The following is a 72,089-nucleotide window of genomic DNA, read 5'->3' as shown; positions in this document are numbered from 1 at the left end:
CAGCCCTATACCCTCATAGCATTTATCCCAATCCGCCTCAGAAAGAGAACCCAAATTTTCCTGCCACCTTCTTTTTGAGGGGTGAGTGATTCCTTTTGAGAGTCCTTGAATCAAATATCTATAAATATGTGCGACCACCTTATTCTGAATGGAGGAGCACAATAAAAATTCTACCCCTGCATCCGTGCATAATTTAAGCCTATTTTTATCTTCAATCGAATTGTGTGCGTGCTGCAATTGAAAAACTCTTAAGAAGCATATCTCCATGCCGCTATCTGATGCTAAAACATCTACAAAATTCCGTGGATGATCTAAGTTAGTGAGTTGTGTAAGAGTTTTTACTCCCCTTTTCTCCCAATATCTAACATCCGGAATGGAGCTAAACTCTTTAAAGTAATAATTCCCCCATATTGGAGTAAAACAAAAAATACCTTGAATACCTCTATTTTTCTTATACGCGGCCCAAGTGCTATCCAACAATTTCCCTATATAAGTGCCTCTATATCTATCGTGACCTAATTCCCCACTATCCAAAAGACTAAATATTGAATCCCTTGTGAATTGACTTATACGTAATAACTTCCTGAAGGCACTACACTCCCTCCTTGTAATCAAGAACACTAGCTGGGCTGCTAAAAAATACCCAAAGAGATATGGAACCCCCAACCCCCCTTTATCTAACGGACAACACAGGGAAGACAGCCGGATCCTGGGGCATTTTTTTCCCCAAATTAAATCTCTAATTAACCCGTCCAATAATTTAAACAATCTATTAGATAACCAAACAGGTGAGACCGAAAGGGGATATAGGAACTGCGGGAGCAAGACCATTTTTACTATCCCCACTCTATCCGCTCTAGAAAGGGGCATTTTAAGCCAGCCGTTAATGCTATATCTGATTTTAGTAATAAGCGGGTTGATATTTAACTCCGCAAAGCGACCCAGATCCGCTGAGACATAAATCCCCAAATATTTAAATGATTCGTCTCTCTTAAGAACCCTGACCGTGTCAATGCCCTCATGCCCTGCACTATCCAAGGGGAGAAGGATAGATTTTTCCCAATTAATACTGAGACCCGAAAAGGAACCAAATTCATTCACCAGATGAATCACATCAAGTATGGAGCTTCCTGTGTTCTGGATAGTCAGCAGGATATCATCCGCATACAGTGAAATTTTTTCTGCTTCCCCCCCAGACCCCCATCCCTTAATCCATTGGGATTCCCGAATTTTAATAGCTAACGGCTCTATAAAGAGCGCGAATAAGAGGGGGGAGAGGGGGCAACCCTGTCTGGTTCCCCTATACAGACAAAATGGCTCAGAATACAATCCATTAATACATATTCGTGCTCTAGGGGAGTGGTACATTATTTTTATCCAATCAATAAACTCCCTACCTATCCCGAATTTCTCCAATACCTTCCATAGGAAGGGCCACTCCACCCTGTCGAACGCTTTAGTCGCGTCCAAAGACAGGATGGAGCGGTCCACTCCCGTCCCTAACTGCATATCTGAAAACAATCTATGAAGATTATGGGCAGTGCCCCTAGCCGGGATAAAACCATTTTGATCCGGATGAATAATATGAGAGATTACCTTCTTAAGCCGCATCGCGAGGATCTTGGCCAGGATCTTAACATCCGAGTTCAACAGTGAGATGGGTCTATAAGAACCCATCTCTGTCTCTTTTTTTGTCCTTTTTAAGGAACAAAACTATAGAGGCTTCCGTCATAGAACCATAGACTGTCCCCGCAGTCAATGCTGCTGAGTAAACCTTTTCCAGAATTGGAGCAAGAGTCTTACTATATTGTTTATAAAAGGCCAGTGGCAAGCCGTCTAGCCCTGGAGCAGAGTCTGCCGAGGAATTATTTATCGCAGCGATTATCTCCTTAGCCCTTATGGGGCTATTCAGAGGGGAGCTCTGCTCCTCTGTCAAAAAAGGAAAAGACACGGATACCAAATACTTCTCCACTTGACTATCTGTGGACTGTAACTCTGAGCCATATAGTGACTGATAGAAAAGCCGAAAGTTCTCTAGAATTGCCCCGTCTCCTTGTACCATCTCTCCTGCAGAGTTTATAATCGTATGAATCCCGTTAATGCTATTTTTTTTTTTAATGAGATTAGCAAGTATTTTACCCGGTCTCCCTCTCTCCACATAATGTTTTTGCCCGGCAAAAAAGATTTTATGTTGCGCCCTTTCGGACGCAAAAGAATTAAATGCGGCCTGTGCTTCAATATATCTGTCCCTATCTTCCGTTGAGGCTGAGGCCACCCAGATTTCTTGTGCAGTAGCTACATTTTGTTTTAAAATACTTTCTCTCTGTCTATTCCTCTTCTTAGCCCACTCAATTTCGGAGAAATACAGGCCACGGAGGAAGGCCTTAAGCGCATCCCATACCAAGCCCGGGTCCCTCTCACGAACGTTATTCCCCCAAAATTCCTCAATCAACTTTGTGACCTTTACATCATTGTCCAGGACCGAGAGCCAATGAGGATTGAGCCTAAAAAAGCTTTTCTTATCCAGGAATGGGCCCCGTTCTGTCCTAATCTGGAGAGAGATGGGTCCATGATCAGAAACTACTATAGTTTCATATTTAATCTTAGCTATAAAGCACAGAAAAGCATCATTGGCCAGACACATATCGATCCTGGACAATGTGGAGTGGGTGCGGCTAAAGCATGAAAAAGCGGGTTTGTCCAGGTATTTTATCCTCCAGGCATCCCTTAACCCCAGGTTCTCACAGAAAGTTCTCAGGCCGGAGGATCCCCGTTGACTCTGGGGACCGACCCCGCGTAAATTACGTCTATCCTGCGAGGGCTCCAGAACTGTATTGAAGTCTCCTATAATCATCAATGGGCTATCCTCCCGATCGATCAAAAACTTAACCAGAGCATTCAAAACCTGAAATGAAAATGGAGGGGGAATATATACAAATGCCAAAATACATCGCACCTGCTTCAGAACACAGTGTAAGAAAATGTACCTACCCTGCTGGTCTATCTTATATGTTAGAACCCTGATGTCCACCTTCTGGTGAATAATAACAGACACTCCCCTGGAAAATGCAGATCCATATGAATAAAATGCCCTGGAGGCCCAGCGTCTTTCTAGCCAACTAATAGTATCCTGGGTTAAGTGAATCTCTGTAAGACATATAATCCCTGGAAGGTGACGGGTCACCACATCATTTACCATGCACCGCTTTCGGCGGTCATTCAGACCCCTAACATTCCAACAAAAAATTTGCGTGGCCATTCCTCAATAAAAGGGCAACAGTGAGCAGAAAATATTACGAACAAAGCGATGAAGCGTTCCCTACAGCAGAGTCCCACCCCACCAATCCCCCCCCCCACCTCCCCACCCCCTTCTTGACCCATCACTATTGACAGGTCTCTCTTCTCCCACATCCCCGTCCCCCCTACCCCTCCAACATCCGCGCGCTGTCCCTTATAAACTTCTTACAAATCTGTGGTGTCCTAGCCACCCACCACTACACCCTAGAGCCCCTTCGACTCCAACCACTCCGAGGCCTCCTTGGAATTATCAAAGAAGAGGGCATGTTCATTATAAATTACTCTCAATTTTGCAGGGTATAATAGAGAAAATTTCAATCCTGCCTCCTTTAGGCGTGACTTAACGTCTTTAAATTTAATTCGCTTTTGCTGCGTGGCCTGTGAGTAATCCGGGAAGATAAAAATTTTTACCCCATTATACTTAATATCCTGACTAGAGCGGGACCATCTGATAATTACATCTCGGTCTTGGGAGCATAAGACTTTGGCCAAAATTACCCTAGGTGGGGCCCCTGGGATGGGAGGTTTATTAGGAACTCGATGGGCTCTTTCGATCATAAACACTGACGATAAAGTCTCGGTGCCCACATGCTCCATTAACCACTCCTGGATCCATTTTGAGAGGGAATTCTCCCCTACTTCTTCTGGGAGGCCTATAATACGGAGGTTAGATCGTCTGGATCGATCCTCCAAGTCGATTAGCTTATCCCTTAGGGAGGTTTGGGCCTTGGACAGAGTACTCACTTCTTTTCTTAAGCTCTTAGTCTCTCCCTCCAGATTTTTTACCTGAGTGACGACCCTGGAGACCGTTTCCCTGGTTTTGGAGATGTCCTCCTTAACCAGAGCTATATCGGAGGCCAGGGCCGCCACCTGTTTATCTAACCCCTCCACAGTTGCCCCGGTCTTTTGGACGGTTGCCAGGATCTCTATCCAGATTGGATTATTGGTATCCTCTGACTGTGCCGACTCATCCCCCTGCAAGGGACCTTCGTGTATATCCGGGGGGGCCGTAGGGGGGGATTACCTCCTTTGCCAGTTTGGCGAGTTTTGACTATAGGGGAGCTCCATAGTTTTTCCAACTTTCCAGCTGCATCATTTTTGCTAGCGCCACGATCTTTCGACTCCTTCGGAGACCCTTCACCCCCCCCGGATTTCCGACCTGAGTTTTTTGGTGGCATCTCAAAGGGAACTTGCAGGGGAACTCACAGCAAATCGAGAGCGACTGTAACCACACTACCCCCAGAGAAAAGCTCGTTCTGTTCAATATGAGGGGAAAAAAAAAATACAAAAAAAAGGCCGGATTGGCCTAAAATCCGAGCAGAATCTAGTCCAATCCTATGAAATCCGCCAAAGTCCAAGAATTAGGCCTGTTAGCAGAAGGGGGTTTCAGCGCTTGCCGTACAGTAAGGAATTTTAGTATTGTTAGCGCTAGCAAGCGGAGAAAGCTGCAAAAAGTTCCGAAGATTAGTCCAGGAAATCCAGCACATTAACCTACATGGATCAAAGGTTTCAGCAGTTAACATGCAGTTAATTATTTTAGTATTATTACCGCTAGCGAGCGGAAAAAGCGGCAAGAGGTTAGAGTAGTCCAGGAAGTCCAGCGCAATAACCTACAGAAAATCAGGAGTTTCGACAATGCGCATGCAATTAATTATTTTAATCTTATTACCGCTGGCAGACAGAGGAGGCTGCAAAAAATTCAGAAAATTAGTCTCAGAAGAATCCAGCGCATCAGCCTTCGCAGTTCAGAAATTTCAACAGTTAACATGCAGTTAGTTATTTTAACCCCTTCCCGACGCATGGAGAGGGCTCGCAGGCCGAGCCCTCTCCATAGCCGGTAAGTCTTTGCTGCATATTGCAGCAAAGGCTTACCGGTAACACCCGCGATCGGTGCTAGCACCGATCGCGGGTGTTTTCTCTGCGATCGCCGCCGGCAATGCTGCCTGCGGCTTCAAAGAGATGGCGCCGCATGGGCGACGCCATCTTGTCGTGGATCGCTGCTCCCCGATGACGTCACGGGGAGCGGCGATCCGTCGCCATGGTAACCTCGGGTGTTCCGAACACCCGAGGCTACTTCGTTTTAACCCATGCATTACAATGTGCTAATTGCACATTGTAATGCATGGGGAGTAAAATCCCCATATACTGCCATACTGTAGTATGGCAGTATATGATAGGATCGATCAGACTACCTAGGGTTAGAGTACCCTAGGGAGTCTGAAAAATAGTAAAAGTAAAAATAAAAAAAAGTTTAAAAAAAAAAAATTATAATAAAAAAACCTAAAAATTCAAATCACCCCCCTTTCCCTAGAACTGATATAAAAATAAATAAACAGTAAAAATCATAAACACATTAGGTATCGCCGCGTCCGAAAATGCCCGATCTATCAAAATATGATAATGTTTTTTCACTATGTTTAAGCCCGTAACGGAAAATAGCGTCCAAAGTCGAAAATGGCATTTTTTTGCCATTTTGAAAAATATAAAAAAATTAATAAAAAGTGATCAAAAGGTCGCACAGTCCCAAAAATTATAGTAATGAAAACGTCATCAAAATTCGCAAAAAATGACACTATCCACAGCTCAGTACACCAAAGTATGAAAAAGTTATTACCCCCAGAAGATGGCAAAATAAAAAAAAATATTTTGTACAGGAGGTTTTAATTTTTTTTAAATGTATGAAAACCTTATAAAACCTATACAAATTTGGTATCCACGTGATCGTACCGACCCAAAGAATAAAGTAGACCTGTCATTTGGGACGCAGAGTGAAAGCTGTAAAATCCAAGCCCACAAGAAAACGTCACAAATGTGGTTTTTCACCATTTTCACTGCATTTGGAATTTTTTTCCCGCTTCCCAGTACACGCCATAGAATATTAAATACCGTCACTATGAAGTACAATTTGTTACGCAGAAAATAAGCCATAACACAGCTCTTTATGTGGAAAAATAAAAAAGTTATAGATTTTTGAAGGTGGTGAGTGAAAAATGGAAGTGAAAAAACTAAAAAAGGCCAAGTCGTTAAGGGGTTAATATTATTGCTGCGAGGAAGAAAAAAAAAAAAAAAAAAACTACAAGAGGTTCAAGAGATTAGTCTAGAAAGTCCAGCGCCTTCGCCTGCGAAGTTCAGGGGTTTCAACAATTGACAGGCAGTTAGTTGTTTAAATATTATTATCATTAACAGGCCTTGTTAGTTGGATTAGTACCCAGGTAGGCAAATTGCATTAAAGTTCTTGACCAAGGACATAACGCATTTGGGTTAGTACCCGAATAGTCAAATTAAGTTTCTTGAACAAGGACATAACAGATAGAAAAAGGATAATAGTTAGCCGTAATCAGACTGCTTAATATAACTGACCGTCTGCCGAACACCAACTTCAGGGACCGCCGTTCATATGATGCAAGACTACCTTTAACACTCCCGGCCAGGAGATGCTGACGGCACGGCAAGCCCGCCAGGTAGCCCGCGTCCAGTAACGTGGTGCGTGCGGATCAATGAAGCAATCGATGGCAGGGTCCGTGCTTGTCCGCTCCGGCTCTGTTTCAGCGTGCCTCCGCGCTCGACCGTCGGGATCCAACCTCCGGCAAGAGGGTCCCGATACTCGGGAGCGCTTCGCGCCTGCTACACGAACGGCGCCCCGCCAGCACCCGATACAGGATACATCCGAGGAGCCCAGGGTCCAATTTTAATGGGTCGGATCTTCTATGGCATCAAGGGCCATACTCGTGGTGGTGTAGGGGGGGATCTAGGCAGCGGCATCAGCTGCCACTGACGGCTGCAGCAAGCACGCGGACGCGGAAGGGGAGGAGATCGGGTCCGGACACTACATGGCTCCTCCTGCTCCTCGCGTCATGCCGGTCGGATGTCCGATCCCACCGACACAGTTATTATTATAGAGCACAGTTATTATTATGGAGCACAGTTATTATTATAGAGCACAGTTATTATTATAGAGCACAGTTATTATTATAGAGCACAGTTAATATTTTGGAGCACAGTTATTATTATGGAGCACAGTTATTATTATGGAGCACAGTTATTATTATAGAGCACAGTTATTATTATAGAGCACAGTTATTATTATTATGGTGCACAGTTATTATTATGGAGCACAGTTATTATTATGGTGCACTGTTATTATTATGGAGCACAGTTATTATTATGGAGCACAGTTATTATTATGGTGCACAGTTATTATTATTATGGTGCACAGTTATTATTATGGAGCACAGTTATTATTATAGAGCACAGTTATTATTATGGGGCACAGTTATTATTATAGTGTACTGTTATTATTATGGAGCACAGTTATTATTATAGAGCACAGTTATTATTATAGAGCACAGTTATTATTATGGAGCACAGTTATTATTATGGTGCACAGTTATTATTATTATGGTGCACAGTTATTATTATGGAGCACAGTTATTATTATGGTGCACTGTTATTATTATAGAGCACAGTTATTATTATGGAGCACAGTTATTATTATGGTGCACAGTTATTATTATAGAGCACAGTTATTATTATGGAGCACAGTTATTATTATAGAGCACAGTTATTATTATGGTGCACAGTTATTATTATGGGGCACAGTTATTATTATAGAGCACAGTTATTATTATGGGGCACAGTTATTATTATAGAGCACAGTTATTATTATAGAGCACAGTTATTATTATGGAGAACAATTATTATTAAATTGCACAGTTATTATTATGGGGCACAGTTATTATTATGGAGCACAGTTATTATTATAGAGCACAGTTATTATTATGGAGCACAGTTATTATTATGGAGCACAGTTATTATTATAGTGCACAGTTATTATTATGGAGCACAGTTATTATTATGGAGCACAGTTATTATTATAGAGCACAGTTATTATTATGGAGCACAGTTATTATTATAGAGCACAGTTATTATTATAGAGCACAGTTATTATTATGGTGCACAGTTATTATTATGGAGCACAGTTATTATTATAGAGCACAGTTATTATTATGGAGCACAATTATTATTAAATTGCACAGTTATTATTATGGGGCACAGTTATTATTATAGAGCACAGTTATTATTATAGAGCACAGTTATTATTATGGAGAACAATTATTATTAAATTGCACAGTTATTATTATGGGGCACAGTTATTATTATGGAGCACAGTTATTATTATAGAGCACAGTTATTATTATGGAGCACAGTTATTATTATGGAGCACAGTTATTATTATAGTGCACAGTTATTATTATGGAGCACAGTTATTATTATAGAGCACAGTTATTATTATAGAGCACAGTTATTATTATGGAGCACAGTTATTATTATAGTGCACAGTTATTATTATGGAGCACAGTTATTATTATGGAGCACAGTTATTATTATGGTGCACAGTTATAATTATGGGGCACAGTTATTATTATGGAGCACAGTTATTATTATAGAGCACAGTTATTATTATGGTGCACAGTTATTATTATGGTGCACAGTTATTATTATAGTGCACAGTTATTATTATGGAGCACAGTTATTATTATAGAGCACAGTTATTATTATGGTGCACAGTTATAATTATGGGGCACAGTTATTATTATGGAGCACAGTTATTATTATGGGGCACAGTTATTATTATGGTGCACAGTTATTATTATGGTGCACAGTTATTATTATAGTGCACAGTTATTATTATGGAGCACAGTTATTATTATAGAGCACAGTTATTATTATAGTGCACAGTTATTATTATGGAGCACAGTTATTATTATAGAGCACAGTTATTATTATAGAGCACAGTTATTATTATGGGGCACAGTTATTATTATGGAGCAATGTTATTATTATGGAGCACAGTTATTATTATAGAGCACAGTTATTATTATGGGGCACAGTTATTATTATAGAGCACAGTTATTATTATGGAGCACAGTTATAATTATGGAGCACAGTTATTATTATAGAGCACAGTTATTATTATAGAGCACTGTTATTATTATGGAGCACAGTTATAATTATGGAGCACAGTTATTATTATAGAGCACAGTTATTATTATAGAGCACTGTTATTATTATAGAGCACAGTTATTATTATGGAGCACAGTTATTATTATAGAGCACAGTTATTATTATGGAGCACAGTTATAATTATGGAGCACAGTTATTATTATAGAGCACAGTTATTATTATAGAGCACTGTTATTATTATAGAGCACAGTTATTATTATGGAGCACAGTTATTATTATAGAGCACAGTTATTATTATAGAGCACAGTTATTATTATGGAGCACAGTTATTATTATGGAGCACAGTTATTATTATAGAGCACAGTTATTATTATAGAGCACTGTTATTATTATGGAGCACAGTTATTATTATAGAGCACAGTTATTATTATAGAGCACTGTTATTATTATGGAGCACAGTTATTATTATGGAGCACAGTTATTATTATGGAGCACAGTTATTATTATAGAGCACAGTTATTATTATGGAGCACAGTTATTATTATGGAGCACAGTTATTATTATAGAGCACAGTTATTATTATGGAGCACAGTTATTATTATGGAGCACAGTTATTATTATGGAGCACAGTTATTATTATAGAGCACAGTTATTATTATGGAGCACAGTTATTATTATGGAGCACAGTTATTATTATAGAGCACAGTTATTATTATAGAGCACAGTTATTATTATGGAGCACAGTTATTATTATGGAGCACAGTTATTATTATAGAGCACAGTTATTATTATGGAGCACAGTTATTATTATGGAGCACAGTTATTATTATGGAGCACAGTTATAATTATGGAGCACAGTTATTATTATAGAGCACAGTTATTATTATAGAGCACTGTTATTATTATAGAGCACAGTTATTATTATGGAGCACAGTTATTATTATAGAGCACAGTTATTATTATAGAGCACAGTTATTATTATGGAGCACAGTTATTATTATAGAGCACAGTTATTATTATAGAGCACTGTTATTATTATGGAGCACAGTTATTATTATAGAGCACAGTTATTATTATAGAGCACTGTTATTATTATGGAGCACAGTTATTATTATGGAGCACAGTTATTATTATGGGGCACAGTTATTATTATAGAGCACAGTTATTATTATGGAGCACAGTTATTATTATGGAGCACAGTTATTATTATAGAGCACAGTTATTATTATGGAGCACAGTTATTATTATGGAGCACAGTTATTATTATAGAGCACAGTTATTATTATGGTGCACAGTTATTATTATAGTGCACAGTTATTATGGAGCACAGTTATTATTATGGAGCACAGTTATTATTATAGTGCACAGTTATTATTATGGAGCACAGTTTTTTTTTTTTTTTTTAACATATTTTTTTTGAGTCATCATATACATCATATACATACAGTATTATATACCTGTTTCCAAATTTTGTACAGCTACATTGTATATTATGTAAACGACTCATTTTTACAATTTTAAACAATAATAATAACCCATTCTCGGTAGTGCACTATATTCCATCTCTGCGCCGCTTTTTTCTTACCGAGTTTTCAACAACATTAACCTTGTAACTTAAACAAACATAAATAAACTAAGGGCAATTTTATATATTTTGTAATGTTTTCCCACTTCTCTCTCTCTATCTTTTACCTTTCTCGTATCCGTACCATCAATTTGTTTTTGTATGTAAGTTTGCATACTGCGAAGCTTTAAAATAAGTGGTTTCCAGCCATTTTTCCCATCTTTCTTGAATTTTTGGGGCAGATGTGTTACTTCCTTCTAAATGTGCCATTGTTCTTTCTAATATATAATTATTGCTTATCCTATTTGTTAATTCTGCAAAGGATGGAATTTTTGTTGATTTCCATAAACTAGCAATCAAAGAGACTGCTGTAGTTGTCACATGAAACATTATTGTTCTATCCTCTGGGACTAATTCATGTAATCCTAGGCCTAACAGCGCTAATGCCGGGGTTATGCTATGGTTTGTACCCAATGTGTCTGCCAAAAGGGTTCGCACTTGGTCCCAAAACCCTTTAATATTTTCACACATCCAAAAAATGTGTATTATAGTTCCTTTAACTTTCCCACATCTCCAGCATATATTGGAGGTGGATGGGTACATTTTTGATAGTTTATCTGGTGTATAGTACCACCTATATAGTATCTTTCTTCTTGTTTCTAGGTGTGAAGCACATCTAGATAGATTCGATGTGTATAAAAAGCTATTTTCCCATGTCTCTTTATTTACTACTATATTCAAATCTGTCTCCCATCTTTGTAAGCTCGGTATCTCATGTTGCACCATCTCCGAAATTATTTGTCTATATACTAAGGCTATGCCTTTTGTTAACCTTTGGGGGTTAAAAAATGAGGCTTCAAATGCTGTTTTTATTTTTGTTGCTCCATCTGGGATTTTGGTAATAAGATGCCGTATTTGTAAATATTTGTAAAAGTCCTGTTTAGGTATATTGAATTTAGAACATATATCAGCAAATGCCATCAAATGTCCTTTACTTGATATGTCTCCAATTTGACATATTCCAAGTTTTATCCAATTGGACATGTCAATGTCTGGTATTATTTTTGCAAGAACTTGTAAAGGCACATCCCAAATTTTCAATGAGAATAATGTCTTGTTGCCTGTGAATTTTTGCCATGATTTTATCCCTGCGGCAACTGTTTCTACGGAGGGGACCTTTATCGTGCGGCCAAGTGCCATTTCCCATAAAAATTGGGAAGGCGACACATCTGGGAGCATTTCCTTTTCTATCTTTATCCACTGTTTTTCTGATTTTTGTATTAACCACTGTCTAGTTTGATCTAGTATTGCGGCATGGTAGTAATGCTCTAAACATGGTAATCCTAATCCACCCTTATGTGCTGGAAGATATAAAATATTGGCTGCAACTCTATGTATTTTGTATGCCCAAACATAATGGTTAATTACCTTTTGCAATTTGCGAAGGTATTTGTTTGATAGTATGATCGGGACATTTCTAAAGAGATATGTTATCTTGGGCAAAACCATCATCATTACCGCCGCTACTCTGCCTACCCAAGATATATGCTGTTTGGAATATGTTTTCATTTCACTCTCTATTTGCGCTAATAAGGGAGTATAATTAAGCTGAAACAACTTAGAGGATGGAAACGCTAATTGTACCCCTAAATATGGAAGCGATGAATTAGCCCACACAAATGGGTATGCTTGCTGTAAGTATTTTTTGATATCATCCCGGATATACATCTCTAATATCAGAGATTTTGTAGCATTTAGCTTATAGTATGATATTTTACTAAATTGTTTGAGAAGTATAGATACTGCTGCTATTGATTTGACTGGTTTTGTTATGGAAATAATCACATCATCAGCAAAAAGTCCTATCTTGTTCTCCAATTTCCCTGCTTTTATTCCAGATATAGCTTTTGAGTCCCTTATTGCTTCGGCTAAGGGCTCCATTATTAGCGTAAATATCAAGGGTGAAAGTGGGCACCCCTGCCTAGTACCATTGGAAATATCAAAGGGTTTAGATATATATCCTGACGTTAGTACCTGGGCTGATGGAAGTGTATAAAGTGCCATTATTCCTCTTGCTTCCTCTGGTGATAATCCATATTTTGCTAGGACCCTTTCTAAGTATTTCCAATGGACTCTGTCGAACGCCTTCTCCGCATCTAAAGATAATAGCAAAGAAGGCGTCCGACATCTCTCCACCAGTTGGATAAGATTTATAAACCTTCTCGTCCCATCTGAAGATACTCTTCCTTTCACAAAACCTATTTGGTCCGGGTGAATTAACACTGGGATTATTTGCGCTAACCTGTTAGCTAGTATTTTGGAGTACAATTTGAGGTCTGAATTTAATAGCGAAATAGGGCGAAAATTCCCTGGTCTATCTGCTGGTTTACCTGGTTTAGGGAGGGTTACTATTGTAGCCCTCAACATATCCTTTGGTATGCTCCCTGTTTTTTGAAAGTTATTAAATATGTCTGTCAAATATGGGGCTAAGATGTCCTGAAATTTTTTATAATAATCGTTGCTCAAACCGTCTGGACCTGGAGCTTTATTGAGTTTGAGACTTTTTATAGCTTGTCTAACCTCATTTAATGTTATTGGTTCTACCAAGCTTTGGATCTGGCTTGGTGTCATAGTTGGTAACTTTACCGACTTCAGAAAGTTGTCTATTTCTTCCATTGATGGTTGATGTGTGTGTTTATCTTCTTTGAGGTTATACAATTTATAATAATATTCTGCCATGGCATCGGCAATGCCCTGAGGGTCGAATACTCTATCTAAGTTCTCTTTTATAAGGTATGGTACCCTAGATTGTGCAGCCCTTTGTTTTAACTGCCTTGCTAGTATTTTGCTAGCCTTATTTCCTAATCTGTACTGTATTGCTTTCATTTTTCGTAAAGCTTGTTCATACTTATATGAATCTAATTGGTTTAGTTGCTGCTGTAGAATAGTTATCATACTATGTCTGTGTGGACAGAATGTTATTTTATTCATTGCATCCAAATGCGTTAAGCATTCTACCACATGCAACCTTTGCTCTTCTCTTTGTTTCTTTTCTCTACTTGCCATACCTATGTAGTGATCTCTTATATGCATTTTGTGTGTGCACCAAACACTAGTTAGAGATGCTTCTGACCCCTTATTATGTTCCATATATTCTATTAACACCTTTTTTGTTTTGTCTTGATATTGGGGAACCTGGAGAAAAAAATTATTAAGTCTCCACATATGTGGACGTGGTTTTTCATATTGTTCCGCCAGCACCATATGGACAGGGGCATGATCAGACCAACTGATAATGTCTATCCTTGTGGACTTTACTTTTCTATATAATTCGTGATCTACTAGGAACATATCTATTCTAGAATATGTCCTGTGTGGGTGTGAGTAAAATGAATAGTCCCTTTCCATAGGGTGCTGCAGACGCCACGCGTCTAATAACGCCTCTTTCTGAGATAAAGTAAATAATATTGAGGGGGTTTGAGTATTAGTTATAGCTGTGGTGTCTATTGAGGGCCACATAGACATATTCAAATCCCCTGCTATTAGAACCATTCCCTGCTTACAAGATGCCACAATAGCAAATAAAGATTTAAAGAACCTATTTTGGTGTGTATTTGGTGCATATGTGTTAACTAGTGTATAAACTTCATTATTTATTTTACATATTAGTATTACATATCGACCTTGGGGGTCCCTTTTTTCCTCAATAAGATCGAATGCTACTGCGTTTCCTATTGCTATAAACACCCCTCTTTTCTTCTTAACTGCTGGTGCAGCAAAAATATAGGGAAACCTTTTATCATGTATGCGGAAAAGGTCTTCTTTGTTCAGATGGGATTCTTGTACAAAGTAAATGTCAGCTTTGGCATTTTTTGCTTCCTTCCACATCCTAGCTCTTTTGTATGGACTATTTAATCCTTTAGCATTTACAGATGTAACATTCAAAACCATTTTAGTATTACATTATAAAGCTTATAAAGCAACATATTATTGGTACATCCTAACAGGATTAGTGGTATACATTGACTTATTACTTTCTGTGGCCCTTTCAACAGTTGTAACTTAAACTTAACCTGAAAAAACATAATACTTTTAACAATGCTTCGAGAGCATATTTTTATCCCACAAGGGGATGTTTGGGGGTATATATATATGTTCATACCATACATAACGTCCTCCAGTTACAGCCAGACTGATGCCATCATTGGATAAATACAACAGAACGACCCTCCAGGGCCCACCAACACCTTCGCTCCCTCTGGTAGATGGTCTTCATTTTCTTGAGACAGTCTCCCATTCTTCTTCCAGCTTTGCATTTCCTCTTATTTTCTGATTTCTTAAGGGGTCTTCTTCTTCTATTAGGTTCCACTCCATCAGCAATTGCTGCAACTTTTGTGCGCCACCGTTATCTCGGCCATTTTGTTTTCCACATGCGCTGTTCTCTCACCCAGCGCTACGACATCCCCCTTAAAGGCCCTTATAGCCGTGTGTATATCATGCTGTAAGGATGTGCGCAGTTCTTGTAATAAAGAGATAATTCTGCCCTCTGACACAGGTTTGGGGCTTACTGAGTTAGTGGTATGAGCTGGTGATTGTAGGTGACGCTGTTCCTCCTGCACATGTGTCGGTGTATAGCCTCCATGTTCCCCAGAATCGCTACCCTCCATGAGGGAGTCCACATTTAGCAGCGAGTGTCTCCTACCTTGTAGGCCAGCAAGCGGGGAAAATCTTCCCGAAGATCTCGAGGATTGCGCTGGAGACGCTGCATGTTCCTGCTCAGAGGCTGTATCTCGGTTCCTGTCGGCGCCATTTTGGGAGCGCGTGGACGGAAAGAAAGCAGTTAATTTCGTTGGCGCTGCTTTTTTCTTCAGCCTTCCCATCTTCCCAAACGATTTGGGTAAGTTTTCGGGTGGTGTCCGGTTTACTCTCCCGGCGATGAACTCTGCTGTTTGCCGCTATTTCGCTGCTTTCGGCTATCAGAGGCACGGAGCTCTCAGAGACACGTCTCACTCCATGCGCTGCTGGCCACGCCCCCCCCCCGACTTAAAACATGTTATGCACTCTAAAATAAGACCACTAAAAAGAACAATCCTTCTCGCAAAAAATAAGCCCTTAAACAGATTTGTGAGGCGTAAAATAAAAAAGTTATGCATATTAAAGTCGGTGATGCTAAAAATTAACAACATTTTTGCCAAATTACTTTTTATTCAGTAAAAATGGGAAAAAATAAAAAATCTATATAAATGAGGTCTTTTTGTAATCGTGGCGACCCATAGAATAAAAATAATATACTATTCTTATGGTATGGTTAATGACCAAAAAAAAAAAAAAAAAAAACATAAAAATTTACCTAAAAATTGATGCTTTTCATTTCCTCCACCAACAAAGAGTTAATAAAATCTCACCAATTAGCTATAGATTCCCCAAAATTACCTACCAGAAAAGTGCATTTCATGTGGCAAAAGAAATAAGCCCTTATAGGTCCACATAAAAAAAAAAAAAAATTATAGTCTGACGTAGCAAATCTGATCTGCATGGCTCCTCCTTCCTTCTATGCCCGGCCGTGCGCCTATACAGCAGGTTACCACCACATATGGGGTATCCGTGTACTCGGGAGAAATTGGGTATCAAACTTTGTGGAGCTTTTTTTATTTAACCCATTGTAAATGTTTAATTTTCCACCCAAAATAAGTGTATTGTGAAAAAATATTACAATTTGTAGACTGCACCTCCATTTTGTTTTAACCCACATAAAACACCTAAAGGGTTAACAAACTTCTTAAAAGTGGTTTTTCATACGTTGAGGGGTGCAGTTTTCCATAATTTACGAGTCCCACTATTATTTAGGCCTCTCAGTGTCAGTTAGAAGTTGAGCAGGTTCATCTAATACGGGTGATTTTCCAAAAAATGTGAAAAATTATACCTAAAATCTGAGCCTCATAACATTCTAGTAAAATATGAGGAATCTTTAAAAACCATGCCATCATAAAGCAGACATTTGGGAAATGTAAGTTATGAATTTATTTGGGTGCTATGACTTTCTGAATCAAAAGTAGAGAATTTAGAACGTTGAAAATAAAGAATTTTGCCAAATTTTTGCCAAATTTTGTTTTTTTTCATAACTGAACACAAAAGATTTCATCCAAATTTTTAAACTAATATGAAGTACAATGTGTCACGAGAAAATAATCTCAAAATCCCCTGGATATCTCATAGCGTCCCCACGCTATAACCACTTATAGTGACACAGGCCAGATTTGAAAAATGGGGCCGCGTCCTTAAGGCCAAAAGAGTCCCCTAGGGGTTAAGGAAACTTGTAACCTAAGTGCTTGGGATACAAAGGCTCAAAGACAGAAGTTACAAATAAAGTGCAACATTGTATTTGTATCCACTGATTCTGCTCTTAGCGACACATAGAAGCAATCTGCACAAACAATCCGAGGCAGATGCAGAGATCGCAGTTTTCTAACACTTCACCTTCCTGTCCCTTTCTTTCAAATTAAAAGCACAAAAATAGAAGAAAGTAATAAAATAATATTAAACAAGTTAATAATAACAGGGGTCAGTATATGCATGCAGTAAGATGCGCTTCCTAATCTTGCCCGAGGTGTTATATATATGTTTGCAAATATTATATTTCTTGTGTAAAGACATTTTAATAATAACAAACATTATATTTTATCTGCCACAGTTTTTCCCAATTTTCCCTTCCCTTTCTGTAATTACTAAACTACTATTGCTGGTGCACACTGAGCAAAAAAGGAACACCTGTATTAATCTATCTGCACATAGTACACAGGACCCTGCATATAGTATAAACTGCACATAGTACACACTGCTCATAGTACACACACTGCTCATAGTACACACCCTGCACATAGTACACACCCTGCACATAGTGCACACCCCCTGCACATAGTACACACCCCCTGCACATAGAACACACCCTGCATATAGTACACCCCCTGCACATAGTACACCCCCTGCACATAGTACACCCTGCACATAGAACACACCCTGCACATAGTACACACCCTGCACATAGTACACCCCCTGCACATAGTACACCCCCTGCACATAGTACACACCCCCTGCACATAGTACACCCTGCATATAGTACACCCCCCTGCACATAGTACACCCCCCTGCACATAGTACACCCTGCACATAGTACACACCCCCTGCACATAGTACACCCCCCTGCACATAGTACACCCTGCATATAGTACACCCCCCTGCACATAGTACACCCTGCACATAGTACACACCCTGCACATAGTACACACCCCCTGCACATAGTACACACTGCACATAGTACACACCCCCTGCACATAGTACACCCCCTGCACATAGTACACACCCCCTGCACATAGTACACACTGCACATAGTACACACCCTGCACATAGTACACACCCCCTGCACATAGTACACACCCCCTGCACATAGTACACACTGCACATAGTACACACCCTGCACATAGTACACACCCCCTGCACATAGTACACACCCCCTGCACATAGTATTTCTTAGATTTATTAATCGATTCATGTCCAGAATCATCAGAAGAAACCAATTAAACATTGCTGTATTATAGAATGATTGGAGGGTAACAGAGTTATATATTTCACTGAGCGCAGGCCTGTCAATCACTGAGCGCAAACCTGTCAATCACTGCGCGCAGACCTGTCAATCACTGAGCGCGGTCCTGTCAATCACTGAGCGCGGTCCTGTCAATCACTGAGCGCGGTCCTGTCAATCACTGAGCGCGGTCCTGTCAATCACTGAGCGCGGTCCTGTCAATCACTGGGCGCAGACCTGTCAATCACTGGGCGCAGACCTGTCAATCACTGAGCGCAGACCTGTTAATCACTGAGCGCAGACCTGACAATCACTGAGCGCGGTCCTGTCAATCACTGAGCGCGGTCCTGTTAATCACTGGGTGCAGACCTGTCAATCACTGAGCGCAGACCTGTCAATCACTGAGCGCGGTCTTGTCAATCACTGAGCGCGGTCCTGTCAATCACTGGGCTCAGACCTGTCAATCACTGAGCGCAGACCTGTCAATCACTGAGCGCAGACCTGTCAATCACTGAGCGCGGTCCTGTCAATCACTGAGCGCGGTCCTGTCAATCACTGAGCGCGGTCTTGTCAATCACTAAGCGCGGTCTTGTCAATCACTGGGCGCAGACCTGTCAATCACTGAGCGCAGACCTGTCAATCACTGAGCGCAGACCTGTCAATCACTGAGCGCGGTCCTGTCAATCACTGGGCGCAGACCTGTCAATCACTGAGCGCAGACCTGTCAATCACTGAGCGTGGTCCTGTCAATCACTGGGCGCAGACCTGTCAATCCATACTACAGCCGATGGAGACAGCAGAAAGGGTTAACACTCACAGTGTAGCAAACAGGAGAAGATGTGGATATAGGGGCAGAAGTGGCACCACAGAAAGTTTTAGGACCTTGTACAATACCCTGAACCCCTGAGGTGCTGGGAAATCATAATACCCCCCTCTGATGCCCCCCCCCCCCCCATACTGATGCCCCCCATACTGTCTTATGTTCCCTTATGAGCCTTCAATATAAATCCACCCCACACAGTGCAGTGCCCCACACTTCTTAACTCATTAGAGTCCACTGCACCCAGTGGTCTATGCCATATTCTTTTGAATTATTGAAAAAAAATTTTAGTTTTCCAATAAAAATTATGTTTTATTTTATTTTGTCACCTGTCCGGATATGGGCTCTCTTTGACTGCCTATAGGCAGTTTTGTGTAAAAAATTCAGAATTTAATCCCTGCCGTGACAGAAGGTCAATTTTCTTTTCTCCACACCATATAAACCCCTATATGTAGCCCCCCACTTATAATGCCCATAAAATGCCCCATCACGAATAATGCCCCTTTTAAGTACCCCCCCTCCTCTAGCCCCCACTTATAGGAGATAGTGCTTATTTCCTAAACCCCCATCTATGTTCCCCTCCCCCTCACATACTTTGTTCTGTATCTCATCCCTCACTGTAGAAACCTCCGACCCGCCTCTTTTTCTATAAAAAGTGAACGTTATTCTTAGATTTGATTATTCGATTTATCTGAATCTGGAATTATCAGAAGAAGCCAAAAACGCTAAGTTGTAATTAGATGAGGTCATGGGCCACGCAGAGCGGAGGGTGAATGGTGGAGCAGGAAGCCGACATCCCCCGGCTCCACTATTGTATCCAGCTCTGTGTCCGGGGGAGAATCCCGGGACAATCCTCCCCGGCCTGGGACTGGTCTGTAGATACGGGACCATGGGGATCCATCACAGACAGACAGCACATGACCCGGAGCCCCCCGGAGGAGGCGATCAGCGAGCGGAGCCCCCACACTGCATGGAGTCATATACAGCCGCAGCGGCTCCAGGAACTGATGGTGACACTAATGAGGATGAGTGACAAGTATTGTGTGTGTGCAGCCATCACAGCAGCCAAGTCACACAGAAGTATCAACAGGGATAAGGGAATCCATGCATCACAAATCAGTGGGAGGCAGAAGAGATCTGTGCACTAATATAACAGGGAGGGAGGATGTGAGGTCACAGATCCCAAAATGTATAGACTGGAGGGCAGGACAAGACCTCGTGTAACCTGTAAGATAATCCTCCACAAAATGAGGAAATTCCCAACAGCAGCAGAGAGAAAGCAAACAAGAATATTACAGATAAATGATAAAAAGACAAAAAAATGATAAAAAGACAAAAAAAATTTTTTAAAAATTACCCGTAACACAAATATCAGTAAACTTTACCCATATAAGGAACTTCCACAATACGACAGACGCTTCTTACTGGGTGGAAAATGAGATCACAGATTTATTTTTTTATATATTAACCCATAATATCCCAGCTGGCAAGTCAGCCAACCGAGCAACCACCATCTCACATCTCCCACCATTGGGGAGGAGGAGTATGAGGACCTGATACTGGGGAGAAGGAGGAGTATGAGGACCTGATACTGGGGAGGAGGAGGAGTATGAGGACCTGATACTGAGGAGGAGGAGGAGTAAGAGGACCTGATACTGGGGAGAAGGAGGAGTATGAGGACCTGATACTGGGGAGAAGGAGGAGTATGAGGACCTGATACTGGGGAGAAGGAGGAGTATGAGGACCAGATACTGGGGAGGAGGAGGAGTATGAGGACCTGATACTGGGGTGAAGGAGGAGTATGAGGGCCTGATACTGGGGAGGAGGAGGAGTATGAGGACCTGATACTGGGGAGGAGGAGGAGTATGAGGGCCTGATACTGGGGAGGAGGAGGAGTATGAGGACCTGATACTGGGGAGGAGGAGTATGAGGACCTGATACTGGGGAGGAGGAGTATGAGGACCTGATACTGGGGAGGAGGAGGAGTATGAGGACCTGATACTTGGGAGGAGGAGGAGTATGAGGACCTGATACTGGGGAGGAGGAGGAGTATGAGGACCTGATATTGGGTAGGAGGAGTATGAGGACCTGATACTGGGGAGAAGGAGGAGTATGAGGACCTGATACTGGGGAGAAGGAGGAGTATGAGGACCTGATACTGGGGAGGAGGAGGAGGAGTATGAGGACCTGATACTGGGGAGGAGGAGGAGTATGAGGACCTGATACTGGGGAGGAGGAGGAGTATGAGGACCTGATACTGGGGAGGAGGAGGAGTATGAGGACCTGATACTGGAGAGGAGGAGGAGTATGAGGACCGGATACTGGGGAGGAGGAGGAGTATGAGGACCTGATATTGGCTAGGAGGAGTATGAGGACCTGATACTGGGGAGAAGGAGGAGTATGAGGACCGGATACTGGGGAGAAGGAGGAGTATGAGGACCGGATACTGGGGAGAAGGAGGAGGAGTATGAGGACCGGATACTGGGGAGAAGGAGGAGGAGTATGAGGACCTGATACTGGGGAGGAGGAGGAGTATGAGGACCTGATACTGGGGAGAAGGAGGAGTATGAGGACCTGATACTGGGGAGGAGGAGGAGTATGAGGACCTGATACTGGGGAGAAGGAGGAGTATGAGGACCTGATACTGGGGAGGAGGAGGAGTATGAGGACCTGATACTGGGGAGGAGGAGGAGTATGGGGGCCTGATACTGGGGAGGAGGAGGACTATGGGGGCCTGATACTGGGGAGGAGGAGGAGTATGAGGATCTGATACTGGGGAGGAGGAGGAGTATAGGGACCTGATACTGGGGAGGAGGAGGACTATGGGGGCCTGATACTGGGGAGGAGGAGGAGTATGAGGACCTGATACTGGGGAGGAGGAGGAGTATGAGAACCTGATACTGGGGAGGAGGAGGAGTAAGAGGACCTGATACTGGGGAGGAGGAGGAGTATGGGGGCCTGATACTGGGGAGGAGGAGGACTATGGGGGCCTGATACTGGGGAGGAGGAGGAGTATGAGGATCTGATACTGGGGAGGAGGAGGAGTATGAGGATCTGATACTGGGGAGGAGGAGGAGTATGGGGGCCTGATACTGGGGAGGAGGAGGACTATGGGGGCCTGATACTGGGGAGGAGGAGGAGGAGTATGAGGACCTGATACTGGGGAGGAGGAGGAGTATGGGGGCCTGATACTGGGGAGGAGGAGGAGGAGTATGAGGACCTGATACTGGGGAGGAGGAGGAGGAGTATGAGGACCTGATACTGGGGAGGAGGAGGAGTATGGGGGTCTGATACTGGGGAGGAGGAGGAGGAGTATGAGGACCTGATACTGGGGAGGAGGAGGAGGAGTATGAGGACCTGATACTGGGGAGGAGGATGAGTATGGGGGCCTGATACTGGGGAGGAGGAGGAGTATGGGGGCCTGATACTGAGGAGGAGTATGGGGGCCTGATACTGGGGAGGAGTATGGGGGCCTGATACTGGGGAGGAGGAGGAGGAGTATGAGGACCTGATACTGGGGAGGAGGAGGAGGAGTATGAGGACCTGATACTGGGGAGGAGGAGGAGTATGGGGGCCTGATACTGGGGAGGAGGAGGACTATGGGGGCCTGATACTGGGGAGGAGGAGGAGTATGAGGATCTGATACTGGGGAGGAGGAGGAGTATGAGGATCTGATACTGGGGAGGAGGAGGAGTATGGGGGCCTGATACTGGGGAGGAGGAGGAGGAGTATGAGGACCTGATACTGGGGAGGAGGAGGAGGAGTATGAGGACCTGATACTGGGGAGGAGGAGGAGTATGGGGGCCTGATACTGGGGAGGAGGAGGAGGAGTATGAGGACCTGATACTGGGGAGGAGGAGGAGGAGTATGAGGACCTGATACTGGGGAGGAGGAGGAGTATGGGGGCCTGATACTGGGGAGGAGGAGGAGTATGGGGGCCTGATACTGAGGAGGAGTATGGGGGCCTGATACTGGGGAGGAGTATGGGGGCCTGATACTGGGGAGGAGGAGGAGGAGTATGAGGACCTGATACTGGGGAGGAGGAGGAGTATGGGGGCCTGATACTGGGGAGGAGGAGGAGGAGTATGAGGACCTGATACTGGGGAGGAGGAGGAGGAGTATGAGGACCTGATACTGGGGAGGAGGAGGAGTATGGGGGCCTGGTACTGGGGAGGAGGAGGAGTATGGGGGCCTGATACTGAGGAGGAGTATGGGGGCCTGATACTGGGGAGGAGTATGGGGGCCTGATACTGGGGAGGAGGAGGAGGAGTATGAGGACCTGATACTGGGGAGGAGGAGGAGTATGGGGGCCTGGTACTGGGGAGGAGGAGGAGTATGGGGGCCTGATACTGAGGAGGAGTATGGGGGCCTGATACTGGGGAGGAGTATGGGGGCCTGATACTGGGGAGGAGGAGGAGGAGTATGAGGACCTGATACTGGGGAGGAGGAGGAGGAGTATGAGGACCTGATACTGGGGAGGAGGAGGAGTATGGGGGCCTGACACTGGGGAGGAGGAGGACTATGGGGGCCTGATACTGGGGAGGAGGAGGAGTATGAGGATCTGATACTGGGGAGGAGGAGGAGTATGAGGATCTGATACTGGGGAGGAGGAGGACTATGGGGGCCTGATACTGGGGAGGAGGAGGAGGAGTATGAGGACCTGATACTGGGGAGGAGGAGGAGTATGGGGGCCTGATACTGGGGAGGAGGAGTATGAGGACCTGATACTGGGGAGGAGGAGGAGGAGTATGAGGACCTGATACTGGGGAGGAGGAGGAGTATGGGGGCCTGATACTGGGGAGGAGGAGGAGGAGTATGAGGACCTGATACTGGGGAGGAGAAGGAGGAGTATGAGGACCTGATACTGGGGAGGAGGAGGAGTATGGGGGCCTGATACTGGGGAGGAGGAGGAGTATGGGGGCCTGATACTGAGGAGGAGTATCAGGCCTGTCCCCCGGGGACTTTAGGTCGTTGTGCCACCCAGAAAATTTGTGGCCGGGGATCCAAACTCGGAACTCGTGCGCAAGGTTGGAAACTGGAACCTAGAACAGAAGAATAGGCACAAAAATTCTTGCAACAGGACGAGCGCCAGCGCCCAATACTCATCACATCAGGGTCAGGAAGAGCAGCTCCGGCAGATCCGTACCCGCACCAACACGGAAGGAGTGTGGACCGTAATCAGAAAGACTAATTGCTTATTTTTTGGAAAACCAATTGAAATTGGTAACTTGTTAATGGAGGACCCCACAGAGTGCCGGTTCTAGACAAAGTGGGGCCCTGGGCAAAACTAAAAGTGGGGCCCCAAAATTAAACTATTTAATGACCAGTCACAGTCAGCAAGAGGCTCCATTTATGGTAAAACAATCTGTAATATGGGAGAATTTTATAGGAGATAGATAGCTGATGGGGAGATGATGGGCAGCTTGGTGGCTCCGTGGTCAGCACTACAGCCTTGCAGCGCTGGTCAACATCTTCATAGAGTTTGTATGTTCTCTCCGTGTTTCTTCCGGGTCCTCCTGTTTCCTCCCACACTCCAAAAAATTACTGGTAGGTTGATTAGATTGTGAGCCCCATGGGGACAGGGACTGATCTGGCAGCTCTGTGCAGCGCTGCGGTATCTGTGTGCGCTATATAAATAAAGGAATTATTAATTATAATTATTATGATAGAAGATAAATAAAGATGATAAAGATTTCTAGATGCAGAACTATAAAGGAGATGATATATACAGGAGATTATATATACAGGAGATTATATAAATAATGGAGGATGGGGGGGGAAATAAAAACTTTACCCCAGACATGTTCTGGGTCATGGGGTTAATATGTAGCGACATTAGGAGAAGAGGATCAAATGTTCATCGTATCAGTCAATTTTTGCAAAAAAAAAAAAACTATCACAAAATAAAAGGCAATAAGAGAGAAAGTGTGTTCTTATATTGTTCTGGATAGAGAAGGGTTAATAACATGAATATTAGTTGATATTATCCCTTCTCAAAATGTAGTAACATATAAAGTGAATATTTCCATTATCTGTGAGGTGCAGCAGCTCCTGTGTGCAGCAAATGCTCCCTGCAGCCTGATGGCTAAGAATCTGGAGGGGGGGGGGGGGTACACTTCAGGGGGCTGTATCTCTGGCTCTGTGACACATAGAATATCACTTATTATTTCCTATGAAAGAAGAGAGTCTCCTCTTTTATATCTTTGTGTTTCTAAGTCTAATGAAAATGGAGATATTAACTGTTAAACTGCTGTCGGGAGTGATTTATATATAAAATGGCACCTGATATTCTCACTTTAACCTGAATATCTCTGGATCCCTGGCACCTAGAAACACAATTCAAGATTCATTTGAAAGAAGAGATTCTCCTCTTCCAGTGGCCCCCTGGCAATAGCCCACTTTACCTACACATAGCGCCGGCCCTGCAATACAGGGATGGGGGGCAGAGAGAATTGGAGCAATGCCAAAATGATGAGGGAAGACGGGGAACACCTGAACGATATTGAGGAGGAGCTGATGTTATTATTGGATCTGTTACAATATAGAACATAAACAATAATATCAAATATTTCACAGGTAAATAGAGAAATTCACTGGAAAACCTCGAGTGGGAGGAGAAACATTGTATAAATACAGGAGAGCGAGACCCCGGGAATAACTGAGCGCTGGACCCCAGACATGTGAGTACTGCTTATTACTCTCTGTTATCAGCCACTACATCCCGGGGAGAGGAGACTGTACAGGGGGGGATACAATCTATTACTCTCTGTTATCAGCCACTACATCCCGGGGAGAGGAGACTGTACAGGGGGGGATACAATCTATTACTCTCTGTTATCAGCCATTACACCCCGGGGAGAGGAGAGTGTACAGGGGGGATACAATCTATTACTCTCTGTTATCAGCCATTACATCCCGGGGAGAGGAGACTGTACAGGGGGGATACAATCTATTACTCTCTGTTATCAGCCATTACATCCCGGGGAGAGGACTGTACAGGGGGGATACAATCTATTACTCTCTGTTATCAGCCATTACAGCCCGGGGAGAGGAGACTGTACAGGGGGGGGATACAATCTATTACTCTCTGTTATCAGCCATTACACCCCGGGGAGAGGAGACTGTAAAGGGGGGATACAATCTATTACTCTCTGTTATCAGCCATTACACCCCGGGGAGAGGAGACTGTACTGGGGGATACAATCTATTACTCTCTGTTATCAGCCATTACATCCCAGGGAGAGGAGACTGTACAGGGGGGATACAATCTATTACTCTCTGTTATCAGCCACTACATCCCGGGGAGAGGAGACTGTACAGGGGGGGATACAATCTATTACTCTCTGTTATCAGCCATTACATCCCGGGGAGAGGAGACTGTACAGGGGGGATACAATCTATTACTCTCTGTTATCAGCCATTACATCCCGGGGAGAGGAGACTGTACAGGGGGGGATACAATCTATTACTCTCTGTTATCAGCCATTACACCCAAGGGAGAGGAGACTGTACAGGGGGGGAAACAATCTATTACTCTCTGTTATCAGCCATTACATCCCGGGGAGAGGAGACTGTACAGGGGGATACAATCTATTACTCTCTGTTATCAGCCATTACACCCAAGGGAGAGGAGACTGTACAGGGGGATACAATCTATTACTCTCTGTTATCAGCCATTACACCCCGGGGAGAGGAGACTGTACAGGGGGGGATACAATCTATTACTCTCTGTTATCAGCCATTACACCCCGGGGAGAGGAGACTGTACAGGGGGGATACAATCTATTACTCTCTGTTATCAGCCATTACATCCCGGGGAGAGGACTGTACAGGGGGGATACAATCTATTACTCTCTGTTATCAGCCATTACACCCCGGGGAGAGGAGACTGTACAGGGGGGGATACAATCTATTACTCTCTGTTATCAGCCATTACATCCCGGGGAGAGGATTGTACAGGGGGGATACAATCTATTACTCTCTGTTATCAGCCATTACACCCCGGGGAGAGGAGACTGTACAGGGGGGATACAATCTATTACTCTCTGTTATCAGCCATTACACCCCGGGGAGAGGAGACTGTACAGGGGGGGGGGATACAATCTATTACTCTCTGTTATCAGCCATTACACCCCGGGGAGAGGAGACTGTACAGGGGGATACAATCTATTACTCTCTGTTATCAGCCATTACATCCCGGGGAGAGGAGACTGTACAGGGGGGGATACAATCTATTACTCTCTGTTATCAGCCATTACACCATGGGGAGAGGAGACTGTACAGGGGGGATACAATCTATTACTCTCTGTTATCAGCCATTACAGCCCGGGGAGAGGAGACTGTACAGGGGGGGGGGGATACAATCTATTACTCTCTGTTATCAGCCATTACACCCCGGGGAGAGGAGACTGTACAGGGGGGGATACAATCTATTACTCTCTGTTATCAGCCATTACATCCCGGGGAGAGGAGACTGTAGAGGGGGGGGGGATACAGTCTATTACTCTCTGTTATCAGCCATTGCAGCCCGGGGAGAGGAGACTGTACAGGGGGGGGATACAATCTATTACTCTCTGTTATCAGCCATTACACCCCGGGGAGAGGAGACTGTACAGGGGGGATACAATCTATTACTCTCTGTTATCAGCCATTACACCATGGGGAGAGGAGACTGTACAGGGGGGATACAATCTATTACTCTCTGTTATCAGCCATTACACCCCGGGGAGAGGAGACTGTACAGGGGGGTACAATCTATTACTCTCTGTTATCAGCCATTACACCCAAGGGAGAGGAGACTGTACAGGGGGGTACAATCTATTACTCTCTGTTATCAGCCATTACACCCAAGGGAGAGGAGACTGTACAGGGGGATACAATCTATTACTCTCTGTTATCAGCCATTACACCCCGGGAGAGGAGACTGTACAGGGGGGATACAATCTATTACTCTCTGTTATCAGCCATTACACCCCGGGGAGAGGAGACTGTACAGGGGGGATACAATCTATTACTCTCTGTTATCAGCCATTACACCCCGGGGAGAGGAGACTGTACAGGGGGGATACAATCTATTACTCTCTGTTATCAGCCATTACATCCCGGGGAGAGGAGACTGTACAGGGGGGATACAATCTATTACTCTCTGTTATCAGCCATTACACCCCGGGGAGAGGAGACTGTACAGGGGGGATACAATCTATTACTCTCTGGTATCAGCCATTACACCCCGGGGAGAGGAGACTGTACAGGGGGGGATACAATCTATTACTCTCTGTTATCAGCCATTACATCCCGGGGAGAGGAGACTGTACAGGGGGGATACAATCTATTACTCTCTGTTATCAGCCATTACATCCCGGGGAGAGGAGACTGTACAGGGGGGATACAATCTATTACTCTCTGTTATCAGCCATTACATCCCGGGGAGAGGAGACTGTACAGGGGGGATACAATCTATTACTCTCTGTTATCAGCCATTACATCCCGGGGAGAGGAGACTGTACAGGGGGGGATACAATCTATTACTCTCTGTTATCAGCCATTACATCCAGGGGAGAGGAGACTGTACAGGGGGGGGGGGATACAATCTATTACTCTCTGTTATCAGCCATTACATCCCGGGGAGAGGAGACTGTACAGGGTGGGATACAATCTATTACTCTCTGTTATCAGCCATTACATCCCGGGGAGAGGAGACTGAACAGGGGGGGATACAATCTATTACTCTCTGTTATCAGCCATTACATCCCGGGGAGAGGAGACTGTACAGGGGGGGGATACAATCTATTACTCTCTGTTATCAGCCATTACATCCAGGGGAGAGGAGACTGTACAGGGGGGGATACAATCTATTACTCTCTGTTATCAGCCATTACATCCCGGGGAGAGGAGACTGTACAGGGGGATACAATCTATTACTCTCTGTTATCAGCCATTACATCCAGGGGAGAGGAGACTGTACAGGGGGATACAATCTATTACTCTCTGTTATCAGCCATTACATCCCGGGGAGAGGAGACTGTACAGGGGGATACAATCTATTACTCTCTGTTATCAGCCATTACACCCCGGGGAGAGGAGACTGTACAGGGGGGATACAATCTATTACTCTCTGTTATCAGCCATTACATCCCGGGGAGAGGAGACTGTACAGGGGGGGTACAATCTATTACTCTCTGTAATCAGCCATTACATCCCGGGGAGAGGAGACTGTACAGGGGGGATACAATCTATTACTCTCTGTTATCAGCCATTACATCCCGGGGAGAGGAGACTGTACAGGGGGGATACAATCTATTACTCTCTGTTATCAGCCATTACATCCCGGGGAGAGGAGACTGTAAAGGGGGGGATACAATCTATTACTCTCTGTTATCAGCCATTACATCCCGGGGAGAGGAGACTGTACAGGGGGGATACAATCTATTACTCTCTGTTATCAGCCATTACATCCCGGGGAGAGGAGACTGTAAAGGGGGGGATACAATCTATTACTCTCTGTTATCAGCCATTACATCCCGGGGAGAGGAGACTGTACAGGGGGGATACAATCTATTACTCTCTGTTATCAGCCATTACATCCCGGGGAGAGGAGACTGTACAGGGGGGATACAATCTATTATTCTCTGTTATCAGCCATTACATCCCGGGGAGAGGAGACTGTACAGGGGGGATACAATCTATTACTCTCTGTTATCAGCCATTACACCCCGGGGAGAGGAGACTGTACAGGGGGGATACAATCTATTACTCTCTGTTATCAGCCATTACACCCCGGAGAGAAGAGACTGTTCAGGGGGATACAATCTATTACTCTCTGTTATCAGCCATTACACCCCGGGGAGAGGAGACTGTACAGGGGGATACAATCTATTACTCTCTGTTATCAGCCATTACATCCCGGGGAGAGGAGACTGTACAGGGGGGATACTATCTATTACTCTCTGTTATCAGCCATTACATCCCGGGGAGAGGAGACTGTACAGGGGGGATACAATCTATCACTCTCTGTTATCAGCCATTACAACCTAGGGAGAGGAGACTGTACAGGGGGGATACAATCTATTACTCTCTGTTATCAGCCATTACACCCCGGGGAGAGGAGAATGTACAGGGGGGATACAATCTATTACTCTCTGTTATCAGCCATTACAACCTAGGAAGAGGAGACTGTACAGGGGGGATACAATCTATTACTCTCTGTTATCAGCCATTACACCCCGGGGAGAGGAGACTGTACAGGGGGGATACAATCTATTACTCTCTGTTATCAGCCATTACACCCCGGGAGAGGAGACTGTACAGGGGGGATACAATCTATTACTCTCTGTTATCAGCCATTACACCCCGGGGAGAGGAGACTGTACAGGGGGGATACAATCTATTACTCTCTGTTATCAGCCATTACATCCCGGGGAGAGGAGACTGTACAGGGGGGATACAATCTATTACTCTCTGTTATCAGCCATTACATCCCGGGGAGAGGAGACTGTACAGGGGGGGATACAATCTATTACTCTCTGTTATCAGCCATTACATCCAGGGGAGAGGAGACTGTACAGGGGGGGGGATACAATCTATTACTCTCTGTTATCAGCCATTACATCCCGGGGAGAGGAGACTGTACAGGGGGGGATACAATCTATTACTCTCTGTTATCAGCCATTACATCCAGGGGAGAGGAGACTGTACAGGGGGGGATACAATCTATTACTCAATGTTATCAGCCATTACATCCCGGGGAGAGGAGACTGTACAGGGGGATACAATCTATTACTCTCTGTTATCAGCCATTACATCCAGGGGAGAGGAGACTGTACAGGGGGATACAATCTATTACTCTCTGTTATCAGCCATTACATCCCGGGGAGAGGAGACTGTACAGGGGGATACAATCTATTACTCTCTGTTATCAGCCATTACACCCCGGGGAGAGGAGACTGTACAGGGGGGATACAATCTATTACTCTCTGTTATCAGCCATTACATCCCGGGGAGAGGAGACTGTACAGGGGGGATACAATCTATTACTCTCTGTTATCAGCCATTACATCCCGGGGAGAGGAGACTGTACAGGGGGGATACAATCTATTACTCTCTGTTATCAGCCATTACAACCTAGGAAGAGGAGACTGTACAGGGGGGATACAATCTATTACTCTCTGTTATCAGCCATTACACCCCGGGGAGAGGAGACTGTACAGGGGGGATACAATCTATTACTCTCTGTTATCAGCCATTACATCCCGGGGAGAGGAGACTGTACAGGGGGGATACAATCTATTACTCTCTGTTATCAGCCATTACACCCCGGGGAGAGGAGACTGTACAGGGGGGATACAATCTATTACTCTCTGTTATCAGCCATTACACCCCGGGAGAGGAGACTGTACAGGGGGGATACAATCTATTACTCTCTGTTATCAGCCATTACACCCCGGGGAGAGGAGACTGTACAGGGGGGATACAATCTATTACTCTCTGTTATCAGCCATTACATCCCGGGGAGAGGAGACTGTACAGGGGGGATACAATCTATTACTCTCTGTTATCAGCCATTACATCCCGGGGAGAGGAGACTGTACAGGGGGGGATACAATCTATTACTCTCTGTTATCAGCCATTACATCCAGGGGAGAGGAGACTGTACAGGGGGGGGGGGATACAATCTATTACTCTCTGTTATCAGCCATTACATCCCGGGGAGAGGAGACTGTACAGGGGGGGATACAATCTATTACTCTCTGTTATCAGCCATTACATCCAGGGGAGAGGAGACTGTACAGGGGGGGATACAATCTATTACTCAATGTTATCAGCCATTACATCCCGGGGAGAGGAGACTGTACAGGGGGATACAATCTATTACTCTCTGTTATCAGCCATTACATCCAGGGGAGAGGAGACTGTACAGGGGGATACAATCTATTACTCTCTGTTATCAGCCATTACATCCCGGGGAGAGGAGACTGTACAGGGGGATACAATCTATTACTCTCTGTTATCAGCCATTACACCCCGGGGAGAGGAGACTGTACAGGGGGGATACAATCTATTACTCTCTGTTATCAGCCATTACATCCCGGGGAGAGGAGACTGTACAGGGGGGATACAATCTATTACTCTCTGTTATCAGCCATTACATCCCGGGGAGAGGAGACTGTACAGGGGGGATACAATCTATTACTCTCTGTTATCAGCCATTACATCCCGGGGAGAGGAGACTGTAAAGGGGGGGATACAATCTATTACTCTCTGTTATCAGCCATTACATCCCGGGGAGAGGAGACTGTACAGGGGGGATACAATCTATTACTCTCTGTTATCAGCCATTACATCCCGGGGAGAGGAGACTGTACAGGGGGGATACAATCTATTATTCTCTGTTATCAGCCATTACATCCCGGGGAGAGGAGACTGTACAGGGGGGATACAATCTATTACTCTCTGTTATCAGCCATTACACCCCGGGGAGAGGAGAATGTACAGGGGGGATACAATCTATTACTCTCTGTTATCAGCCATTACAACCCAGGGAGAGGAGACTGTACAGGGGGGATACAATCTATTACTCTCTGTTATCAGCCATTACACCCCGGAGAGAAGAGACTGTTCATTGGGATACAATCTATTACTCTCTGTTATCAGCCATTACACCCCGGGGAGAGGAGACTGTACAGGGGGATACAATCTATTACTCTCTGTTATCAGCCATTACATCCCGGGGAGAGGAGACTGTACAGGGGGGATACAATCTATCACTCTCTGTTATCAGCCATTACAACCTAGAGAGAGGAGACTGTACAGGGGGGATACAATCTATTACTCTCTGTTATCAGCCATTACACCCCGGGGAGAGGAGAATGTACAGGGGGGATACAATCTATTACTCTCTGTTATCAGCCATTACAACCTAGGAAGAGGAGACTGTACAGGGGGGATACAATCTATTACTCTCTGTTATCAGCCATTACACCCCGGGGAGAGGAGACTGTACAGGGGGGATACAATCTATTACTCTCTGTTATCAGCCATTACACCCCGGGAGAGGAGACTGTACAGGGGGGATACAATCTATTACTCTCTGTTATCAGCCATTACACCCCGGGGAGAGGAGACTGTACAGTGGGGATACAATCTATTACTCTCTGTTATCAGCCATTACACCCCGGGGAGAGGAGACTGTACAGGGGGATACAATCTATTACTCTCTGTTATCAGCCATTACATCCCGGGGAGAGGAGACTGTACAGGGGGATACAATCTATTACTCTCTGTTATCAGCCATTACATCCCGGGGAGAGGAGACTGTACAGGGGGGATACAATCTATTACTCTCTGTTATCAGCCATTACACCCCGGGGAGAGGAGAATGTACAGGGGGGATACAATCTATCACTCTCTGTTATCAGCCATTACATCCCGGGGAGAGGAGACTGTACAGGGGGATACAATCTATTACTCTCTGTTATCAGCCATTACACCCCGGGGAGAGGAGACTGTACAGGGGGGATACAATCTATTACTCTCTGTTATCAGCCATTACATCCCGGGGAGAGGAGACTGTACAGGGGGATACAATCTATTACTCTCTGTTATCAGCCATTACACCCCGGGGAGAGGAGACTGTACAGGGGGGATACAATCTATTACTCTCTGTTATCAGCCATTACACCCCGGGAGAGGAGACTGTACAGGGGGGATACAATCTATTACTCTCTGTTATCAGCCATTACACCCCGGGGAGAGGAGACTGTACAGGGGGGATACAATCTATTACTCTCTGTTATCAGCCATTACACCCCGGGGAGAGGAGAATGTACAGGGGGGGATACAATCTATTACTCTCTGTTATCAGCCATTACACCATGGGGAGAGGAGACTGTACAGGGGGGATACAATCTATTACTCTCTGTTATCAGCCATTACAGCCCGGGGAGAGGAGACTGTACAGGGGGGGGGGGATACAATCTATTACTCTCTGTTATCAGCCATTACACCCCGGGGAGAGGAGACTGTACAGGGGGGGATACAATCTATTACTCTCTGTTATCAGCCATTACATCCCGGGGAGAGGAGACTGTAGAGGGGGGGGGGGATACAGTCTATTACTCTCTGTTATCAGCCATTGCAGCCCGGGGAGAGGAGACTGTACAGGGGGGGGATACAATCTATTACTCTCTGTTATCAGCCATTACACCCCGGGGAGAGGAGACTGTACAGGGGGGATACAATCTATTACTCTCTGTTATCAGCCATTACACCATGGGGAGAGGAGACTGTACAGGGGGGATACAATCTATTACTCTCTGTTATCAGCCATTACACCCCGGGGAGAGGAGACTGTACAGGGGGGTACAATCTATTACTCTCTGTTATCAGCCATTACACCCAAGGGAGAGGAGACTGTACAGGGGGGTACAATCTATTACTCTCTGTTATCAGCCATTACACCCAAGGGAGAGGAGACTGTACAGGGGGATACAATCTATTACTCTCTGTTATCAGCCATTACACCCCGGGAGAGGAGACTGTACAGGGGGGATACAATCTATTACTCTCTGTTATCAGCCATTACACCCCGGGGAGAGGAGACTGTACAGGGGGGATACAATCTATTACTCTCTGTTATCAGCCATTACACCCCGGGGAGAGGAGACTGTACAGGGGGGATACAATCTATTACTCTCTGTTATCAGCCATTACATCCCGGGGAGAGGAGACTGTACAGGGGGGATACAATCTATTACTCTCTGTTATCAGCCATTACATCCCGGGGAGAGGAGACTGTACAGGGGGGGATACAATCTATTACTCTCTGTTATCAGCCATTACATCCCGGGGAGAGGAGACTGTACAGGGGGGGATACAATCTATTACTCTCTGTTATCAGCCATTACATCCAGGGGAGAGGAGACTGTACAGGGGGGGGGGGGATACAATCTATTACTCTCTGTTATCAGCCATTACATCCCGGGGAGAGGAGACTGTACAGGGTGGGATACAATCTATTACTCTCTGTTATCAGCCATTACATCCCGGGGAGAGGAGACTGAACAGGGGGGGATACAATCTATTACTCTCTGTTATCAGCCATTACATCCCGGGGAGAGGAGACTGTACAGGGGGGGGATACAATCTATTACTCTCTGTTATCAGCCATTACATCCAGGGGAGAGGAGACTGTACAGGGGGGGATACAATCTATTACTCTCTGTTATCAGCCATTACATCCCGGGGAGAGGAGACTGTACAGGGGGATACAATCTATTACTCTCTGTTATCAGCCATTACATCCAGGGGAGAGGAGACTGTACAGGGGGATACAATCTATTACTCTCTGTTATCAGCCATTACATCCCGGGGAGAGGAGACTGTACAGGGGGATACAATCTATTACTCTCTGTTATCAGCCATTACACCCCGGGGAGAGGAGACTGTACAGGGGGGATACAATCTATTACTCTCTGTTATCAGCCATTACATCCCGGGGAGAGGAGACTGTACAGGGGGGGTACAATCTATTACTCTCTGTAATCAGCCATTACATCCCGGGGAGAGGAGACTGTACAGGGGGGATACAATCTATTACTCTCTGTTATCAGCCATTACATCCCGGGGAGAGGAGACTGTACAGGGGGGATACAATCTATTACTCTCTGTTATCAGCCATTACATCCCGGGGAGAGGAGACTGTACAGGGGGGATACAATCTATTACTCTCTGTTATCAGCCATTACATCCCGGGGAGAGGAGACTGTAAAGGGGGGGATACAATCTATTACTCTCTGTTATCAGCCATTACATCCCGGGGAGAGGAGACTGTACAGGGGGGATACAATCTATTACTCTCTGTTATCAGCCATTACATCCCGGGGAGAGGAGACTGTAAAGGGGGGGATACAATCTATTACTCTCTGTTATCAGCCATTACATCCCGGGGAGAGGAGACTGTACAGGGGGGATACAATCTATTACTCTCTGTTATCAGCCATTACATCCCGGGGAGAGGAGACTGTACAGGGGGGATACAATCTATTATTCTCTGTTATCAGCCATTACATCCCGGGGAGAGGAGACTGTACAGGGGGGATACAATCTATTACTCTCTGTTATCAGCCATTACACCCCGGGGAGAGGAGAATGTACAGGGGGGATACAATCTATTACTCTCTGTTATCAGCCATTACAACCCAGGGAGAGGAGACTGTACAGGGGGGATACAATCTATTACTCTCTGTTATCAGCCATTACACCCCGGAGAGAAGAGACTGTTCAGGGGGATACAATCTATTACTCTCTGTTATCAGCCATTACACCCCGGGGAGAGGAGACTGTACAGGGGGATACAATCTATTACTCTCTGTTATCAGCCATTACATCCCGGGGAGAGGAGACTGTACAGGGGGGATACTATCTATTACTCTCTGTTATCAGCCATTACATCCCGGGGAGAGGAGACTGTACAGGGGGGATACAATCTATCACTCTCTGTTATCAGCCATTACAACCTAGGGAGAGGAGACTGTACAGGGGGGATACAATCTATTACTCTCTGTTATCAGCCATTACACCCCGGGGAGAGGAGAATGTACAGGGGGGATACAATCTATTACTCTCTGTTATCAGCCATTACAACCTAGGAAGAGGAGACTGTACAGGGGGGATACAATCTATTACTCTCTGTTATCAGCCATTACACCCCGGGGAGAGGAGACTGTACAGGGGGGATACAATCTATTACTCTCTGTTATCAGCCATTACACCCCGGGAGAGGAGACTGTACAGGGGGGATACAATCTATTACTCTCTGTTATCAGCCATTACACCCCGGGGAGAGGAGACTGTACAGGGGGGATACAATCTATTACTCTCTGTTATCAGCCATTACATCCCGGGGAGAGGAGACTGTACAGGGGGGATACAATCTATTACTCTCTGTTATCAGCCATTACATCCCGGGGAGAGGAGACTGTACAGGGGGGGATACAATCTATTACTCTCTGTTATCAGCCATTACATCCAGGGGAGAGGAGACTGTACAGGGGGGGGGATACAATCTATTACTCTCTGTTATCAGCCATTACATCCCGGGGAGAGGAGACTGTACAGGGGGGGATACAATCTATTACTCTCTGTTATCAGCCATTACATCCAGGGGAGAGGAGACTGTACAGGGGGATACAATCTATTACTCAATGTTATCAGCCATTACATCCCGGGGAGAGGAGACTGTACAGGGGGATACAATCTATTACTCTCTGTTATCAGCCATTACATCCAGGGGAGAGGAGACTGTACAGGGGGGATACAATCTATTACTCTCTGTTATCAGCCATTACATCCCGGGGAGAGGAGACTGTACAGGGGGATACAATCTATTACTCTCTGTTATCAGCCATTACATCCCGGGGAGAGGAGACTGTACAGGGGGGATACAATCTATTACTCTCTGTTATCAGCCATTACATCCCGGGGAGAGGAGACTGTACAGGGGGGATACAATCTATTACTCTCTGTTATCAGCCATTACATCCCGGGGAGAGGAGACTGTAAAGGGGGGGATACAATCTATTACTCTCTGTTATCAGCCATTACATCCCGGGGAGAGGAGACTGTACAGGGGGGATACAATCTATTACTCTCTGTTATCAGCCATTACATCCCGGGGAGAGGAGACTGTACAGGGGGGATACAATCTATTATTCTCTGTTATCAGCCATTACATCCCGGGGAGAGGAGACTGTACAGGGGGGATACAATCTATTACTCTCTGTTATCAGCCATTACACCCCGGGGAGAGGAGAATGTACAGGGGGGATACAATCTATTACTCTCTGTTATCAGCCATTACAACCCAGGGAGAGGAGACTGTACAGGGGGGATACAATCTATTACTCTCTGTTATCAGCCATTACACCCCGGAGAGAAGAGACTGTTCATTGGGATACAATCTATTACTCTCTGTTATCAGCCATTACACCCCGGGGAGAGGAGACTGTACAGGGGGATACAATCTATTACTCTCTGTTATCAGCCATTACATCCCGGGGAGAGGAGACTGTACAGGGGGGATACTATCTATTACTCTCTGTTATCAGCCATTACATCCCGGGGAGAGGAGACTGTACAGGGGGGATACAATCTATCACTCTCTGTTATCAGCCATTACAACCTAGGGAGAGGAGACTGTACAGGGGGGATACAATCTATTACTCTCTGTTATCAGCCATTACACCCCGGGGAGAGGAGAATGTACAGGGGGGATACAATCTATTACTCTCTGTTATCAGCCATTACAACCTAGGAAGAGGAGACTGTACAGGGGGGATACAATCTATTACTCTCTGTTATCAGCCATTACACCCCGGGGAGAGGAGACTGTACAGGGGGGATACAATCTATTACTCTCTGTTATCAGCCATTACACCCCGGGAGAGGAGACTGTACAGGGGGGATACAATCTATTACTCTCTGTTATCAGCCATTACACCCCGGGGAGAGGAGACTGTACAGTGGGGATACAATCTATTACTCTCTGTTATCAGCCATTACACCCCGGGGAGAGGAGACTGTACAGGGGGATACAATCTATTACTCTCTGTTATCAGCCATTACATCCCGGGGAGAGGAGACTGTACAGGGGGATACAATCTATTACTCTCTGTTATCAGCCATTACATCCCGGGGAGAGGAGACTGTACAGGGGGGATACAATCTATTACTCTCTGTTATCAGCCATTACACCCCGGGGAGAGGAGAATGTACAGGGGGGATACAATCTATCACTCTCTGTTATCAGCCATTACATCCCGGGGAGAGGAGACTGTACAGGGGGATACAATCTATTACTCTCTGTTATCAGCCATTACACCCCGGGGAGAGGAGACTGTACAGGGGGGATACAATCTATTACTCTCTGTTATCAGCCATTACATCCCGGGGAGAGGAGACTGTACAGGGGGATACAATCTATTACTCTCTGTTATCAGCCATTACACCCCGGGGAGAGGAGACTGTACAGGGGGGATACAATCTATTACTCTCTGTTATCAGCCATTACACCCCGGGAGAGGAGACTGTACAGGGGGGATACAATCTATTACTCTCTGTTATCAGCCATTACACCCCGGGGAGAGGAGACTGTACAGGGGGGATACAATCTATTACTCTCTGTTATCAGCCATTACACCCCGGGGAGAGGAGAATGTACAGGGGGGATACAATCTATTACTCTCTGTTATCAGCCATTACACCCCGGAGAGAGGAGACTGTACAGGGGGGGGGGTACAATCTATTACTCTCTGTTATCAGCCATTACACCCCGGGGAGAGGAGAATGTACAGGGGGGATACAATCTATCACTCTCTGTTATCAGCCATTACACCCCGGGGAGAGGAGACTGTACGGGGGGGGGGGGGGGATACAATCTATCACTCTCTGTTATCAGCCATCACATCCCGGGGAGAGGAGACTGTACAGGGGGGGGGGGGATACAATCTATCACTCTCTGTTATCAGCCATTACACCCCGGGGAGAGGAGACTGTACAGGGGGAGGATACAATCTATTACTCTCTGTTATCAGCCATTACATCCCGGGGAGAGGAGACTGTACAGGGGGAGGATACAATCTATTACTCTCTGTTATCAGCCATTACACCCCGGGGAGAGGAGACTGTACAGGGGGGATACAATCTATTACTCTCTGTTATCAGCCATTACATCCCGGGGAGAGGAGACTGTACAGGGGGGATACAATCTATTACTCTCTGTTATCAGCCATTACACCCTGGGAAGAGGAGACTGTACAGGGGGGATACAATCTATTACTCTCTGTTATCAGCCATTACACCCCGGGGAGAGGAGACTGTACAGGGGGGGGGATACATTCTATTACTCTCTGTTATCAGCCATTACATCCCGGGGAGAGGAGACTGTACAGGGGGGATACAATCTATTACTCTCTGTTATCAGCCATTACATCCCGGGGAGAGGAGACTGTACAGGGGGGGATACAATCTATTACTCTCTGTTATCAGCCATTACACCCCGGGAGAGGAGACTGTACAGGGGGGATACAATCTATTACTCTCTGTTATCAGCCATTACACCCCGGGGAGAGGAGACTGTACAGGGGGATACAATCTATTACTCTCTGTTATCAGCCATTACATCCCGGGGAGAGGAGACTGTACAGGGGGGATACAATCTATCACTCTCTGTTATCAGCCATTACAACCTAGGGAGAGGAGACTGTACAGGGGGGATACAATCTATTACTCTCTGTTATCAGCCATTACACCCCGGGGAGAGGAGAATGTACAGGGGGGATACAATCTATTACTCTCTGTTATCAGCCATTACAACCTAGGAAGAGGAGACTGTACAGGGGGGATACAATCTATTACTCTCTGTTATCAGCCATTACACCCCGGGAGAGGAGACTGTACAGGGGGGATACAATCTATTACTCTCTGTTATCAGCCATTACACCCCGGGGAGAGGAGACTGTACAGTGGGGATACAATCTATTACTCTCTGTTATCAGCCATTACACCCCGGGGAGAGGAGACTGTACAGGGGGATACAATCTATTACTCTCTGTTATCAGCCATTACATCCCGGGGAGAGGAGACTGTACAGGGGGATACAATCTATTACTCTCTGTTATCAGCCATTACACCCCGGGGAGAGGAGAATGTACAGGGGGGATACAATCTATCACTCTCTGTTATCAGCCATTACACCCCGGGGAGAGGAGACTGTACAGGGGGGATACAATCTATTACTCTCTGTTATCAGCCATTACACCCCGGGGAGAGGAGAATGTACAGGGGGGATACAATCTATCACTCTCTGTTATCAGCCATTACATCCCGGGGAGAGGAGACTGTACAGGGGGGATACAATCTATTACTCTCTGTTATCAGCCATTACATCCCGGGGAGAGGAGACTGTACAGGGGGATACAATCTATTACTCTCTGTTATCAGCCATTACACCCCGGGGAGAGGAGACTGTACAGGGGGGATACAATCTATTACTCTCTGTTATCAGCCATTACATCCCGGGGAGAGGAGACTGTACAGGGGGATACAATCTATTACTCTCTGTTATCAGCCATTACACCCCGGGAGAGGAGACTGTACAGGGGGGATACAATCTATTACTCTCTGTTATCAGCCATTACACCCCGGGGAGAGGAGACTGTACAGGGGGGGATACAATCTATTACTCTCTGTTATCAGCCATTACATCCCGGGGAGAGGACACTGTACAGGGGGGATACAATCTATTACTCTCTGTTATCAGCCATTACATCCCGGGGAGAGGAGACTGTACAGGGGGGATACAATCTATTACTCTCTGTTATCAGCCATTACACCCCGGGAGAGGAGACTGTACAGGGGGGATACAATCTATTACTCTCTGTTATCAGCCATTACACCCCGGGGAGAGGAGACTGTACAGGGGGGATACAATCTATTACTCTCTGTTATCAGCCATTACACCCCGGGGAGAGGAGAATGTACAGGGGGGATACAATCTATTACTCTCTGTTATCAGCCATTACACCCCGGAGAGAGGAGACTGTACAGGGGGGGGGTACAATCTATTACTCTCTGTTATCAGCCATTACACCCCGGGGAGAGGAGAATGTACAGGGGGGATACAATCTATCACTCTCTGTTATCAGCCATTACAACCTAGGGAGAGGAGACTGTACAGGGGGGATACAATCTATTACTCTCTGTTATCAGCCATTACACCCCGGGGAGAGGAGACTGTACAGGGGGGATACAATCTATTACTCTCTGTTATCAGCCATTACACCCCGGGGAGAGGAGACTGTACAGGGGGGATACAATCTTTTACTCTCTGTTATCAGCCATTACAACCTAGGGAGAGGAGACTGTACAGGGGGGGGGGATACAATCTATCACTCTCTGTTATCAGCCATTACACCCCGGGGAGAGGAGACTGTACAGGGGGGGGGGGGGGATACAATCTATCACTCTCTGTTATCAGCCATTACACCCCGGGGAGAGGAGACTGTACAGGGGGGGGGGGGGATACAATCTATTACTCTCTGTTATCAGCCATTACATCCCGGGGAGAGGAGACTGTACAGGGGGAGGATACAATCTATTACTCTCTGTTATCAGCCATTACACCCCGGGGAGAGGAGACTGTACAGGGGGGATACAATCTATTACTCTCTGTTATCAGCCATTACATCCCGGGGAGAGGAGACTGTACAGGGGGGATACAATCTATTACTCTCTGTTATCAGCCATTACACCCTGGGAAGAGGAGACTGTACAGGGGGGATACAATCTATTACTCTCTGTTATCAGCCATTACACCCCGGGGAGAGGAGACTGTACAGGGGGGATACAATCTATTACTCTCTGTTATCAGCCATTACATCCCGGGGAGAGGAGACTGTACAGGGGGGATACAATCTATTACTCTCTGTTATCAGCCATTACACCCCGGGGAGAGGAGACTGTACAGGGGGGGGGATACATTCTATTACTCTCTGTTATCAGCCATTACATCCCGGGGAGAGGAGACTGTACAGGGGGGATACAATCTATTACTCTCTGTTATCAGCCATTACATCCCGGGGAGAGGAGACTGTACAGGGGGGGATACAATCTATTACTCTCTGTTATCAGCCATTACACCCCGGGAGAGGAGACTGTACAGGGGGGGTACAATCTATTACTCTCTGTTATCAGCCATTACATCCCGGGGAGAGGAGACTGTACAGGGGGATACAATCTATTACTCTCTGTTATCAGCCATTACACCCCGGGGAGAGGAGACTGTACAGGGGGGATACAATCTATTACTCTCTGTTATCAGCCATTACACCCCGGGGAGAGGAGACTGTACAGGGGGGATACAATCTATTACTCTCTGTTATCAGCCATTACATCCCGGGGAGAGGAGACTGTACAGGGGGGATACAATCTATTACTCTCTGTTATCAGCCATTACACCCCGGGGAGAGGAGACTGTACAGGGGGGATACAATCTATTACTCTCTGTTATCAGCCATTACATCCCGGGGAGAGGAGACTGTACAGGGGGGATACTATCTATTACTCTCTGTTATCAGCCATTACATCCCGGGGAGAGGAGACTGTACAGGGGGGATACAATCTATTACTCTCTGTTATCAGCCATTACACCCCGGGGAGAGGAGACTGTACAGGGGGATACAATCTATTACTCTCTGTTATCAGCCATTACATCCCGGGGAGAGGAGACTGTACAGGGGGGATACTATCTATTACTCTCTGTTATCAGCCATTACATCCCGGGGAGAGGAGACTGTACAGGGGGGATACAATCTATTACTCTCTGTTATCAGCCATTACACCCCGGGGAGAGGAGACTGTACAGGGGGGGATACAATCTATCACTCTCTGTTATCAGCCATTACAACCTAGGGAGAGGAGACTGTACAGGGGGGGATACAATCTATTACTCTCTGTTTTCAGCCATTACATCCCGGGGAGAGGAGACTGTACAGGGGGATACAATCTATTACTCTCTGTTATCAGCCATTACACCCCGGGGAGAGGAGACTGTACAGGGGGATACAATCTATTACTCTCTGTTATCAGCCATTACACCCCGGGGAGAGGAGACTGTACAGGGGGGGGGGGGGGATACAATCTATCACTCTCTGTTATCAGCCATTACACCCCGGGGAGAGGAGACTGTACAGGGGGGATACAATCTATTACTCTCTGTTATCAGCCATTACACCCCGGGGAGAGGAGACTGTACAGGGGGGATACAATCTATTACTCTCTGTTATCAGCCATTACACCCCGGGAGAGGAGACTGTACAGGGGGGATACAATCTATTACTCTCTGTTATCAGCCATTACACCCCGGGGAGAGGAGACTGTACAGGGGGGATACAATCTATTACTCTCTGTTATCAGCCATTACACCCTGGGGAGAGGAGAATGTACAGGGGGGATACAATCTATCACTCTCTGTTATCAGCCATTACATCCCGGGGAGAGGAGACTGTACAGGGGGGGATACAATCTATTACTCTCTGTTATCAGCCATTACACCCTGGGGAGAGGAGAATGTACAGGGGGGATACAATCTATCACTCTCTGTTATCAGCCATTACATCCCGGGGAGAGAAGACTGTACAGGGGGGATACAATCTATTACTCTCTGTTATCAGCCATTACACCCTGGGGAGAGGAGAATGTACAGGGGGGATACAATCTATCACTCTCTGTTATCAGCCATTACACCCCGGGAGAGGAGACTGTACAGGGGGGATACAATCTATTACTCTCTGTTATCAGCCATTACACCCCGGGGAGAGGAGACTGTACAGGGGGGATACAATCTATTACTCTCTGTTATCAGCCATTACACCCTGGGGAGAGGAGAATGTACAGGGGGGATACAATCTATTACTCTCTCTTATCAGCCATTACACCCCGGGGTGAGGAGACTGTACAGGGGGGGATACACTCTATTACTCTCTGTTATCAGCCATTACATCCCGGGGAGAGGAGACTGTACAGGGGGGGATACTATCTATTACTCTCTGTTATCAGCCATTACACCCCGGGAAGAGGAGACTGTACAGGGGGGATACAATCTATTACTCTCTGTTATCAGCCATTACACCCGGGGAGAGGAGACTGTACAGGGGGATACAATCTATTACTCTCTGTTATCAGCCATTACACCCCGAGGAGAGGAGACTGTACAGGGGGGGGGTACAATCTATTACTCTCTGTTATCAGCCATTACACCCTGGGGAGAGGAGAATGTACAGGGGGGATACAATCTATCACTCTCTGTTATCAGCCATTACAACCTAGGGAGAGGAGACTGTACAGGGGGGATACAATCTATTACTCTCTGTTATCAGCCATTACACCCCGGGGAGAGGAGACTGTACAGGGGGATACAATCTATTACTCTCTGTTATCAGCCATTACACCCCGGGGAGAGGAGACTGTACAGGGGGATACAATCTATTACTCTCTGTTATCAGTCATTACACCCCGGGGAGAGGAGACTGTACAGGGGGGGATACAATCTATTACTCTCTGTTATCAGCCATTACATCCCGGGGAGAGGAGACTGTACAGGGGGAATACAATCTATTACTCTCTGTTATCAGCCATTACACCCCGGGGAGAGGAGACTGTACAGGGGGGGATACAATCTATTACTCTCTGTTATCAGCCATTACATCCCGGGGAGAGGAGACTGTACAGGGGGGGATACAATCTATTACTCTCTGTTATCAGCCATTACACCCCGGGGAGAGGAGACTGTACAGGGGGGGATACAATCTATTACTCTCTGTTATCAGCCATTACATCCCGGGGAGAGGAGACTGTACAGGGGGGATACAATCTATTACTCTCTGTTATCAGCCATTACACCCCGGGGAGAGGAGACTGTACAGGGGGGATACAATTTATTACTCTCTGTTATCAGCCATTACATCCCGGGGAGAGGAGACTGTACAGGGGGGATACAATCTATTACTCTCTGTTATCAGCCATTACATCCCGGGGAGAGGAGACTGTACAGGGGGGATACAATCTATTACTCTCTGTTATCAGCCATTACATCCCAGGGAGAGGAGACTGTACAGGGGGGATACAATCTATTACTCTCTGTTATCAGCCATTACACCCCGGGGAGAGGAGACTGTACAGGGGGGATACAATCTATTACTCTCTGTTATCAGTCATTACACCCCGGGGAGAGGAGACTGTACAGGGGGGATACAATCTATTACTCTCTGTTATCAGCCATTACACCCCGGGGAGAGGAGACTGTACAGGGGGGATACAATCTATTACTCTCTGTTATCAGTCATTACACCCCGGGGAGAGGAGACTGTACAGGGGGGATACAATCTATTACTCTCTGTTATCAGTCATTACACCCCGGGGAGAGGAGACTGTACAGGGGGGATACAATCTATTACTCTCTGTTATCAGCCATTACACCCCGGGGAGAGGAGTCTGTACAGGGGGGATACAATCTATTACTCTCTGTTATCAGCCATTACACCCCGGGGAGAGGAGACTGTACAGGGGGGATACAATCTATTACTCTCTGTTATCAGCCATTACACCCCGGAGAGAGGAGACTGTACAGGGGAAAGGGGGGATACAATCTATTACTCTCTGTAATCAGCCATTACAACCTAGGGAGAGGAGACTGTACAGGGGGGGATACAATCTATCACTCTCTGTTATCAGCCATTACATCCAGGGGAGAGGAGACTGTACAGGGGGGGGGGGATACAATCTATCACTCTCTGTTATCAGCCATTACATCCCGGGGAGAGGAGACTGTACAGGGGGGGGGGATACAATCTATTACTCTCTGTTATCAGCCATTACATCCCGGGGAGAGGAGACTGTACAGGGGGAGGATACAATCTATTACTCTCTGTTATCAGCCATTACACCCCGGGGAGAGGAGACTGTACAGGGGGAGGATACAATCTATTACTCTCTGTTATCAGCCATTACACCCCGGGGAGAGGAGACTGTACAGGGGGGGATACAATCTATTACTCTCTGTTATCAGCCATTACACCCCGGGGAGAGGAGACTGTACAGGGGGGATACAATCTATTACTCTCTGTTATCAGCCATTACATCCCGGGGAGAGGAGAATGTACAGGGGGATACAATCTATCACTCTCTGTTATCAGCCATTACAACCTAGGGAGAGAAGACTGTACAGGGGGGATACAATCTATTACTCTCTGTTATCAGCCATTACACCCCGGGGAGAGGAGACTGTACAGGGGGGATACAATCTATTACTCTCTGTTATCAGCCATTACACCTCGGAGAGAGGAGACTGTACAGGGGGGATACAATCTATTACTCTCTGTTATCAGCCATTACAACCTAGGGAGAGGAGACTGTACAGGGGGGGGATACAATCTATCACTCTCTGTTATCAGCCATTACACCCCGGGGAGAGGAGACTGTACAGGGGGGGGGGGGATACAATCTATCACTCTCTGTTATCAGCCATTACACCCCGGGGAGAGGAGACTGTACAGGGGGAGGATACAATCTATTACTCTCTGTTATCAGCCATTACACCCCGGGGAGAGGAGACTGTACAGGGGGGGATACAATCTATTACTCTCTGTTATCAGCCATTACACCCCGGGGAGAGGAGACTGTACAGGGGGATACAATCTATTACTCTCTGTTATCAGCCATTACATCCCGGGGAGAGGAGACTGTACAGGGGGATACAATCTATTACTCTCTGTTATCAGCCATTACACCCCGGGGAGAGGAGACTGTACAGGGGGGATACAATCTATTACTCTCTGTTATCAGCCATTACACCCCGGGGAGAGGAGACTGTACAGGGGGGATACAATCTATCACTCTCTGTTATCAGCCATTACAACCTAGGGAGAGGAGACTGTACAGGGGGGATACAATCTATTACTCTCTGTTATCAGCCATTACATCCCAGGGAGAGGAGACTGTACAGGGGGGGATACAATCTATTACTCTCTGTTATCAACCATTACGCTGATGTCACGGTGCTTGGTATGGGGAACCGGAGGGCTGTCCTACAGCCTGGCAGCTCTCCAGCAGGTGATGTGTGCAAGAAATATGGAGGGAGAGGCTGATGTACTGGTTCTCCCTGGGGCAACCCCAGGGTGTCTGTAAGATAAGCCCCCGGGTAATGGATGGGAAGCCCGTGGTGGTAACAGCCGTGTCCATGGATCAGACGGAGGCAACGTTGTGCAAATCAACTTACAGTTCATTATTGGAAGACCAGGGAACAGTTAACAGCAGCAGGTTCAGCAGGTAGGAAAGCTGGTAGGAGTCAGCTGGTCCACAGGAAGCCCTCACAGTCTGATAGTAGCTTCAGGCTGGGCTGGTAGATGGAGCTGAGTATGGACAGCGGACCTCTGCTCTGGGGATTAGTCTCCTGACTTGCCCAAGGTGTCAGGCAGAGGCTCCTCTGCTTCCTGCTAGTGTGTCTGGATGGCAACTCTGCAGGAGCCGCACACTGGACCTTCTTCTCACTCTGCTGACTAGCCGTGAGGTCTGACTTTCTGACCATGTGCTCCTGCCCACTAGGGGGTTTTTATACTCCCCTGATCAGGTGGCAGCACCCTCCAATCAGCTGCTTGCTTGCTTTACAATAGTACAAAGGATATCATTGGTTAATAACATTTTACATGTTAACTCTTGCCTTACCAGGCAGCTGCAATGACTAAGTGTCCCCAGCAGTTGCTTCTGAGTGACACAGCTGATAGCACCTGACAAGGAGAGGGCACTATTTGCATCAACCACCAAGCCTATGCATCGGCAGGGGTGTTGCACAGTCGTGGCTCAGCAGATACCCAAATAGGGAGGCGGCTTCCACATTGTCCCTGCGTTTCAGTGTTGGGTTTTTTATCCCCTTTACGCTTCGTAGGGAGAGTTTCTGTGCGGACAATTTGTGTTGTGCAAGGGATCACCCGAAGTGTTGTGCAATAAAGTCAAGAAGGATTGTCATTCAAGTTTCACTAATTTGTGGGTGTCCCCCCTTGGGGTGGTGTAAAAAAAAGAGCAGGGAAAGTTTAGATGAATGAGGAATCATCTTTATCTTTTCATAGGGTGGTGGCGTTGCTACTAAGGGCCCCGGGGCCCTTATAAGTCCGATATTGAATCAGCTTTTTGCCTGTTGCCTGTGCACCCTGATTGCTACCATCTGCCGGGTTGCTTTGTGGAGGGCGAGCATTACTATGACACCTGGCTACCGATTGGTATAAGCATTTCGGCGTTCCTTTGTCCGTGGAGAAGACGGTGGGTCCGTGTTTTAGGGTTTAGAATTGGATTCAGAATCCGTGGTATTCCGCTTTCCCCAGGATAAGTTGAACTCCTCGGTCGCCTTGTGACAGTTACAATCCCTATTAAGTATGTTGTATTTGTCTGCCGTATTATGTCCATGGGAGGTTTTACCTACCTGTGCCCCCGGAGTTCGGCAGCTTCACTTACCGTGCCGCGCTCCAGCGGTGGTCCCTTCCTGTGTCCCCTGCCGGATCTTTGTGTCTTGTGCCCTAGAGAAAGCTTGTTCCTGTATGCTCCCTGCTGGTATTGAGACTTCTTGTTGTGACCCCGGTTCCGTTCCTGACAATGTTCTCCTGTTGCCTGTCCTGACCTCCTGCTCTGCCCCTGACCTTGATCCTGTGCCACCTGTCTCGACCTCCTGCCTTTCCCCGACCACGATTGTGCCTCATGACTCTGTACCTCACCTTGGCCACCACCGCGGACAAAGTTGCACCTGTGGAGCTACCTGGTGGCACCACTCCACAACAAGTCCAACCCACTTTGTGGCGGGCTCTGGTGAAAAACCGGGTGCCCCTCCCAGGTGTCAGCTTGTGACATCATCAGTGGTGGTACAGAAGGTTCACTACCCCTGAATCCTGACAACAGTGAATGTTTGGGAAATAAATATCAGTAGAGAAATGCAGCTTTGGTAGTGACTGGAGTATAAGATGCACCTCAGGATCAGTAAGTAATGCACTTCCTTCTTACCTTCTTACATAGAGATATCTAACTTCCTCCTCCTCTTCCTCCAGGATGAATCCTGTGTCATCGCTGCTTCTGCTTGGATCTCTGGCCCTGACTCTGGGATGCCCTCCTGTACCCGGAGGTGAGATCAGATCTACACACAGGACTGTCCTGTAACATACCTGCAGCACAAACAGGACGGGGGGACAGGGGTATAACATGAAGGGGTGGTCCAAGGACCCAGAACCTCCACTACCAACCGGAAAGTAGAGTCTAGTAAGGATCAGATTAGAGCCGCAGAGGACAGAACTCTACATGTGGCTTCTCTCTACATACTAACTGCTAGAAGTCTCACTTTTTAGTAATTTTTTAATTCAATCATTTTGGCAGAATGTAGAATATGGGCAGCACCATGACTTTCTGGATCCGCGTGGAGGAGCCATTTATTAAATTAACCACAAATCCATCTCCTCCTGCCGTTGTCCTGCCGTCCATGTTTCTTCTCCTACTGGACGGCAGGACAATGGTGAGGGTCGGGACTCGCATCTCAGCTTCTTATTCCTGAATTCTCCTCTCTTCTTGTCTCCTCAGCAATAAACGTAGCGAGATATGGAGAAGCTTCCCAGGACTCGGACTACGGATTCCCTAACAATCCAAAAGGAAGTGCCAGAAATGCCATAGATGGCGTCAAATACAAGAATTATGACAGAGGTTCCTGCACTCACACCAGTGGACTGAACCGTCCGTGGTGGAGGTTGAACCTGAAAAACATCTACAAGATATCAAGTGTTATCCTTTTAAATAGAGGAGACTGCTGCGCAGAGAGACTGCTGGGAGCTCAGATCCGAATTGGGAACTCACCCTACAACGACAACCCAATGTAAGTCACTCAGATTGGGCCGTTCTGGACTGAGAGTCCTTTGGTTCATCCAAAAAAGTTGATTTCAAGACCTCAATCTACATATAGACATAAACTATACACATAATTTTACTTCTAGCGAAGATGAGACATACACACATTACACACATGCGGTATATACAAAATGCACACATGTAAATATATTACACAAATATACAAACTCCACATTACAGAGTGTGACACAAAAAACCTGACACAAGACTGTATCCGACAGCTAGGGAGCAAAGGACATGATGAGCAGCTGAGAGAAAGCTATTAGTCAGGGGTCAAGAGAGAGCTGGTGGTCAGGCTTCAGGAAAGAGCTGGTAGTCAGGGGTCAGAAGAACAGCTGGTGGTCAGGGGTCGGAAGAGAGCTGGTGGTCAGGGGTCAGGAGTCAGGAGAGAGCTGGTGGTAAGGGGTCAGAAGAAAAGCTGGTAGTAAGGGGTCAGGAGAACAGCAGGTGGTCAGGAGAGAGCTGGTAGTTAGGGGCTCTGAAGAGAGCTGGTAGTCAGGGGTCAGAAGAAGAGCTGGTGGTCAGGGGTCAGAAGTACAGCTGGTAGTGAGGGGTCAGGAGAGAGCTAGTGGTCAGGAGAGAGATGGTGGTCAGGGGTGAGGAAACCAGCTGGTAGTCAGGGGTGAGGAAAAAGCTGGTGGTCAGGAGAGAGCTGGTAGTTAAAGGTCAGAAGAACAGCTGGTGTTCAGGGGTCAGAAAAGAGCTGGTAGTCAGGGGTCAGGAGAGATCTGTTGCTCTTGGGTCAGGAGAGCAGCTGGTGGCCAGGGGTCAGGAGAACAGCTGGTGGTCAGGGGTCAGGGGAGAGCTGATGGCCAGAGGTCAGGAGAGAGCTGATGACCAGAGGTCAGGAGAGAGCTGATGGGAAGGGGTCAGAAGAGAGCTGGTGGTCAGGGGTCAGAAGAACAGCTGGTGGGCAGGGGTCAGGAGGGAGCTGGTGGTTAGGGGTCAGGAGAGAGCTGGTGGGCAGGGGTTTGGAGAACAGCTGGTGGTCAGGGGTCAGGAGAGAGCTGGTGGTCAGGGGTCAGGAGAACAGCTGGTGGGCAGGGGTCAGGAGAACAGCTGGTGGGCAGGGGTCAGGAGAGAGCTGGTGGTCAGGGGTCAGAAGAACAGCTGGTGGTCAGGGGTCAGAAGAACAGCTGGTGGTCAGGGGTCAGAAGAACAGCTGGTGGTCAGGGATCAGGAGAGAGCTGGTGGTCAGAAGTACAGCTGGTAGTTACAAGTCAGGAGAGAGCTGGTGGTCAGAAGAACAGCTGGTGGTCAGGGGTCTGGTGTGAGCTAGTGGTCAGGAGAGAGCTGGTGGTTAGGGGTCAAGAGAGAGCTGGTGGGCAGGGGTCAGAAGAACAGCTGGTGGTCAGAGGTCAGGAGAAAGCTGGTGGTCAGGGTCAGGAGAGAGCTGGTGGTCAGGGGTCAGAAGAACAGCTGGTGGTCAGGGGTCAGAAGAACAGCTGGTGGTCAGGGATCAGGAGAGAGATGGTGGTCAGAAGTACAGCTGGTAGTTACGAGTCAGGAGAGAGCTAGTGGTCAGAAGAACAGCTGGTGGTGAGGGGTCTGGGGTGAGCTAATGGTCAGTGGTCAAGTGAGACCTGGTGGGCAGAGGGCAGGAGAAAGCTGGTAGTCAGGGGTCAGGAGAGAGCTAGTGGTCAGGAGAGAGCTGGTGGTTAGGGGTCAGAAGAGAGTTGGTAGTAAGGGGTCAGAAGATAGCTGGTGGTCAGGGGTCAGAAGTACAGCTGGTAGTGAGGGGTCAGGAGAGAGCTAGTGGTCAGGAGAGAGATGGTGGTCAGGGGTGAGGAAACCAGCTGGTAGTCAGGGGTGAGGAAAAAGCTGGTGGTCAGGAGAGAGCTGGTAGTTAAAGGTCAGAAGAACAGCTGGTGTTCAGGGGTCAGAAAAGAGCTGGTAGTCAGGGGTCAGGAGAGATCTGTTGCTCTTGGGTCAGGAGAGCAGCTGGTGGCCAGGGGTCAGGAGAACAGCTGGTGGTCAGGGGTCAGGAGAACAGCTGGTGGTCAGGGGTCAGGGGAGAGCTGATGGCCAGAGGTCAGGAGAGAGCTGATGACCAGAGGTCAGGAGAGAGCTGATGGGAAGGGGTCAGAAGAGAGCTGGTGGTCAGGGGTCAGAAGAACAGCTGGTGGGCAGGGGTCAGGAGGGAGCTGGTGGTTAGGGGTCAGGAGAGAGCTGGTGGGCAGGGGTTTGGAGAACAGCTGGTAGTCAGGGGTCAGGAGAGAGCTGGTGGTCAGGGGTCAGGAGAGAGCTGGTGGTCAGGGGTCAGGAGAACAGCTGGTGGGCAGGGGTCAGGAGAACAGCTGGTGGGCAGGGGTCAGGAGAGAGCTGGTGGTCAGGGGTCAGAAGAACAGCTGGTGGTCAGGGGTCAGAAGAACAGCTGGTGGTCAGGGGTCAGAAGAACAGCTGGTGGTCAGGGATCAGGAGAGAGCTGGTGGTCAGAAGTACAGCTGGTAGTTACAAGTCAGGAGAGAGCTGGTGGTCAGAAGAACAGCTGGTGGTCAGGGGTCTGGTGTGAGCTAGTGGTCAGGAGAGAGCTGGTGGTTAGGGGTCAAGAGAGAGCTGGTGGGCAGGGGTCAGAAGAACAGCTGGTGGTCAGAGGTCAGGAGAAAGCTGGTGGTCAGGGTCAGGAGAGAGCTGGTGGTCAGGGGTCAGAAGAACAGCTGGTGGTCAGGGGTCAGAAAAGAGCTGGTAGTCAGGAGGGAGAGATCAGTCAGGGTTCAGGAGAGATCTGTTGCTCTTGGGTGGTCAGGGGTCAGAAGAACAGCTGGTGGTCAGGGGTCAGAAGAACAGCTGGTGGTCAGGGATCAGGAGAGAGCTGGTGGTCAGAAGTACAGCTGGTAGTTACAAGTCAGGAGAGAGCTGGTGGTCAGAAGAACAGCTGGTGGTCAGGGGTCAAGAGAGAGCTGGTGGTTAGGGGTCAAGAGAGAGCTGGTGGGCAGGGGTCAGGAGAGAGCTGGTGGTCAGGGGTCAGAAGAACAGCTGGTGGTCAGGGTCAGGAGAGAGCTGGTGGTCAGGGGTCAGAAGAACAGCTGGTGGTCAGGGGTCAGAAAAGAGCTGGTAGTCAGGAGGGAGAGATCAGTCAGGGTTCAGGAGAGATCTGTTGCTCTTGGGTGGTCAGGGGTCAGAAGAACAGCTGGTGGTCAGGGGTCAGAAGAACAGCTGGTGGTCAGGGGTCAGGAGAGAGCTAGTGGTCAGGAGAGAGCTGGTGGTTAGGGGTCAGAAGAGAGTTGGTAGTAAGGGGTCAGAAGATAGCTGGTGGTCAGGGGTCAGAAGTACAGCTGGTAGTGAGGGGTCAGGAGAGAGCTAGTGGTCAGGAGAGAGATGGTGGTCAGGGGTGAGGAAACCAGCTGGTAGTCAGGGGTGAGGAAAAAGCTGGTGGTCAGGAGAGAGCTGGTGGTCAGGGGTCAGAAGAACAGCTGGTGTTCAGGGGTCAGAAAAGAGCTGGTAGTCAGGGGTCAGGAGAGATCTGTTGCTCTTGGGTCAGGAGAGCAGCTGGTGGCCAGGGGTCAGGAGAACAGCTGGTGGGCAGGGGTCAGGAGAGAGCTGGTGGTCAGGGGTCAGAAGAACAGCTGGTGGTCAGGGGTCAGAAGAACAGCTGGTGGTCAGGGGTCAGAAGAACAGCTGGTGGTCAGGGATCAGGAGAGAGCTGGTGGTCAGAAGTACAGCTGGTAGTTACAAGTCAGGAGAGAGCTGGTGGTCAGAAGAACAGCTGGTGGTCAGGGGTCTGGTGTGAGCTAGTGGTCAGGAGAGAGCTGGTGGTTAGGGGTCAAGAGAGAGCTGGTGGGCAGGGGTCAGAAGAACAGCTGGTGGTCAGAGGTCAGGAAAAAGCTGGTGGTCAGGGTCAGGAGAGAGCTGGTGGTCAGGGGTCAGAAGAACAGCTGGTGGTCAGGGGTCAGAAAAGAGCTGGTAGTCAGGAGGGAGAGATCAGTCAGGGTTCAGGAGAGATCTGTTGCTCTTGGGTCAGGAGAGCAGCTGGTGGCCAGGGGTCAGGAGAACAGCTGGTGGGCAGGGGTCAGGAGAACAGCTGGTGGTCAGGGGTCAGGGGAGAGCTGATGGCCAGAGGTCAGGAGAGAGCTGATGACCAGAGGTCAGGAGAGAGCTGATGGGAAGGGGTCAGAAGAGAGCTGGTGGTCAGGGGTCAGAAGAACAGCTGGTGGGCAGGGGTCAGGAGGGAGCTGGTGGTTAGGGGTCAGGAGAGAGCTGGTGGGCAGGGGTTTGGAGAACAGCTGGTAGTCAGGGGTCAGGAGAGAGCTGGTGGTCAGGGGTCAGGAGAGAGCTGGTGGTCAGGGGTCAGGAGAACAGCTGGTGGGCAGGGGTCAGGAGAACAGCTGGTGGGCAGGGGTCAGGAGAGAGCTGGTGGTCAGGGGTCAGAAGAACAGCTGGTGGTCAGGGGTCAGAAGAACAGCTGGTGGTCAGGGGTCAGAAGAACAGCTGGTGGTCAGGGATCAGGAGAGAGCTGGTGGTCAGAAGTACAGCTGGTAGTTACAAGTCAGGAGAGAGCTGGTGGTCAGAAGAACAGCTGGTGGTCAGGGGTCTGGTGTGAGCTAGTGGTCAGGAGAGAGCTGGTGGTTAGGGGTCAAGAGAGAGCTGGTGGGCAGGGGTCAGAAGAACAGCTGGTGGTCAGAGGTCAGGAGAAAGCTGGTGGTCAGGGTCAGGAGAGAGCTGGTGGTCAGGGGTCAGAAGAACAGCTGGTGGTCAGGGGTCAGAAGAACAGCTGGTGGTCAGGGATCAGGAGAGAGATGGTGGTCAGAAGTACAGCTGGTAGTTACGAGTCAGGAGAGAGCTAGTGGTCAGAAGAACAGCTGGTGGTGAGGGGTCTGGGGTGAGCTAATGGTCAGTGGTCAAGTGAGACCTGGTGGGCAGAGGGCAGGAGAAAGCTGGTAGTCAGGGGTCAGGAGAGAGCTAGTGGTCAGGAGAGAGCTGGTGGTTAGGGGTCAGAAGAGAGTTGGTAGTAAGGGGTCAGAAGATAGCTGGTGGTCAGGGGTCAGAAGTACAGCTGGTAGTGAGGGGTCAGGAGAGAGCTAGTGGTCAGGAGAGAGATGGTGGTCAGGGGTGAGGAAACCAGCTGGTAGTCAGGGGTGAGGAAAAAGCTGGTGGTCAGGAGAGAGCTGGTAGTTAAAGGTCAGAAGAACAGCTGGTGTTCAGGGGTCAGAAAAGAGCTGGTAGTCAGGGGTCAGGAGAGATCTGTTGCTCTTGGGTCAGGAGAGCAGCTGGTGGCCAGGGGTCAGGAGAACAGCTGGTGGGCAGGGGTCAGGAGAACAGCTGGTGGGCAGGGGTCAGGAGAGAGCTGGTGGTCAGGGGTCAGAAGAACAGCTGGTGGTCAGGGGTCAGAAGAACAGCTGGTGGTCAGGGGTCAGAAGAACAGCTGGTGGTCAGGGATCAGGAGAGAGCTGGTGGTCAGAAGTACAGCTGGTAGTTACAAGTCAGGAGAGAGCTGGTGGTCAGAAGAACAGCTGGTGGTCAGGGGTCTGGTGTGAGCTAGTGGTCAGGAGAGAGCTGGTGGTTAGGGGTCAAGAGAGAGCTGGTGGGCAGGGGTCAGAAGAACAGCTGGTGGTCAGAGGTCAGGAGAAAGCTGGTGGTCAGGGTCAGGAGAGAGCTGGTGGTCAGGGGTCAGAAGAACAGCTGGTGGTCAGGGGTCAGAAGAACAGCTGGTGGTCAGGGATCAGGAGAGAGATGGTGGTCAGAAGTACAGCTGGTAGTTACGAGTCAGGAGAGAGCTAGTGGTCAGAAGAACAGCTGGTGGTGAGGGGTCTGGGGTGAGCTAATGGTCAGTGGTCAAGTGAGACCTGGTGGGCAGAGGGCAGGAGAAAGCTGGTAGTCAGGGGTCAGGAGAGAGCTAGTGGTCAGGAGAGAGCTGGTGGTTAGGGGTCAGAAGAGAGTTGGTAGTAAGGGGTCAGAAGATAGCTGGTGGTCAGGGGTCAGAAGTACAGCTGGTAGTGAGGGGTCAGGAGAGAGCTAGTGGTCAGGAGAGAGATGGTGGTCAGGGGTGAGGAAACCAGCTGGTAGTCAGGGGTGAGGAAAAAGCTGGTGGTCAGGAGAGAGCTGGTAGTTAAAGGTCAGAAGAACAGCTGGTGTTCAGGGGTCAGAAAAGAGCTGGTAGTCAGGGGTCAGGAGAGATCTGTTGCTCTTGGGTCAGGAGAGCAGCTGGTGGCCAGGGGTCAGGAGAACAGCTGGTGGGCAGGGGTCAGGAGAACAGCTGGTGGGCAGGGGTCAGGAGAGAGCTGGTGGTCAGGGGTCAGAAGAACAGCTGGTGGTCAGGGGTCAGAAGAACAGCTGGTGGTCAGGGGTCAGAAGAACAGCTGGTGGTCAGGGATCAGGAGAGAGCTGGTGGTCAGAAGTACAGCTGGTAGTTACAAGTCAGGAGAGAGCTGGTGGTCAGAAGAACAGCTGGTGGTCAGGGGTCTGGTGTGAGCTAGTGGTCAGGAGAGAGCTGGTGGTTAGGGGTCAAGAGAGAGCTGGTGGGCAGGGGTCAGAAGAACAGCTGGTGGTCAGACGTCAGGAGAAAGCTGGTGGTCAGGGTCAGGAGAGAGCTGGTGGTCAGGGGTCAGAAGAACAGCTGGTGGTCAGGGGTCAGAAGAACAGCTGGTGGTCAGGGATCAGGAGAGAGATGGTGGTCAGAAGTACAGCTGGTAGTTACGAGTCAGGAGAGAGCTAGTGGTCAGAAGAACAGCTGGTGGTGAGGGGTCTGGGGTGAGCTAATGGTCAGTGGTCAAGTGAGACCTGGTGGGCAGAGGGCAGGAGAAAGCTGGTAGTCAGGGGTCAGGAGAGAGCTAGTGGTCAGGAGAGAGCTGGTGGTTAGGGGTCAGAAGAGAGTTGGTAGTAAGGGGTCAGAAGATAGCTGGTAGTCAGGGGTCAGAAGTACAGCTGGTAGTGAGGGGTCAGGAGAGAGCTAGTGGTCAGGAGAGAGATGGTGGTCAGGGGTGAGGAAACCAGCTGGTAGTCAGGGGTGAGGAAAAAGCTGGTGGTCAGGAGAGAGCTGGTAGTTAAAGGTCAGAAGAACAGCTGGTGTTCAGGGGTCAGAAAAGAGCTGGTAGTCAGGGGTCAGGAGAGATCTGTTGCTCTTGGGTCAGGAGAGCAGCTGGTGGCCAGGGGTCAGGAGAACAGCTGGTGGTCAGGGGTCAGGAGAACAGCTGGTGGTCAGGGGTCAGGGGAGAGCTGATGGCCAGAGGTCAGGAGAGAGCTGATGACCAGAGGTCAGGAGAGAGCTGATGGGAAGGGGTCAGAAGAGAGCTGGTGGTCAGGGGTCAGAAGAACAGCTGGTGGGCAGGGGTCAGGAGGGAGCTGGTGGTTAGGGGTCAGGAGAGAGCTGGTGGGCAGGGGTTTGGAGAACAGCTGGTAGTCAGGGGTCAGGAGAGAGCTGGTGGTCAGGGGTCAGGAGAGAGCTGGTGGTCAGGGGTCAGGAGAACAGCTGGTGGGCAGGGGTCAGGAGAACAGCTGGTGGGCAGGGGTCAGGAGAGAGCTGGTGGTCAGGGGTCAGAAGAACAGCTGGTGGTCAGGGGTCAGAAGAACAGCTGGTGGTCAGGGGTCAGAAGAACAGCTGGTGGTCAGGGATCAGGAGAGAGCTGGTGGTCAGAAGTACAGCTGGTAGTTACAAGTCAGGAGAGAGCTGGTGGTCAGAAGAACAGCTGGTGGTCAGGGGTCTGGTGTGAGCTAGTGGTCAGGAGAGAGCTGGTGGTTAGGGGTCAAGAGAGAGCTGGTGGGCAGGGGTCAGAAGAACAGCTGGTGGTCAGAGGTCAGGAGAAAGCTGGTGGTCAGGGTCAGGAGAGAGCTGGTGGTCAGGGGTCAGAAGAACAGCTGGTGGTCAGGGGTCAGAAGAACAGCTGGTGGTCAGGGATCAGGAGAGAGATGGTGGTCAGAAGTACAGCTGGTAGTTACGAGTCAGGAGAGAGCTAGTGGTCAGAAGAACAGCTGGTGGTGAGGGGTCTGGGGTGAGCTAATGGTCAGTGGTCAAGTGAGACCTGGTGGGCAGAGGGCAGGAGAAAGCTGGTAGTCAGGGGTCAGGAGAGAGCTAGTGGTCAGGAGAGAGCTGGTGGTTAGGGGTCAGAAGAGAGTTGGTAGTAAGGGGTCAGAAGATAGCTGGTGGTCAGGGGTCAGAAGTACAGCTGGTAGTGAGGGGTCAGGAGAGAGCTAGTGGTCAGGAGAGAGATGGTGGTCAGGGGTGAGGAAACCAGCTGGTAGTCAGGGGTGAGGAAAAAGCTGGTGGTCAGGAGAGAGCTGGTAGTTAAAGGTCAGAAGAACAGCTGGTGTTCAGGGGTCAGAAAAGAGCTGGTAGTCAGGGGTCAGGAGAGATCTGTTGCTCTTGGGTCAGGAGAGCAGCTGGTGGCCAGGGGTCAGGAGAACAGCTGGTGGTCAGGGGTCAGGAGAACAGCTGGTGGTCAGGGGTCAGGGGAGAGCTGATGGCCAGAGGTCAGGAGAGAGCTGATGACCAGAGGTCAGGAGAGAGCTGATGGGAAGGGGTCAGAAGAGAGCTGGTGGTCAGGGGTCAGAAGAACAGCTGGTGGGCAGGGGTCAGGAGGGAGCTGGTGGTTAGGGGTCAGGAGAGAGCTGGTGGGCAGGGGTTTGGAGAACAGCTGGTAGCCAGGGGTCAGGAGAGAGCTGGTGGTCAGGGGTCAGGAGAGAGCTGGGGTCAGGGGTCAGGAGAGAGCTGGGGTCAGGGGTCAGAACAGCTGGTGGTCAGGAGAGAACTGATGGGAAGGGGTCAGGAGAGATCTGGTGGCCAGGGGTCAGAAAAGAGCTGGTAGTCAGGGGTCAGGAGAGATCTGTTGGTCTTGGGTCAGGAGAACAGCTGGTGGTCAGGGGTCAGGAGAACAGCTAGTGGTCAGGGGTCAGGAGAACAGCTAGTGGTCAGGGGTCAGGGGAGAGATGATGGCCAGAGGTCAGGAGAGAGCTGATGGGCAGGGGTCAGAAGAGAGCTGGTGGTCAGGGGTCAGAAGAACAGCTGGTGGGCAGGGGTCAGAAGGGAGCTGGTGGTCAGGGGTCAGGAGAGAGCTGGTGGGCAGGGGTTTTGAGAACAGCTGGTAGCCAGGGGTCAGGAGAGATCTGGTGGTCAGGGGTCAGGAGAACAGCTGATGGTCAGGCGTCAGGAGAGAGCTGGTGGTCAGGGGTCAGGAGAGAGCTGGGGTCAGGGGTCAGAACAGCTGGTGGTCAGGAGAGAACTGATGGGAAGGGGTCAGGAGAGATCTGGTGGTCAGGGGTCAGGAGAGAGCTAGTGGGCTGGGGTCAGGAGAGAGCTGGTGGGCAGAGGTCAGGAAACCAGCTGGTGGTCAGGGATCAGGAGAGAGCTGGTGGTCAGAGGTCAGGAGAGAGCTGGTGGTCAGGGGTCAGGAGAGAGCTAGTGGTCAGGGGTCAAGAGAGAGTTAGTGGGCTGGGGTCAGGAGAGAGCTGGTGGGCATGGGGTTAGAAGAACAGCTGGTAGCCAGGGGTCAGGAGAGATCGGGTGGTCAGGGGTCAGGAGAGAGTTGGTAGTTAGGGGTCAGAAGTGAGCTGGTGGTAAGGGGTGAGAACAGCTGATGGTGAGGGGTGAGGAGAGCAGTATTTCTGGGTCCCTTAGGCTCTATTCACATGTGGCATTTTCCTTGCTTTAACGGTTGTTTAAATGCGAAGCAGCGGGTGCTCGTTATTGATCGGATGCATTTGTAAACACAAGGCAAACGCTACCTGTGACCGCAGCCTGAAGTTGTAGACTGTTATCCCATGTTGCAAATTCCCAATATTTTCTGGTTATATTTTGGAATTTACTAAAAATCCTTATTTTTGCGGATCAAGCAGTCACAAGTTCTTGTTGGTTTTCTCTTCAGATGTGCCCAGGTCACGAATGTGCGGGATCTGACCTTGACATTTTGCTGTTATGGTATGGAAGGTCAGTACGTCAGCGTGGTGATCCCAGGACGCAGAGAGTGGCTAACACTGTGCGAGGTCGAGGTCTATGGATACATGATCCCTAAAAGAACCTGGCATAACTTCCAAGCATCTGGAAAACTTCACTAATATCACATCTTCTCTTTAGCCCTGGCTGATTCCTCACCTCCTCACGCTTTGCATCCACAGGAAACTTTCCACTGTATTGTAACCTGGAGATCAGAAAGTCCATATTCTCCACCTCTACTTCCATGTTTAGTAAAACTCATAAATAAACATCTTGTCATTGCTCCATCTCGTACATTTTTATATCCTTATATCCTTCCTCCCAGGTGGGAGAAGACATTGAAAACATTTCTTGAGACTTGAAGGCATTGAGTGCTGCAGCAATGGTTGTCCATCATGCCTGAGGCATATTTACAGCATAGTCCTAGCTGATTCTGTGGATAGGTCCATGGTTATGCCATCTTCTCAACCTGAAGTCCATGAACTCATTTATCCAGACTTCCAGCCAGGATAGTCTCCTGGAATAGGGGGGGAGGGGGCTTCCCGGCATCACTATCCAGTAGCAGGACTTGCATTATAGCCTTGTACCTAATCAAGTAGTAGATGACGAGGGACCATCTCACCCTGAGACTAGGGACCTGAATTCTCTCAGATGTTTGTTGTAAATCTGAATAAAACCATTATTCCTCATCAACTTTGGAATAGATTTGGCGTGGGGGGTCGTGCCCATTGCGGTTCCCTCCATCTGTTTAAATAAACTTGGTAAATACACTCAAGACCAGAGGTGGATTGTGAGACAGAGGGAGATGCCGCGGATGGATGGTAGTTCTTCCAGGGGCTCTTCCTATGTACAGATGTGAGGATCCCCCAGTAGATGGTAGAGGGGAGGCCTGTGATGTTATGAGGCTTTCAGAAATCACAAAGAGACAACTTGCGGTTCCTTTATTCCAGAACATGAGCACGGCAAAGGCAACAGTTCAGTCTGTCCAGGTGTAAGGTAGCCCGTGCGATTGTGCCTGGCACAGGCAGCAGGCTCGGTGAGGTGGACTCCTGCAGCAGGCTGTGTAAGGTAGACTCCTGCAGCAGGCTCTCTAACGTAGGCTCCTGCAGCAGGCTGTGTAAGGTAGACTCCTGCAGCAGGCTCTCTAACGTAGGCTCCTGCAGCAGGCCTGGGATCTGCAGGCCATATGTGGAGATCTGTGCTAGTGATGGGCTCTTCGCGAATGAGCCGGCTCTTTTGTGTGAACGAAAGGAGTCGGCTTCCTGCAGTGGGCCGATGGCTCACTTAACCCTGGCCCAGATTGGGTAACAATGCCCCCTTTAACCTATTAGAAATTGGGTTAAAGTGTAGTGGTACCGACTGGCCCGAGGCTCCCTATTATACATGCAATAGGGAGCCATTCAGGAGCCAGAAGAGCCGCTTCTTCTTAGTGAGCGGAGCCTGATGAGCCAGCTCACCAAGAAGAGCCGGACTTCCCATCACTAATGTGTCCTGTACTTCATGACCTCTAAGAATGAAATCTCTGGAACTTCCCAGCCACAAGGGGTTTTATGAACATTATCCAACCAGGGACCTTCTTACAATATAGAATAAACTTGACCTCCTATTGGTCACAATGTAAAGATGTTGTGCAGCTGCAATACCGAATATAGACAGCAGTAGCAACAGTACAAAGGAATGAAGATATCATGGTAAGCACATAGGAAATGTAAAGGAAGCTTCATATGGAACCACACAGATTGTAGGATTATCTGGCTGCACTTCTACTACAATTTGAGGGCATTCGAAACGCATAAAGTTTGTAACATAACCCGTCCGGCGGGCCGTTACAATACTGCTTTCTGCTCATAGACAGGCGGCTGCTGATAATCAGAAAACGACTCCCACGATGACGGTGTTACACAGCCACTTCATAGGGATGTAACAACACAATAAATAGCAGGGTGTGAGCTCCCTTACTGCTTCAGAGATCACAGGTGACCTTGATGTGGGATGTCATCATAAAGAAATGTCCAGTAACATTATCAGAAATAAACCATATTATATAATACTATACAATATAAAACACCAGAAGCATCTGAACACACAGAACAAAATGCACTCAATATGTGTAACATACAGGAGGCCGGAGCAGAGGGTTTGTTATACAATACAGCATAGCTCCCAACCATCCCGGATTTGGCGGGACAGTCTGTTTTTCACCTCTATCCCGGGTGGCTGGGAGATTGTCCCGTATATTCCCTCCAGATCCCACACTAGCTGGGGTTGTCCCGGCAGTGTGTCCTGCCTAGTAAATACTTTCAAAGGCAGAACTTGCATTATTTCTACAGACATCGGGCAGGGAATCCTTTTGAGAGATGTGTCATGTTTGCGGCAGAGCAAGGACCACATCATTTGTCCATATTATGGTGTCTACACCTCCCAGGGCTTCCCTAGACACAAGGATCTATTTTAATTCAATTAAATAAATGTTTTCCCAGCCCAGGATTCAAACCCAGAACCTCCACACTACACCTGCCATAGAGAGACAGAGAGCATCTATCCACTGAGCTATGAGCTTGGTGGTTGTCAATAAGAGGATTTTTTTGTAACTAAGAGCTGTTACTGTTAGACTTCATGCACTGGTATATAGAGAGGAATCTTCTCAGAGATTTAATAATAATTGTCTCAGTAATAATTTCCAAAAAGATCCCCCTCTATATATCAGTGTATTACGTCTGTGTCACAGTGTAAAAGTAGCAGTTAACAGCTCTTAGTTACCAAAAATCCTCCTATTGCCATCTCCTGAGGCTCCATGTCTTTATGGCAGATGGACTGCGCAGGTTCTGGGTTGTAATCCCTTATCTGGTCATAAATTTATTATTGTGACAATGATTATTATATTATGGTAAAAATACGGGGCGTGATCGCCATGGCATGCTATGTGTGCCGCCACTTTGCCCCTCTTTCCTTTCCAGAAATGTTGGGAGGTATGTGTATTTCTGAAATGTTGCTCAAGAGGAGTCCGTCTCTAAGAGATCAAAATAGCAACTAAAACCGCTAAATCAAAGATATAGAATTAGTGCTCTACTCCTTATACTGTTTGTCAAATGGCCAGAGCCTCTCACCACCTCTTCATGAACTGGAAATAAAATATATCCCCGACTCCTTGCATCGCCAATCGTCCTCCTTTGGTGGGTTGAGACACAGTCCTGGTCTCGTTACCGTGTCCGCGGTGTGTTCCCGATCCTACATCAGGGGGTATGCGGAAGGATGGGGAAGATTGCCAGGTTCAAAAGGGAAATTGTATATATATATATTTATTGTATATACTCACACATTCCAATTTAAAAGCGCGCATATAGTAAAAGAATAAGACTCCTAAACCACCTCGCCCGACCCAGGTTTCACCTATTCAGGCTTCTTCCAGGGCATGGTGTTTGGCGTCATCTCCGGTGTTATTATACCAAAATCACATACACCGACACAAAACCACTACCCCCCCCCCCCCCCCAACTCAGGGAGACAGAGACCTTCCCTCCGCATAAACATGATGTCATGTACTGCCATACAAACCCTTGTTAATTTGCATATCAAAATACAAAAAAACACAAAGCTTCCGTACATGTAAACAAATTTAAAAAACTTTAAATGTTCGTTCAATATTGGTGCTTTACATATTACAATCGCCTCGTTCGTTCCTATATCGGCATTGGATCATTATACAGTCTCGCTGGTTGATAGTAGTAACTATTACCAAGCCGGGGCTGCATGGTCCAATCACTAACCTCTCCTCAGTCTACATAAACAAAAATTATAACAAACATCATTGCAAAAAACCGGTGTATGTAGATGGAGGAGGGGGGGGGGGGTATATTTTTATAATAAAGGGTATTATTATTCGGGTGATTACTAAAATAATTATACAAGAAAACTTTTTAGTTCAAAATCTATACTAAGGCCATGTGGTTGGAGGGTGTTCAGGTGGAAAATCCAAAAACCTTCCGTGACATTCAGTTTCTTGTTCAGGTCTTCTCCCCTCCGGTGTGCTGGGTTCTGGTTATGCTTCTCCCGAAAGTGGGCAGACAAACTGTGTGTCTTTAAACCCCTTTTTATATCTCTAACATGCTCGCCGATTCTAATTTTTAGCTTTCTCCCCGTCCTCCAACATACTGTCCACATAAAATCTTTTATCTTGTATGGGGGTGAGCTCCTGTCTATATTGAATTCCTGTACTGCCCCTTTATCCACCCAACTTCTATCCTTGCATCCCTGGACCCTTTGTGGTTCCCTCTCTCACAAAGCTTGAGGTGACTAGATCCCTAATATTATGTGCTCTTTTAAAGGGCACCTACCTATAAAGGTACAAGGGGTGATAGGTGGATGGATGGGACGTGAGGAGAGCCCTTTTTTGGGCTAATCCTCACGTCCCGGGTGTCTTTTAGAAAACTTTATTGAAGGTCTATGCAAATTTTTTTATGCGGCTACTGGGGCGTGGAGTAGCCGGACATGAGGCTACTAGTCGCAGCTACTCCACGCCCCAGTAGCCGCGTTACTCCGCCTACCAGGTAATCTTCGGGGTGCAGCTCCTGGTAGCTGCGCGCCCTCGTCCGGGTCCCCCGGCTACTGCGCATGCGTAGAAAGCAGGGGACCCGGACGAGGGCGCGCAGCTACCAGGAGCTGTGCACCGAAGATTACCTGGTAGGCGGAGTAACGCGGCTACTGGGGCGTGGAGTAGCTGCAGTGGTTAGAGGAGATGCTTTCACTTTTATCTTTCTTTTCCTCAAAAATTCTTTGTCTGTTGTTAGATACCTCTTCAGAATATCGCTGGTGTAGTTCCTTTCCTTAAACCTATTTAAAGGGAACCTGTCACCAGGAGAGCCATTTTAGCTCTCCCCCAGTCCCCACAGAGCACAGTACATACACTGCCAAAGATATGTTATATTGTCCCTTTCATTAGCATCTGCTGTGTGACTAGGCAGTTGCCAAAAGGGAGGGGCTGGAAAGGAGCAGTTCCCCCCACACTTGGGAAACAGCTCCTCCATGTGACCTTTTCAAATATATGAAAACACCCATCATTGGGCTTAGAGACGCTCCCTGCTCCTCTACAGCCAATCCCCAGTGAGGGGAGTTATTCATATATTTGAAAAGGTCACATGTTTCCCAAGGGTGGGGGGGGGAAACTGCTCCTTTCCAGCCCCTCCCAATTGGCAACTGCCTCGTCACACAGTAGATGCCAATGAAAGGTACAATATAACAGATCTCTCCTGGTGACAGGTTCCCTTTAAGATGATTTCAGCCTGTGCAGAAAAATCCTGTTTACTACAATTCCTTTGAATCCTTTTTAGTCGGCCTTTTGGTACGTTGTTTATCCAGGGGGCGATGACGGCAACTAATAAATTCAATAAACTATTTACATCAGTGGCTTTAAAACGATTTCTAGTTAGAATCTTATGATTTTCTATGTATATTTCTAGGCCCAAAAAATTGATTTTTTTGGGGGATCAATTTCGTAGGTAAAATTTAGATTAAAATTGTTTGTATTGAGATACTTAATAAATCTTTCAAACGCAATAGAAGTTCCCGGCCACACAATGATGCAGTCATCTATATACCTCCTGTACACTTGTATATATTGCTCGTAGGGGAGTAAATAAACTCCTCAAACATCTCCATATACAGATTCGCGAAACTGGGTGCGAATTTCGCACCCATGGCCGTTGCGGTTGTTTGGTTAAAAAAAAAAATTCGAACCATACCAAAAGTAAATTTCTTTTCAAGCAGTAAACAATAGCTTTAACGATAAATTCCTTATGTTCCAATGTTAATTCCTTATCAAGGCATTTAATTGCCTCTACCCCCAGATCTTGTGGGGGAGGGGTGTGTATCGGGCTCAAAAGCTGATTGGACCATGCAGCCCCGGCTTGGTAATAGTTACTACTATCAACCAGCGAGACTGTATAATGATCCAATGCCGATATAGGAATGAACGAGGCGATCGTAATATGTAAAGCACCAATATTGAACGAACAGTTAAAGTTTTGAAATTAGTTTTTTTTATATTTGTTTACATGTACGGAAGCTTTGTGTATTTTTGTATTTTTATATGCAAATTAACATGGGTTTGTATGGCAATACATGACATAATGTTTATGCAGAGGGAAGGTCTCTGTCTCCCTGAGTTGGGGGGGGGGGGGGGGGGGAGTGGTTTTGTGTCGGTGTTTGTGATGCCCTGGAAGAAGCCTGAATAGGTGAAACCCGGGTCGGGCGAGGTGTTGTAGGCGTCTTAGGCTTTTACTATATGCGCGCTATTAAATTGGAATGTGTGAGTATATACAATAAATACTATTTCCCTTTTGAACCTGGCAATCTGCCCCATCCTTCCGCATACCCCTTGATGTAGGATCAGGAACACACCGCGGACACGGTAACAAGACCAGGACTGTGTCTCAACCCACTAAAGGAGGACGATTGGCGATGCAAGGAGTCAGGGATATCTCATTTCCAGTCCATGAAGAGGTGGTGAGAGGCTCTGGCCATTTGACAAACAGTATAAGGAGTAGAGCACTAATTCTATATTTTTGCCTCTGGCTTTGTGGCGTATACGGGAGTATGATGTATTAGTGGCTCCTCCATATTTTGTATGTTACATTTTCCATCTTTCCCGGATATTTTATTATTTATTTCTGTGTAAAACCACTAAATAACCAATACCTTCTCTGACCCCACAAAATACCAAGACGCAAGGTCCTGCCAGGCGCTTCTGTTGTGGATGACAAAACCCAATGGACATGGACCAATGAGAAGACATTTATTCTTGAGGTTCACTAAACACAGAAGTCTCAGTGTAGAACAAGGTCTTTATATTCCCCAAATAATTGTTATCACTGGGAAACTTCTCGTGGATTTCTAGATGAAGACAAAGATCTGGACGTTGCTGCCAACGTTGAGGAGAACATGAAGTTCATCAGATCTTCTCTCCAGCTACCAGCAGACTTTGTTGTCCTTTGTGGTCAGGTCTTCATAGACGTCCACCTCGCACAGCGTCAGCCACATGGGGCGCCCCGGGATCACCACGCTGACGTACTGACCCTCCATCCCATTACAGCAGAACAATATGGAGGGATTCCCGACACTCGTGACCGTCCCGCACCTGGAGGAGGAACCAACATGAACTGGTTATGGCTTCATCTGTCACATTTGGGCAAGTTGTAACAAATCCGGATACAATCATGAAAATAGATCAATGTCAGACCCTGGACCCCGCCCCAAGCTGCTCTTTGTAGCCGCATGTATGGGCACAATATGTATTTATGGGCAAAAGTTTCATGGATAAAACTCACATTGTAGATGACGTCCACAATAAAAGAAAAAAATTCTGGATGGGAACATTTTATGCTCCAAAATTTACAATAAAAAAACCAAACAAATATAAAACCTGGTCACACATTCAGCTTTAGATGGCCAGATCCGGTGTGGCTGATAACGGGATTACACATCATTGGGAGGTGTTACTCCTCTTCCAGTCCACTCTTGGTTTGCACATCGAAAACTGGATCTGAAAACCTGAGCATGTGAACGCTCCCTGGCGCTGGAGGGTCGGATGATTTAGAAGCTCCTCCCCAGTTCCTCTGGTGGATCACGGATCCTGAGCCCAATGTTGTCTGAACTAAGGATCTTACACTGGGTTGTTGTTGTCGGGCGAGTTCCCGATTTGGACCTCCGCTCCCAGCAGTCTCTCCGGACAACAATCCTGTCTGTTTGTTAGGACAACACTTGATATCTTGTAGGACCTCCTCAGGTCCAGCTTCCACCATGGAGGGTTGATGCCGGCTGTGTGGGTGCAGGATCCCTTCTCGTAGTCTGTATTACTGACTCCATCTATGGCGTTCCTGGCATAACCCATCACTGAGGACACCGTGTAGTCAGAGTCCTGGGAGGCTTCTCCATTCCTCGCCAGGTTTATTGCTGAGGAAACGAGAGGAGACAAGAAGATGCAAAGAAGTGTCGCTTTACAACCGCCCCGGATGTGCTGCGCTACGGAGGGGGCCACGGGGGTCACCACCACCACACACATCCGGGACTACACCAGAGGCCACAACCTGCCTGAGCTCAGAGCCGGGTGACCACAGATACTACGGGGGTCACCACCACATCCACACATCCAGGACTACACCGGAGGCCACAACCCGCCTGAGCTCAGAGCCGGGTGACCACAGATACTACGGGGGTCACCACCACATCCACACATCCAGGACTACACCGGAGGCCACAACGCGCCTGAGCTCAGAGCCGGGGGCCGTAGATACCACGGGGGTCACCACCACATCCACAAATCCAGGGCTACACCGGAGGCCACAACCCGCCTGAGCTCAGAGCCGGGTGACCACAGATACCACGGGGGTCACCACCACATCCAGGGCATGAAGATGTAACTATTGGAGCCCTTAGTAATACATTTCCAGTGACAGCAGAGAGTCTATAGCTCAGATGGGAAGCTGCAATATTAAAGGGATCCTCCACTGTCAGCAAATAAGTTATACAATTCTCCAATATACTTTCTATATCAATTCCACAGTTTGAGATCTCTGCTTGCTGTACTTTATCCAGTGGATAGAAAACTGTCCATTGTAACACAGGTGCACAGCTCATTCTACCACACAGCTCTGATTACTCCAATACTAACGAACCGTGCACCTGTGTGACACCACGAGCCGTGCACCTGTGTGACATCACAGGACCAGGGACAGAACGAGCCGTGCACCTGTGTGACATCACAGGACCAGGGACAGAACGAGCCGTGCACCTGTGTGACATCACAGGACCAGAACGAGCCGTGCACCTGTGTGACAGCACATGACCAGGGACAGAACGAGCCATGCACCTGTGTGACATCACACGACCAGGGACAGAACGAGCCGTGCATCTGTGTGACATCACATGACCAGATTTCTGTCCCCTGGAAGTAAACATAGAAGCTTCCTATAGGATGATAGCAAGCAGAGATCTAGAAGACTGGATAATTGATACAGAAAGTAAATTGGAGAATTGTAGAACTTCATTACACAAATCATTATTTGCTGAAAGTGGACGATCCCTTTAATGTTCGGGTTGATGGATCCTGACTAGTCACATAAATATATAATAATGTAGAGACTTTGGGGGGGGGGCAGGGGTGACAGTTACTATAAATTGGGCGCATCACCAGTAAAGCTCATGTGCGCCAGGAATAACTCCAGGAATTGGTGAAGGTTTATAGAAACGTCGCCATAAAAAGATCTGCGGAAACAAATGCACGAAAACTGCCGGAACGAGCCGCAGCCACACACCGGACTACAAGACCCAGGGGTCCCCCAACCAAGAACTGCACCCCCTGGTGTCAAGGGACCCCAGACCTCACCTCCAGGTACAGGAGAACACCCCAGGGTCAGCGCCAGAGATCCGAGCAGAACCAGAGACCACACGAGATCCATCCTGGAGGAAGAGGAGAACAGAGATAACAAGTTACTAGAAGGCGTCAGCCAACAGCAGAACAGTGAGTACAGCTCCGGGTGTGATACCAGAGGGGGCGGCTGTGCACCCCTGCGCTACACATGGGAGGAACAGGAACCCCAAAACAGAACAGAGGAGACGCCGGACACAATGCCCCCCCCCCCCCCGATAATCTTTATAGATAAAAACAGGTTGTAAGCAGCAAAACGCACAGTCCGTCCAAAAATGTATGGGGTTAATAACACATGCGTTTTTTTGGACAGACTGCTTAAAAAGTGACCAAAAACGTGTGGCATCACCCTGAGGCCGGGGTCGCACCTCCCGTATGCTCTGCAGCTTCTATCACTTCCAGAGGGAACAGGAAGGGGCTCAGCACAATACACGTCTCAGTGTGAACACGGCCGTAGCACCGGCACCAAGGAAGAGAATACAAATTATATAATAACCGCCATTTATCAGACCTTCATAATGAAACCAGAGCCTTATATACAGGTCACATGAGCCGTAATAACTCCTTATAATAGACTCAGCATCAGATATAACAGCTCCTGTACAGCACCGGATCCCAGAGCCTTGTACACAGGTCACATGAGCCGTAATAACTCCATATAATAGACTCAGCATCAGATATAACGTCACCTGTACAGCACCGGCTCCCAGGGCCTTATATACAGGTCACATGAGCCGTAATAACTCCTTATAATAGACTCCACATCAGATATAACATCACCTGTACAGCACCGGATCCCAGAGCCTTATATACAGGTCACATGAGCCGTAATAACTCCTTATAATAGACTCCGCATCAGATATAACATCACCTGTACAGCACCGGATGCCAGAGCCTTATATACAGGTCACATGAGCCGTAATAACTCCTTATAATAGACTCCGCATCAGATATAACATCACCTGTACAGCACCAGATCCCAGAGCCTTGTATACAGGTCACATGAGCCGTAATAACTCCTTATAATAGACTCCGCATCAGATATAACATCACCTGTACAGCACCGGACCCCAGAGCCTTATATACAGGTCACATGAGCCGTAATAACTCCTTATAATAGACTCCGCATCAGATATAACATCACCTGTACAGCACCAGATCCCAGAGCCCAACAAACCCGCTCAGAACCTACCTGGACGAGTGCAGCCGGGTGTGAGAAACAGAACCGACCCGGGTTATATAGGGAAACTGCAAAGGATTATGGGAATTACTAATTGAGTGCAGCTGCATCCACACATCATGGGGCACAATTACTGAGGCCGCAGTCACACTTTGCGCTTTGGTTGCGTTTTCATTGCGTTTTAAAACGCATTACAACAGCTGAGGAGCGGAGATTTGCCTAATTACATCACTGTTAACATTTGTTTTTACAAAAGTAATTGTAAATGCAATGTTAACACATGCTTTTTGTGAACACATGCGTTAACAAATGTAAATAGTAATTAGACAAATCCCCGCTCCTCGGCTGTTGTAATGCATTTTTAAACGCAATGAAAATGCAAACAAAATGCAACGTGTGAGAGCGCATTCACACAATGAAATGGGACGCATTTGAAAAGACGCTTCTGTTCCTGTTTCATGGAAATGCATGTGTTTGCATCATCGGTGTTTCTGCGATTATGTATTGTGGTGCACAGTTATTATTATAGAGCACAGTTATTATTATAGAGCACAGTTATTATTATGGTGCACAGTTATTATTATGGAGCACAGTTATTATTATAGAGCACAGTTATTATTATGGTGCACAGTTATTATTATAGAGCACAGTTATTATTATAGAGCACAGTTATTATTATGGAGCACAGTTATTATTATGGGGCACAGTTATTATTATGGTGCACAGTTATTATTATGGAGCACAGTTATTATTATAGAGCACAGTTATTATTATGGAGCACAGTTATTATTATAGAGCACAGTTATTATTATGGGGCACAGTTATTATTATAGAGCACAGTTATTATTATAGAGCACAGATATTATTATAAAGCACAGTTATTATTATGGAGCACAGTTATTATTATGGGGCACAGT

At 47.3% G+C, this 72,089-nt stretch overlaps 2 protein-coding genes across 2 annotated transcripts; one reads left to right on the top strand and one right to left on the bottom strand.

Annotated features, from left to right (window-relative positions):
- The first annotated feature begins 49,787 nt into the window (after nucleotides 1-49,787).
- LOC140132325 (fucolectin-like) lies at nucleotides 49,788-60,875 on the top strand. Its single transcript, XM_072150974.1, has 3 exons — nucleotides 49,788-49,939; nucleotides 50,389-50,677; nucleotides 60,504-60,875. The coding sequence occupies exons 1-3, from the start codon at nucleotides 49,867-49,869 to the stop codon at nucleotides 60,691-60,693; spliced, it is 552 nt and encodes a 183-aa protein (XP_072007075.1). The 5' UTR covers nucleotides 49,788-49,866; the 3' UTR covers nucleotides 60,694-60,875.
- Nucleotides 60,876-67,347: 6,472 nt separating this feature from the next.
- LOC140132326 (fucolectin-4-like) lies at nucleotides 67,348-70,056 on the bottom strand. The gene is made up of 3 exons (XM_072150976.1): nucleotides 69,951-70,056; nucleotides 68,233-68,518; nucleotides 67,348-67,703 (listed from the first exon to the last, which is right to left on the bottom strand). Exons 1-3 carry the CDS (start codon nucleotides 70,021-70,023, stop codon nucleotides 67,535-67,537), a joined length of 528 nt encoding a protein of 175 aa, XP_072007077.1. The 5' UTR covers nucleotides 70,024-70,056; the 3' UTR covers nucleotides 67,348-67,534.
- Nucleotides 70,057-72,089: the final 2,033 nt, after the last annotated feature.

Source organism: Engystomops pustulosus, chromosome 5 (assembly GCF_040894005.1).
Source record: "Engystomops pustulosus chromosome 5, aEngPut4.maternal, whole genome shotgun sequence".
NCBI classification, from domain to species: Eukaryota; Metazoa; Chordata; class Amphibia; order Anura; family Leptodactylidae; genus Engystomops; species Engystomops pustulosus.
This window is presented reverse-complemented; position numbering and strand designations above follow the sequence as displayed.

What these genes read in the sequence shown, in the direction of transcription:
- LOC140132325 (XM_072150974.1), top strand. Translation starts at nt 49,867, where the DNA reads ATGAATCCTGTGTCATCGCTGCTTCTGCTTGGATCTCTGGCCCTGACT. An exon ending in ATGCCCTCCTGTACCCGGAG is followed by an intron (nt 49,940 to 50,388) that starts GTGAGATCAGAT and finishes TTGTCTCCTCAG; the next exon opens with CAATAAACGTAGCGAGATAT. An exon ending in CCCTACAACGACAACCCAAT is followed by an intron (nt 50,678 to 60,503) that starts GTAAGTCACTCA and finishes TTTTCTCTTCAG; the next exon opens with ATGTGCCCAGGTCACGAATG.
- LOC140132326 (XM_072150976.1), bottom strand. Translation starts at nt 70,023, where the DNA reads ATGGATCTCGTGTGGTCTCTGGTTCTGCTCGGATCTCTGGCGCTGACC. An exon ending in GTGTTCTCCTGTACCTGGAG is followed by an intron (nt 68,519 to 69,950) that starts GTGAGGTCTGGG and finishes TCGTTTCCTCAG; the next exon opens with CAATAAACCTGGCGAGGAAT. An exon ending in CCCGACAACAACAACCCAGT is followed by an intron (nt 67,704 to 68,232) that starts GTAAGATCCTTA and finishes TTCCTCCTCCAG; the next exon opens with GTGCGGGACGGTCACGAGTG.